General features: G+C 38.2%; 1 long non-coding RNA gene across 1 annotated transcript; it reads right to left on the minus strand.

The window, feature by feature from the left end:
* Nucleotides 1-41,057: 41,057 nt before the first annotated feature.
* Nucleotides 41,058-41,930, minus strand: LOC144993913 (uncharacterized). Its single transcript, XR_013657212.1, has 3 exons — nucleotides 41,816-41,930; nucleotides 41,276-41,390; nucleotides 41,058-41,196 (listed from the first exon to the last, which is right to left on the minus strand). It is a non-coding gene; the product is annotated as an uncharacterized LOC144993913 (long non-coding RNA).
* Nucleotides 41,931-72,089: the final 30,159 nt, after the last annotated feature.

Raw genomic sequence — 72,089 nt, forward strand, 5'->3', positions numbered from 1 at the left:
ATCATAATATTGCAGGTTCGATTCCCGCCTTGCACGCCCATGTGTCGAAGTGTCCTTGGGCAAGACACTGAACCCCACCTTGCCTCTGGGGGGAGGTTGGCGCCAGTGTCTGGCAGCGGAGCCGCCATCAGTGTGTGAATGTGTGTGTGAATGTGTGTGTGCATGGGTGAATGGGACTGTGACTGTAAAGCGCTTTGGGCCTTCGTAAGAAGGTAGAAAGCGCTATATAAGTATTTACCATTTACCATTTTTTTTCTCAATTTTAAAAATGATATTAAGGCACATGTGTCAAACTCAAGGACCGCGGGCGAAATGTGGCCCGCCATGTCATTTTATGTGGCCTGCGAGTAGGGCTGTGACGATGACCTCATCACCGCATCACCGCACTTTTTATTTTTTATTTTTTTGTTGAAAGTTCAGCATATGGTGCGTGATTGGAACTATAATAAACACATTAAACACGTTAATCTTTGCTGATAATTGACTTTTTCTGCTAGTCCTGTGTTCAGACTTTCCCTTTTTCTTTCAGACTGTTCTCTCCTTCTCTACCACCGCGCCTGTCACTCTCTCTCGTCGGCAGCGCTCTCACTGCCTCTGCTGCACGTGGCACGCGGCTCCCTTTACACACTCAGGCACGGGCTTTCAGAAGCACACATCCTCATTCTACAACAGAAGTTTCCGTCTCGTGAGGAAATACGACAAATTTACTGTGTTCTAATTATTCATTTCCATTTGTATTCATTTCTGTTACAAGCTGTGTGCGTTCTTAAGTGCGCAACACGGCCGCCCGCCGGAGGATTTTGTGTTGGGGGGTTTATTACTGTTCTCAGTGACTTTGTAACACCAAACATGAGTGCGCACTGTTAGATTTGGATGAATATCACTACATGTTTTGTTTGGGAACTATTTTGTGCAGCGCAACGTTACGTGTCTGTATAAACAAAGGCGGATCCTCCTGCCCCGCGTTCTTCATGGGTGTCAGGCTCATGGCTACCGGAAAGGTGACAAAGTGTCTGCAGTCTGTTTATTACTGGGCAATACATAATATTCTGAGAAGATGTCTGTACCAGAGAGCACAGGTGAAGCCTTGCATGCAGCTAGAGAGCAGTCAGCTGCAGAAAAATCAACACACACCCTCCAACACACATGTGCGCTCCTTCCTCCTAGTCCTACACACGCAGCGCGTTCACACAGTCACAGTCAATCTACAACACCTACATAGTTAGTTCATTAGTTAGATAGGTAGTAGTTAGTTGTTACTGTTATTTGTTAATAAAGAATACTGCGTTGTAATTGTATTTATTTCTGATGCGGCGGGGGCTGCAGTTAACCGCGACACCACGCCCTCTGGTGGTTTATCACTGTGGTGATAAAAAATCCGACAGCTCCTCTACCCACGAGAGCATAAAAGTTTTTAATTTCTTAAAATAAAAATTGGTGTGTATTTATTTATATCTAGGGGGAATTGGACTTGAAATTTCGAATTGGGCAATTAAACATTAGGACTTAAACATTGACCATATAACCTAACCTGACAGAATCAAATGTAAAAGGATTTATGCTAAAGTAACAAGTAAACATATGCTTCTATGCAACTGTAATTGTCACTTTAAAAAGTTATGATAAATAAATAATGAGTTATTTAACATTAAGGAGTAGTTACATTTATTTTTCATTACATTTAGTTACATGTTTAAGTTATATCTGGCCCTTTGAGGACAGCCACTATGCTGATTAAGGTGAGGTAATTAGTTGTAACTTTATCATCAAAAAGTTTTTTTAACTAAAACCTTTCTTTTTTTATTTTTTTATTTTGAAAGATATAGCACCATATGAGTGCATCATTTTGTGCCTTCTTTGAATGTCCCTTGGCCACAGTTGAAGAATGTGGATGCGTGTATAGAGAAAATGTCACCATGATAAATTTAACATTTCCGTTAAGCCCTTGGTGGTGGCGTAGCTGTGTACTTGCATTAATAGCCAGATCTATCAAAAGTGGAGTTTTCAATTGCGTTAGAGTTTGAGGAGTAATTGCTTTCAGCATGTCCGGTCATGAGTCCAGGGACCTCAATCACAGCTGTTCTATAAATCACACTAAAAGAAAAAGTTTATGTACAGTTTCCTGTTTTCCTTCTTTGTTGACTGGAAATTTTTCCAGGATAGAACTTGGTAAACATCTATTTTCTAAATTTCTTTCTGTTATTGAGGGAATTCTTTAAACTACTCCTTCATGCAGTTGATTATGATATAAAATAAGTTTAGTTAATTGTGTCTTGTATGTTCGCTTTGAGAAGTGTGTCAAAAGATGCCAATTCAGTTAAATAGATCTGAGTGACTATGTGCAACTAAAAGTTATTATGACACCTTTTTTGAAATATTCAAAAAGCAACAAGCTGAATGTATGAATTTGTGAGGGTGAGGGGGAGGGAGGGACAAAAAGGTGTTCTTCTATCGTTTACTTGCTGCATTCTCAGAATAAAATGTTGACATGCACATTTCTGTTGCCGGCGGGATGTCTTTAGAAATTGTGAGCGACAGTAACACATTTTTCTAATGAGAGCTTGAAGCACATAAACAAACATTTAGAAGTAAACTAAATTCAGAACCTGTAGGTGGGACTGGACTGGTGGTTAGGCTATCTATAGTCACAGTTTAGGCGATATCCAAATAACTAGAGGCATTGCCTTTAGGGGAACCTGGTGTGTATGCATCATGCAAAAACATTTAGAAAGTGTAGAAGGCATAAAAACATTGCATTACATATTTTCCTAATACAGGCTGAGGAAAAAGGTTTATGTCAGGTAAAGTAAGTGCAAAAATGTGAACCATCTTGGGCACTTTACTTAGTTCACCAGATTCAGATGAACATTGCAATATATGAAAAGCCTTAAGTTTGTATTTGCTTGATATAATATGCTACACTACAAGAACCCCATTGACTACTAATCATAGAATAACTCTTCTTGGTTAAATACAGATCTATGGTGGCTGTTTCCATGATTTCTGTGTGACTTCTGTACTGGCAGGTGGCACAGGCTTTTAACCATTAAAAGTTATGTCGTTGGTGTGGTCCTGCCAGATGGTTACCTGGGTTGATGGTCATGTTCTTCATCTCTCTTTGTTATTTTATTCTGCCAAGTTTCTTGGTTGATTGCAAATATATTTACAAATAGGAAGTGCCCTTTAGACAATAAATCTTAAAAAAGGCCAAGACCAAGAAACTGTATCTTTATGTCACATGTTATATTTCATCCAAAATTATTTGAACAACTTGTAACCCTTGTGCTATCCTAGGCACTTTACTATTGGGAGTTGGGTCATCTAGACCCACTAGACAGTGCTCTGAACCTTTTTTCTTCAATGATTTATGATCTTCACTGGTGTCCATGGATTACATGAAGTCTTTCCACCTTTATCCACCTCTGTCATGGTAGGGAGAACACGTCAATGTAAAGGTGGGGTCATAGGATAGCACAAGGGTTAAAGATTACGTTGTCCAAAATAGTTCCATTCATCCATTTTCCAAATCTGCATCACCCCTTTCTGTGTCACTGGGTTGCTAGAGCCTATCCCAGCCGCTGGTAGGCAATCCCTGGATACACCCTGGAAGGTTTGCCAGTCCATCTCATTGTCACAAAGACACATACAACCACACATATTGACATAAGTGAAAATTCAGAGTCACCAGTTCACCTATGATCATAATATTGGACAGTTGGAGGAAGCCAGAGTGCCTAAAGAAAATCCATGCATGCATGAAGAGCACATGGAAATCACACACAGAAAGGAACCAGCCGACATTAGATCCCAGGGCCTTCTTGCTGTCACTTTCCTACTATGTTTATCATTATGCTGTTTTAGAAGAGATATTAAAAGTGAGACAATGCTTTTATGATGATTTGTTCAAATGCACATAAGCAGTCAATAACATCAACTAAAAAAGGCTATGAACTGACCGTGAAGCATTTTTTTGAATTGTTTCTGGCCCATCTTAATTTGACATTTTTCAATCTTTCCATATATTATTTACCTACTGCTTGTTCAGGGTTTGGGCTGCAAGGGCAGCAGTCTCTGCTTTTAATGTCTCTATAGGAGAAGGAGGTACAACTAACTCTTGTACTGTCCTGTGCTGTGGAGGCCTATTCACTCCAGTGTGCCAGGGCTCTGCAAAAATGTAACGCCTCACAATATTTGGCATTTTTGGGAAATATGCTAACCACCTCAACTAGCTGCACTTGTTTGGGATTCCTCCGGAATGGCTGAGCTTTGAACTCTATCTGTAAGGGAGACCTCAGTCACCCTGTTAAGGAAGGCCTTTTTTAGGTCTTGTGTGCAAGATCTTATTGATTTGTGCAGAACCACTCTCATGGCCATCTATCTATGGCCATTTTCATCTAAGAACCATAGCCTCACACTTAGAGGTGCAAATTGTGATCCCACTGGCGTCACACTCAGCTGTAAGCCATTAAGGCCATCACTTCAGGAAAAAAAAGGACCATATAATCAAAAAGATCTGATTCAAAAATCCAAAGCTCTAAAAGTAAAACTCTCCTCCTTTTCAGCTCATGTAAGAGAGGCCGACACAGTTTCTACATTCAAAGTTAGGCTAAAAACATTCTTTTTTGGACAGGCTTATTGTCAGACTAGCTAGTAATAAGAGAATATTTGACTTAATGTTAGTGTTTTTAAATTAAACTTAATAATAATAACATAGTTGTTAGTAGGCTGCTGGTAATTCTGAAGCTGGGGTAGCTATGGTGCACTGGGGTTCTGTCCTCTGTTCTCATCTACTCCCATCTCCTTACCGCAAAGGAGGGTCTAAGGGCAGGGATGTCCAGTTTAGTTTAGTCTGTTTAGTTAGATCAATTTAGTATTTTGTTATTGAATTCTATGTACTCATGATCCTTATGATTTTATGTTTCACTTTTTCAATTACTGTTACAAAGCCTATCGAGACGACTGTTGTGGTGAATTTGGGCTATACAAATAAAATAGAATTGAATTGAACTGACTATTAGGCTATGCTAGAAAATTTGCATTTATTACATTAATTCAGCCACTGCAAACTTTTTTATAATCTTGTTTTAGAAACTGTTTTACTAGCATTAATACTCTATATCACTATACAGAATGTTCCATTATGATTCCATGTTTTCTTTAACCTTCTCATGAATGCTGCTGGAAGTGACAATAGCCACCAAGCCTCTGAATCCCACAGGACCTTCATTATGATTGACTATATTATGGAAAGCCCTTAAAATGCATAATTATGCTTTCTGCCTCGCTCTATTTTAGCTCCTAAGAGCTCCAGTCTTCTAACTGATGGTCCTTGGGGACTCTTCACTTTGTGTTTGAAATATATTTTTTTCATATCCTGCTCTCACTGGATAGAGTATGAAACACAAATAGTTTCTTTTTGGAATGAGCAAGAATCTCTGCCAATGAAAGCACAGGAAGTTAGACTGCCACAGCAAATTCAAGTCAAAAGATGGTTTTGCTTGTGATTTTTTTTTTTATACACAAACGGCCATTAGGGATTATTGTAAATTTGAAGAATTTGTTTCAAGATGTTCTAATTTCCTTCCGTCTTAAAATAAAAATGATTATGCAGAGGGCTGACAATCAAATGCAAGTGTCTATGTAATTAAAAGAAAAGGGATGGGAAAATAATTTGTTTTTCTTATTTTTATTTTTTCAATAACAGTTTAGAAATTGAAGCTCTCATTATGCTGTTTTCATTTGAGTCATGGGTGACGACAGCATAATGGAATCTGAACAGAGGGAGTTTGATTATGCATGCGTTACACTAGCTCTTCTGAGAGATTTATTTTAATATCTCTTTGCATTTCCATTAACCTAGATTGTTTATGTTTAATTCAGCTTAGATGCAGAAATGGGTTTAGAATTTGTATGCATCTGTATGCATGTGTTCATGCATTTATATACTTGTGAGGAGCAGTGCCTTTCAGCCTACTAGCATTCCGAGGACATCTCCAGTTTTGAGGACATTTTTCCTGGTGCACAATATAAAACTCATTTGTCATGTGTGTGCAGTTTTGTGTGTGGGTGGTTAAAAGAATTAGTGACAACTGCAAAAAAAGCAAACATCACCATGAGTTGCATTTATAAGTTGAACTTTATCATTTCTTTTTGTGGCATTTGTGTCTGTGATGTATTTGTCCCTGTCACTAAAAATGACCATAAACAGATTAAGACAAATCAGCAATTGTTTGGCTCTAGATTTACAGCCCACATGCTTGCAGAACACTGCTGTCTCTCTAGCCTTTTTATGATGAAGGACACTTTATAGACCAATCAAAATCAGGCCAACCCCAGGTTACTTTCAAGCAGAGCTAAAAAGAATTGTATGTTATTTGTTTAAGATAAAGTGGAGGAACCGGGTGTTAAGTTTATTTGCCCATCGCTGAGCTTGGAATCATTTTCTGAGTATCCTGTTTGTCCAAATAAGTCCTCCTGTGGGTGAAATTCTCTGCTGGGCTCTTCTACATTACTGAAGCCAGAGCAGATGGCTGACTGCTGACATGCAAGGAAGCCTGGCAAATGCAGGCACTGTACTGCAGTGTTACTGGCAACACGGGAAAAGGGCTGATTTAGTTTAAAGTGAATTAGCTTCATATTTTGTAGTTGCTAATTGCAGCTCTGTTAGCCAACTCCTAAGGTGTTAAGGAGTTGAAATTTGACCAAATAAAACAGGAGAAAAACATTTTTGAATAATGTGGCAGTGGGTGTTGTAACAGTGAAATATGAGTCTTGAAGGAAAACAAATGTTGGAAAAAAAAATGTCAGCAATTTATTAAAGTAATGACGGGACAGAACACATCTGCTGAATGAAATATTGATGTTGAACAGATTGAAAACATTTTTTATAACTAAAATATAAATGTTGCACATAACAATATATCATTATATGTATGTTTTTTGTTTTGTTTCATTTTAACATGTTTGCATTGCCTCAAAAAAACATTGTAAAGCAAGTCTAATTATTTTGCAGTAGTTTAAAACTGGTGATCCAGGTCATTGGAAAGTTTATGAGAGTTTGGTTATCCAGTCCATAAGTGGGGAGGTGTTTCGGTCATTTCCCACATGGAAGACCCAGGGCATGCTGGGGATTCTTATCTCTCGGCTAACCTTGGAACACCTTGGAATCCCCACAGAGGAACTTGAGGAAGTGGTCTGGGAGACTAATATCTGGGCATCTGTGGGTGGCTGTGGTGCAGAGGATCACAAGTTCAGTTCCTGTCTTGTCTGTCCGTGTACCGAAGTGTCTTTGGGGGTTACAATTTGGTGCCATGTAAGGCAGCAGAGCCAGGATCAGTGTGTGAAATTGTGTGAGACTGTAAAGCCCTTTGGACCGTATTCATGGAAAATGTTTATAGTAGTATGCACCATTTACAGTCTTTGCTTAGACTGCTGTGACCCAATCCCTGATGGGTAGAAAAAGATGAATAGATTGATGAGTTGTGTGAAACTGTTAGAAGACTCAAGTAGTTGATGTTTTCAAAATGTTGTACATTTTTAAATTAGCTATAATTCACACAAAACTCTGAAGTTATTGTAAATTTCAAAAACTCTGTTGACCACCTGACCATGTCATTTCTCTTCATCATTTCCAGATGTGGGAGGGTATGGAAGAAAGCATTGATATAGGGCGGCCATGGCACAGAGGTGGTTGACCTCTGATCGGAAGATGTAGGTTCAATTCCTGCCTTGCCTGCCCGTCTGTTAAAGTGTCCTTGGGGAAGACACTAAACCCCACTTTGCCTCTGATTGTTATAGGTTGGTGCCAGTGTTCGGCAGGGTAGCCGCCATCAGTGTGCAAATGGGACTGTGACTGTAAAGCGCTTTGGGCCTTCAAAGAAAGGAAGACAAGTGCTATACAAAAATACAACATTTTTTAAGTATTCCCCCCGTATTCATGGGGTCGGGGACCAGAGACACCCATGAATACGCAGAATCAACAAATATGGAGAACCACCCCTGAAGAATGTCCGTCACCGATCCTTACTCATCAAAAACCCTTCTGAAACGTTTCTAATGCTTTGTGAAACATTGGAATATTGCTCAACATAAAGAGTTTTTTATTTTATTTCAGAGCAACTGGCTTTGCCGTAGCGTACTTTATAACGCGCATTAGGAGTGTCACTCTGTCTCTCTGTGCACTTTGGAACCCGTGCTTCCTCCTTCATCAGTTAAGTGCGAGAGGGCATCTTCTTCCAGAAGAGGCTGGCTTCATCCATTATTCATTTATCTGGATCATAATTAGTCTGCCCGATTATCTTCCTTGGCATTTCAGGATATTTTCCCGCCACTTTTGAGTCAGCTGATGCCATTTCTCTTTTTTTTTTTTTAAACTTGTGCTGTCCAACAGCTGGGCAGGCAGATGAGAGCTGAGGGCCTCTTGTGTTGGACATATTTTACTTTAACAATAGGGGTTATTAATCTTCAGACAAACCATGCCATTTCTCCATGCAGGGGCACAAACTTCGGTCAGTAGCGATTCAGGAACCGGTGGAAATAGCTGTAATATATTCCTTAGCAGCCAGCAAGGAAGTTAACCGGCCGGCATGCTCTTCATCTTACCTCCCCTACTCCCCAGCAGGATCTCTTTGTGATACAAAAGTCTCATACAAGTGCTGAATTTTTGTGACGAATTGGAGAGTCACATGACTGAAAAAAAAAACTGTGATTATTAAAACGCGAATAAGCGTGGGAACACTGTATCTGTAATTTTTTTTTCATATTTACACAAACGTAGTTAATAGGTGTTTTAGAGCCACAAAAACACAAGACTAGGAAATTCTGTTTTTAGCTGTGCTATAATAATAATTGATACTTTATTTATTCCACAATGGGGAAATTCTTCGAACCGCACTGGGGAGCCAGTGATAAAAAGAGACTTGCCCAAGGACCCTCACTGGGTGATGTTAATTGCTCGCCATTGATATGGTAACCATTGTTCATTCCCCTCCAGGAATTGAACCCTGGATTCCTGCATGGTGGCCTTTCACCTTACCAACCAAGCTACCCAGCCACCATAAAATATGAAATTATTGAATAGTCACGTTTTACATGTGACTCTGAGTCCATTCTTACTAGTGCTGATCTTTATTTTTTTTATTTTTTTATTTTTTTTAACTTGTCCTGTCCAACAGCTGGGCAGTCAGATGAGAGCTGAGGGCCTCTTGGGTTGGACATATTTTACTTTAACAAGAGGGGTTATTAATCTTCAGACAAACCAAAGGTATGTCTGAATAAACCCCTTTTGTAATTGAGGCCAAACTTTATTAATTTCAAACATGTCTGAAAATCTTTGGTGTTGGACCGGACGGAAAAGGAAAGAGGGGAAGAAGAGAGAGGGACGTTAGAGAGAGGGGGGGTAGGGGGTGATAATAGGAGGGGAAGGGGGATAAGACCATGAAGCAGCATAAAGCAACAAGTTTACTGGTTGTTAATCATTATGGTAAGGTTTAAATGTAAAAAAAAAAAAAAAAAAAAAAAAAAAGGGGGCGGAGCCTGTCCACACACACACTCAAATGTTATAAACACACCTGTTAGTTGCAAAAAATGTCCACCTGTCGACATGTACACAAAACAGATAGTGTTCACACGCATACTTATGCCTTAAAACCAACTAGTGTGAAATATTTCAGTCATTCAGTCTGTTGAGCTAACACCTGTGCTCAGGTGAGTGTTTATGTTCTTCTAAAATGGATGGTGGAACGTGAAAAGAAGGAGGGAGAGTGACCAGCCATCCCCCACCCCAAGACCCCCACCGCTAGTGCTGATCTTGACTGTTGTAATTCATGAGTGCAATATGAAAGCAGATGAATAATAGTAAATGTGTCAAATTTAGTGCGATGCAACTTAACAGTTTAACAGACTTTAACAGACAGTTTAATAGACAGTTTGTCACTTGACTTCAACATTTATTGGTCCAAGTTCTTGTTTTGTGATAATGATTTTTGTAATGTAGTTTAGTGCAGATTTTTCTAAAATATATTCAAAAGTCGTGATTAAAGAAAGTCTAGAGATGACTTTGCTTGTGAACCAGCACAATAAAATTACACTGATTTGAAACAAACCCGTTTCTTCTCTCATCACTGACATTAAGTGGAAGGTAAAATATAGCTGGTCAATGTTAGAAAAAGTCATTTCGTTTGCTCACTTTTCCTCTTGTAAAAGGCTCTGTGTCTGTCTTAGCTCAGCAGGTCTTATCTGGTAATTAAAGTCCTGAATGGAGGTTTAATGACCCTCACATCAACCTTTCTTAAAGGAAGCAGGATTAAAGATGGTATCAGGATATGTAATAATACAGGAGGTGCTGGGTAGCAAGAGTGAAAATCCTGAGCATCAGTGTCATCATTCTGCTGATCTGGCATGAGTCCCGCTCATGCATTGTGAGAGCCCTTAAGGCAAGCAAAGCTTCTTGACAACTCCTGACTTTTTGTATCTGGTTTTTACCTCAGACAAAGAATAATTCCAAATAAAGTAAATGGTTTCTGACCTTGGATGAACATGTTTCACACTAAACTTGCATTGAGTCTGCTACGTCCAAGTCCAAGGAATCAGGAGGCATAATGTAAAGAAAAAGTCCTCTTTCTAGTCCCCAAACTTAATTTAAACATTTAAACTGGTTTCTGTAAAACCATTGGTTTTAACTGTAGGTTTTACAGAAAAGAAAAAACATGAAATGTTGTAAATTATGGATTCAGCAAATAGAGATATTGTGGCCTTTTAAGCAATGTACCCTAAATTCAAATAGTTAATTTTTGAAAGCTTATCTTTGACACATATCTGCATATAATTAAATAAACAATGTTAAATGTTTGTAAATCTTGTGAGTCATTCTAGTCACTTGGACTACCTACATTTTGAAAGAGGATGTGGCCTTTGATTAGATGATTACAATAAACAAAGCCAGACTTTACTTATAGAAATTCAGGAGTGTCATTTTTTTATATATATATTTGAGTCAGGATCATTTTTTTCATAAAGTGGCAAGAAACTTTGGTCTTCCCAGAGGCTACTGGTATTAAGACATTTGGACCATGAGACCATTTTGACCAGACTCTGCGACCAATAACTGTGGTCGCTCTGGACAGACAGTATATCACAGCAGCATTAAGGCAGTCAGGGGGATGCACTGCCCTTCATAGGTGTAGATTCTGTTTTACTACACTGCAGCGACTAAATTGAGGAAATGTACGTAAACAGGATCAAGCAGCCAGCGGGTCTTTGTGGATGAAAGAAAGAGAACGGAATGAATGCAGATAAAATGAAGATGAAACATCAAATGCAGACTTTGCATGTTACCTTCAGGAAAACTCAGGATCTCATGAGCCCTGCTGAGTAGACAAAGCTTCGGTAATGTGCCGACTGAGACTTGCAGAGGAAGCAAAACGGCTCCATGTGTGTTATTCAGCACTACAGTACAACATGCAGTGTCTGGGCCTTTAGACTGAGGCTTCTTTAGCTGTACTGCCCACATTCAACACTGTACAACACCAGTGATTAAAAGGAAGCATAAAATGGAAATTGAGAACAATACTTCAGTCTTCATTTAACAGTTTGTACTTTAGTGTGAATGGTGGAATTGTTAAATACGCCATAAATCAAAAGGCATTTTAGTCAATGTCACCTGCGGAGGCATTGTGATTTGGACTCAGCAGCCACAGCACCTTGGCATCAAATTAGTGGAGTTTTTAACATACAGGAGTACTTTAAGGTCCACCGTGACTTCACTTTGCCAGACACAAAAAGCTTTCTTGTACTGACTCAAAGCAACAAGCCAAAGCCTTGTTGCAAACCTACAACAGAATGGTTGAAGGAGGAACTGATGCAATTGTCTTTTAGCAGGACCTTTGGAATAAATGTTAAATAACATTATTAGAAAAAATAATGAAAACAACTAAGAACATTATAAATATTTACTGCAATTCTGAGTGCTACAGCTGATTCAACAAGACAGGAAAATGACTTTTTTCCCTGAATGCTATAAATATTTCTAATAAAGATTGCTGAATTAGCATTATTAATTACACATTTCAGACTATATGGGCTCAATTGTATAGTTTCACAATAAACAGACAGTTTTGGTAGTATTGTGATATTAAAAAAATTGAAAGTGTGTTTGTTTTCCTTTTAACCTGATTTTGTTTTACCGGATGAGATGTTTTAAATTGCTCTGATATTTGCACACACACTGGGCACTACTCAGCATGTCACAGGCAGAAATCCCTTTTAGTTCTTTTAAGTCAAAATTGTACTGAATTTGCAAATGAACTCATACTGTTACAAACTAAAATGTTGGATAAAAAGTAATTCTGTGCTTTGAGAAATGAGGGAAACACCAGTGTGCAGCCAAAAGCCACTTTGATCATCACAATTCCCACCGTTAAGACAGAAATGAAGAAACCTCATTCTGCATATTTTCTAGTGATCACCTCCAACCATAACATTTCAACGGTCTAGCATTTAACAGATTTTTCAGTTATTTTTGCAAATGGATATACCCTCATGTCATGCCTTTACAAGATCAAGAATGGAGCTGCAGTCTTGAACCGTTCTGTCAGGGCTTTCGTCTGCTAGACTTTGCTTCCATGTGTATGTCAAGTCTCCAAATTGCTCACCAGTATCTGAACCAGGATTCCGAGCTGTCCTCAAGCTTACCGTAGGTGATTTTAAATCTGAGACCTTTAGTTTCTTTGATTTGGAAGCTAAAGTTGTGGACTTTCAATTATTGTATTTTGTTAGTAGCTTCTGGTCTTGGACTGCTATTTTGGCCTGGACTGAGTTAAGTAAAGAGCTGAAAAAAAAGAAAAGTCAAGCTGCAAGAAGAGGAGAGTTTATGTAGATAGATACGCCCTGAAGCTGCTCAGCTGTCACCATCTACAGGCTAACAGTGTTTGCTGTACGGTCCAAGTTCTCCTCTGTTTCCTCCCTGAAAAAACTAACAGTAAGCACACCAACAAAAGCATAACCATGAATAATAAAAAAAAAGCCATTAACCCTTTAACATCAAAAATGTCGCAGGCGACACCTAAATAACTTGCTATCTTTGACATACCTTAAGTCTTCAACCTTTAATGCTAACAACAGGAATCAGCTGATTCTGACATGGAGAAAAGTAGCTTTTCAGCTTTGCACTGATGTCCAAATCATTACTAACGTAAAGTGTTGCATAATGGTGCAGAGGCACTTTTTTCAGCAGCAAAACAAGCTGATTTGTGCTAATTGTGAAAGCACTTCACTACGCTTTAGAATCTACTGGAATTACATTGATTGCGTTAACAGTTGAAGAGTATTGGTTGTCAAAAAATGTCAACACTGGAGCTAGAGCTGCCCAAAGATGCTGTCGTGTTTTGTATGAAGTAGTTGTTGTCCCAGGTCTTTCTAAGGAAAAATCCTACTAGTATTGTCTTTGTGTGCGTTTCTGTAAAATTTCACCATAGAGGATTTCCCACATTGCTTCAGGTTTAAGCAGTGATTCAGATATTAACTGGTGTCTTCCTGTTGTTGAGCTGCCTCAAACCTCTAACTACATTCTTGTATCTGGGATTCTTTGAAAGTCTTAATTGCTGAAATGTTTCTTGTCTTTTCTTTAACCCTTGTGCTATCCTAGGAACTTTAAAATTGGGATTTGGGTCATCTAGACCCACTAGACAGTGCTCTGAATCTTTTTTCTTCAATGATTTGTGATCTTCACTGGTGTCCATGGATTACATGAAATCTTTCCACCTTTATCCACCTTTGTCATGGTAGGAAGGACACGTCAATGTAAGGGTGGGGGTCATCTAAGATAGCACAAGGGTTAAACACAACAAATGCAGACATTCTCTGAGTGGAGGAGCACAACAGAGCTCATATAATGTCCAGATCTTGCTTATTCTTAGTAGATTACAAGAGAAAATCACCTGTGTGGCGCTTCAGGAACTGGGGGTAACAGGCATCATTTAGCAGGAGTGGTTGAAAAGCAAAATTACTCATGCGAACAAAATAAATAAATAAACAGCGGAAACACCTACTCTGTTTACCAAAACTGCAAAGAATAGTTTTTGTCTGAAAAACACTTAAATTTCAAACCTACAAGTAGGCTCATACATTCTAAGCAGCACCCCGATGGTTAAAGTGGCCTATGTGAGAAGAACAAAAGGTTCTGAAAACGAAAAAAATTGTAAAAGTAGACATTCAAATCTTCTTTAGTTTATCTATCAAGGAAAAATCATACATTGTTCGGAGGGCGTTGTTTTAACATTCTGGCTGCACTTTTTAAGTTTAAGGTATGACCTAAATCTGGCCAATGAGTTTTCCCAAGTAATGCATCTTCCTGCTTTGTTTGCAAAAAAGGAAAAAGTAGCTTTCACAATATTCTTTCAAAAGAGCCATACAATCACTGCTAATACAAGAGCTTTATTGTAAACTGACCGTATTGCCTTCAATACTTTCCTTTACAACAGATACAGCAGACACTTTCCAACCTTAATTTGTACAAAAAACTCACATATTATCTACATTCAACAGTGTACTCCAAACTATTTCATTAAATCCAATGGTCTTTCACTCTAATGCATCAGCTGTTAAAGCTGATGCATTAGAGTGAAAGACCAGGTCTGCAGTAGATCCTCTTTACAGTTTCACAGCTCCCTTTTATATAAACTTGTGCATCAATAGTTCTCTGACAGGCCTCATTAGGTATTTTTTTTAATTGAATATAAATTAGGAATGAAAAAAAAGATATTATCTACCAAATACACTGAAATACTCTTATGGGTCATGTTGAGGCTTGTTGTGTTGATTATATCTATTTTTTTTTCTTTTTACAGCTATCATCTATTTTCTTCACACTGGCCGTAACATTAGTGTACCAACCTCCTTTTGGCCACTCGATCCATCTGGGTTAATATTTTCTTTTCTCTTTTACATTGCAAGAGAATGTAAAAGAGAATTGGGATAATTTACAGTGCCTGTGGCTTGATGGTTCCTTGTTTCCCTTCCCACTGCTCATCAAACAAGCTTCCAGCCGTGGCCTCTGACTGCTGCCTATACCGCCTCCCTATCATCCCTCTCCCACAAAACTCAGAGCAGAGAGAAAGGGAGATTGTATTTATAGAAAGGAAGAGAGAGAGAGAGAGAGAGAGAGCACAATCAAAAGGAACCAAAGAGAGAACTATCGGTTCGATTGAACGACGTTTCTTTTCTCCAGTAACACACAGGCGATTTCATTGAAAGGCTGTTGCTGTCTATTGATCGACCCTCAGGGATAGATACCGTGAAACCAATGATGGGGAGTGAGGTTGAGGGATTCTTGCAATGAGAGAAACACAGATGAACAACAGCATTCAGCTGTGTTACAAAGAATATGACTGGGATAAAATCACAAAGGAAAAAGACCAAAAGTCATGTTCTTTGTGGCAAAAAAGTATTTTTCTCTGCTGGTCAACCATGTCAGTAGCTACAAGGTGCTTGTAGCTCTCCAACAAAGACATAGAAACACACACAAGTCAGACAGGTCAACTTATTCTGACTAATCCCAAAAAAATGATATATCTATCAAAAATGTTAACAGCCCAGCTAAAATAAATAGCAACCAGAAAAAAAATCTCTGTATATATTAATAAACTTTGATCAAATTAATGTGCAGCAAATACATTTTCTGTTTTTTCTTCTATTCCTGTGTCAAACAGGGTAAAAAAAAGTTTCTGTTTTAGAAATGTACAGAGTGGCATTGAAAAAAATGAAATAACTCCACCAGTAAAACAATTTAACCGTCTTAGTTAGTATTTTATTGTAATCTTATTTTTTTAGTTCTAATCACACGTTTTTTTCTGTATTGTTTATGAGGAAAGCAAATTTAAAATACTAATAATGCACCCTTTTAGTTTTACGTGTATAAACAAATGCTGCATAAGGACACAGCATGGCATTTCTGTTTTGAATTATAACTTTGCTACTGTAAAAATGTAAGTTTAAAACCTTTTTTGTTTTTTTCATTTTCAGCTCAGTCAATGACATATTATAATCTGTTTTGACTTGTAGTTCATTTTTTCTTCTATGCTGTTGTTGAACACCATTGTACCTCTTTCTTTTTTGTAAAAGTTATTTCTAGAAAAGCTGCACAGCTTGCTACATAAATTCTTGTTGACATGCATCTTTCAAGTTTGAAATGAAGTCAACAGTGAATAAGTCTGGACATGTAACCAAATTAAACACCTTTGCCCAGAAATTCAGATAAGCAAACAACCTAGAGAGACGGTTATGGACACAGCATGAAACAGCTTTTCCACATGACTTTTCAAATATGAAAAATGTTGTCATGAAAACTTAAAGGGGATGTAATTTATTAAGAAGGCAACAATAAACTAAATTGGCTGCTAGCTCCTCCTGCTGTGGTGACATATGTTCATTTGCTTTGACCGGCTTTTGCCCTTGGTGTGTTGCAGCTCAAGAAGGCTTTTTGACATTCAAATAAAGGTCGGATGTGCATGCAAAAGTAGCAATTGACCACTGTAAGATTTACAAGTGTCATACTATTATAAACTAAAGACCAGATGTAGAACAAAACTGTATAAAGTAGTACAAAACATTGAAAATTTCACATTTTTAAATTCAGCTTTATATTCAAATAAAAGCATCAGCAAGTAGACAAGCTAACTGCAATGACTTGAATGTCGTGTACATAAGATATTATTATGGGGCCGAGAGGTGCATGACATGTTTACATGTAAGATACAACAAAAACAAGTTGTTATCGTTGTATCTTAAATTAAATTAATAATTTAAATAAATTAATAATAATAAATAAATTAAACCGAAAAAGGAGCTCATTGATAACCATTTAACCAATAGGTTCTAACTGTCATATAGCATTTCTGTTTCCATGACGTTTAAAAAATAGACGTTTGAAAATGCTAACTTGACATAATTTTACATGAACACCCACATTGAAATTGATCTCAACCAAAATAGATCTATATTTTATTACAACATATACTGCAGCTATTCTATTTTACAAGAATGTAGACCTGACTGTTAAAGCAAATTAGGAAATCTTGCAGAGACTGTGAATTTGCTGCTTATTGTGAAGCAACAGATGAGAACTATTATCTGCAAACCTGTAAATATGTTGGATGTATTGCTCACTGCTGGTTGGGATTCAGTTACTGCATCTGAGTCTAGGTATGTTAGGGCTGAATTAGATTATTGGTTGACAGACTCTGGGAAGATCAAGAGTAACCCATCAGCACTAGAATCTATTGTTTTTAAGTTTTACTGTACTCCAAAAAATGAAAATCCGAGTTCTGAAGTTTCACACGTTTTGATGAGAAGAGGGTGATGCAAAGATCTTAGCTAAGACTGCTATGTATAAAATGTAGATCTACAGATGCCTTCTAGATTGGATACATGGATGGATGGATGGATGGATGGATGGGACCAAACCAATACAAAACAATATAATGAATGAAAAACAATGTAGGGGGACTTGTATTTTGGCTTAAAGACTGGCGACAATTGAGCGCAGTAATTTGGCATGACAAAAAATCAAATTCTTTTTATTTTTAAAATACATTGGTTGTTAAGTCCTTTAAATACTTACGTTACATTTTAAAAAACAAACGAAAAGCTCCAAATTTTGTATAATACAGTTTTATGTTCTTTGCGATCTTCAAGGTCCTACAAGAACAGAAGTAGTCTGAGGGGCTGTAAAGGTAACTGCATACAGAGATACATACTAATGCTTTATCAAGACTAAAGGACAGAGAGCAGGACACCTTCAGGCTCAGACCTGTCAACCTAACAGTATACCTAATGAATCTAGTGAATTGTACTATTTCTTGCCTTGGATCCTTCCATAGAAAAACAACCCCAATGGGAGAAGATTCGACCAGCAGGGTCAGATCTAGTTTGATGCATGACTCCTTAGAGGCATTAGATGACTGAACCAGTCCATGCCTCCCTTTGTCTTTTTGCCATGTTCATCAACAGGTGAATATGGCCACATGGACATTGACAGTAACCATATGTACAGATAGACTGTGACCTTGCCTGAGACTACACAATTAAATAGCTGTTTCAATGAGCAGCTTCTCAATAAGAAGGCAGGATGACGAAGGAGGGTAGATATGATGATGAAATACATGGATTCTCCCCTGATAGATTCAGGACAAGGCCTCCAATCATTCTTGATTTCATGACTATGACCTCAGAGGAGATATAGAGTATGGATTCATCACTAGCAGCTCTCACTTTCATTCACTGCTAAGTGAATCAGTGGTCATGATCTATTGTACAGATACACCATAAATACCGGTAGCAGCTTTCACCTGATGAAAATGTTCAGCGAATACTAAACTTCAGACATGCTAACCTAGGGATTTGGTCCCTTGTTGACCCATTGTTACTAAATTATGTGAATGTATTACGTGCTGCTTTGTCTTATTTTGAAATGGTATATTTAAGTTACAGGGTATCAATTGAAATGTATTCACTTAAAATATGTTTATACAAATGTTTATAATAAGCATTTTAAGAAAATGGGATATGGTAAAGTAAGGGAACACATTAAGGGGATTAATTAAATATAATTTAGAAAATTGATCAATCTGGGGTCCTTTTATAAATTTAGATCAAAATTTCTTTAAGTGGCCACTTTCACTGAAAAGTCCATTTAAATATGTGTTTCATAGCACAAAAAATAAATGAAGACACCTTTTTATTTGATGGATTCTCAAATTTGTATGGATGCTTCACACCAGTTTAGAGATACATACATGTTTTCTGTACATTGGATCATGTTTACTTGAACTAATTCTAAACTTTCCCTAACTAGATTACCCTTCTCAATTCAGTCGTAAAATACATTTGACGACAAAAATACATCCTAAGAATAAACACTTTGAAATGTTAAAATGTGTTTTGATGCTACACTCTCCTCTGTTTATTCCACATGGTTTCCACTCCTGCAGCCTTATCTGTATGCAGCTTTCTGGTGTTGTCCATGGCCAGCTCTACTCTCAGTGCATCTTTTCCAGTGCTCTGTGTAGCGTGGCTGTTGCCTGTGTATTATCTCTCAATGGATAACATAACCTCACTTTGAAATCATATTCCACTGAATCAGAATTCAATTCCAGAATCCAACAAGAAAATCTCACAATATATCTCCCCTGGACTCCACTTGGGAAACTGTCACACTGCTTCTTGACTCATTGCCTCTTTTGTAATTTCTCAATAACGTCTTTGGCAAAGACATGACGAAACATTTCATTTCAGCAGCTTTGAGGGGATAAAAATCCTTGGGAAAGGTATATTTTTAGATGCATGAAATTCAGGCTGCTTACATACATGGTTCAGATTGTTATAAATATGAAATGCTGACACTCAGTTGATAGTTATTATATTATTCATAAAAGAAATGGCTCGGTGGGATGGCAGAATCGAGCTTAAGAATGAAAACAATCCAGTGATACCTTTATGCTCTGAGCTGAGTTTGAAATGTTTTATATAATATAATATTGAACAGTAACATTCTTCAGATTTGACTGCAGTTCATACAAAATAAACTGAATAACGGCAAAGAAAATAGATTAACTAAAAGTGTTATACTGTAAAATGACAAATCTAATAATGGCTAATCATAGTACAAACAGCTGATGAAGAGAATATCTGTCCAACATGAATGGATTGCAACACTATGTCTATGAAATTGATTTTACTTTCCCATGACTGTTCTCTAACTGTTCACTGAATTACAGTATGTTTTCATAATTACATACTGTATTTAAAACAAGCATTATGACAGAAAACCAACCATTGCCCATCACTTTTCTGGGTTCAAGTCACAGAGGCAGCACCCACCTCTTGCTGTTCCAAGAGGACCACAGCTCTTCCAGGCCAACTGACAGAGGTGGGAATCCTTCTGTACAGTAGCTCACTGGGCTGAGCAGCCTGTCTGCTAAACCATGGGTCAGTGGTTCAGGCCAAGCCTAGAGTCATTTTACATTGTGAAATACATTTAAACCCACATTGCTTTCTAACTGTAAAACATAACAAGTCAATGTTACATTCTAACATGATAAACCAACACTTCCGAGATCTGCAATACAATCCTTTCCAACTAGGTAAAGGAGATTTATCAAGGTACACCTTGATATTCTACCAGAAGAAGAAAAAGTAATAGACAAAGAATGTTCTAGTTTAGGCTGCACGGTAAAGTAGTGTTTGGCAATCTGACTTCTTGTGGATTTGACATGTTCTCATGTTCTCCTCATGCATGGGTGAGTTTTGTCTGGGGACTCTGGGTTCCTCCTGTTGTCCAAAAAGACATCCATTGTAGGTCAGTCAGTCCATCTAAATTGTCCCTAGGTGTGAATGTAAATATGTTGTGTGGCCCTGGGTTGGACCGAGGATCCATCCAGTGTGTACCCCACCTTTGCCCAACAGTGGCTGGGATGGGCTCCAGCAAACCCATGACTCTGAAGGGACTAAGTGGGTTTAGAAGATGGATGGACGACATGGCAAATGCCGTCCTTCAATTTTCTTTGCCTGATTTAACCTGTGCATGCTGACACAGTTGCTGGAGCCTAGCAGTTACTTTGAGGTAAAGGTTGGGTACAGCTGGTTAGTTGCCAGTCCACACAATCAGACTCACTCACATTTGCTCTTAAGAGGCAAGTTTTTAAAGCAACTAACCAACCTATGAAATGTGTATTTGGACTGTGGGAGGAAGGCGGAGTGTCTGGAGATGACCCTCACCTGTATGGAAAGATTGTGCAAACCAGTGTCAGTGTCACTTGTACTGCAGACATCGTTAGCCATTTTTAGAAACTGTCATTGGGATTCTTATTATCATTTTTTGTGGGGACAAAATGAGTGAAAGGAATTTTTGCTTTTTAATTTTTCTGCTTCAAGTTTTAATCACAGAATCGAATTTGGTAGAACTTAAAATAAAGACCAATTCCACATCAAAATAATGATTTAGTTGTTTGTGTTTTAATGTTGTCATGCTTTCCGTCTGCAGTAGCAATAGTGTGATGGTTGCCACAGACACAAACTAGTGTGGACTTTAATCTTTTTGTTATTACTAAATCTTTACCTCTGATCATTTTGCAGTTTTCCATTAGGATTTATTTGTCAGTAAATTTGTTGTTTAGATATTCATACATTGTGAATTCATTTTTTTGTGACACTTCCTTCAGCTTTCGTTTGCATGTTGGAACATGCCCAATGTTTTTCTCCATGTTGTTCTGTAATGTTTTTGAGAAATGTATCTCAATTTCTGCAGATGATTTGAATTGAAAGTATTAGTTGTTTGTTGAAAAGCTACAGGCAAGACCAGCAGAAACTAATCAAGTGTTGCACACCTTGGAGATGGGCAAACACTGAATTTTGCAGTGAGATTTTACAATTCTGACTCAGTCACATGTGATCTGACTCATCGGTAGGCACTGGATCATTAGCAATAAAGACAAATACATATCTGTCTTTACAATTGACTGGGAGGTTTCTTCTCCCCATACTTTCTTTAAAATCCAACTCCGATCATCTTTTGATCTAATGTAGAAATGTTCCCAGTGATTTAAAAAAAAAAAAAATGATTATGCCGTTTTTAGCCAAAATCAAAAAACCTGGGCTGATGGTTTCTGCAGAGCAGCAGTCATTCATTAGAAATTTGCCTCTGAGCTGTGGGCAGGACTATTGGCGCAGAGTAAGCCTGTCCCTACATCCCATCATTCATTTGTTCACAGCCCCTCACAAACCCAACCTAACATTACCAGTGCAACAAAAATGACAAGCAATATTAAAGCTATCCAGCCGTACAGTTTTGAGCCAGATGCCAGATTGGAATGGAGCGGAGCAGGGAATTTGTGGCTTGCCGTTGTAGCTCCTGTGTCACACTTGAAAAAGTTTTGCCAACTGCATTTTTTCCACTGCTCCTGATTCACAAGGATTTGAATAAAGAAATATTTTATATTTTATATTTTTAATCTTAATTTCTTTATATATGCCCCCCCATGAGAACAATGTGACAAGAACATGTTAAAAACACCAAAAGCATAATTTTCAATGGAGAGGATCTTAAATAATTTTGCAAAATAGTACTTCCCATTGTGTGATCCTGTATTATTTTTGAAATGCACGCATAGTTGAACATTTTTGGCATTGCATCACATAAATCTAAAATGATTACAAACACAAGAACTTTTCAGGGGTTTTGGGTTTTTTTTCAACAAATTTGTACCTTTCTTTTTTTGCCATTGCGCCATGACATTTCACAATCTAGCACCCTATTTTTCTTTGATTAAATCTGCCTCACTCTTATTTGCTTCAGATTATCATGCTGACTTCTGTGTAATTTAATGGTTTAACTTAATAAAAAAGTGTTGTGAAGGCAGCAAATCAAAGGCTGCAGTTAAGAAATTGTTGGGGTCTTGTAGGGTAATTTAAACGATCCTACATATTATTTATATGTAAGTGTCTATGTGTGAGTGTTTGGAGATGGAAATGTGTGTGTGTGTGTCTTTGAAACTGTTTTGTCACTCCAAAAAAGAAAAAAGAACAGAATAAAAAAGTTCCACTGCTCCACTGCTTGTGATGTTTTAGCTGAAGTCCTTCTTACAGGCTCAAAGGATGCGTTCGCTTTTGGGATTATGTATGTACAAAGTGGAGGTAAATAAATAATGAAGAGATGAATGAAAGGCTAAGCAGACAGCTGATGAGGCTGATCATAGGAAGGGGGTGAGACTGGTCGTCTGATGCTGTCAGCAGGGTGTGAGGTTGAGTGGTGATTAAAACTGCTTCCCTCTTAGCCGTCAGCGGAAAAACAAACACACACACTAACACACACAAACTTGCTGCTATCTCTGCAAACTGACTTACAAATAAACAGCTTAGACTTCTATGATGTGCAAAACAGATGATTTCTTTTTACTCAACTCAGACAGACCTTTCTGAGTACCTCTACATGTCATATGTTTAAGCAAAACTTGTGGTTTTATATATCCTGGCAAGCAAGTACAACAGTTATAAGTTGGGGTATAAAACATGTTTGTACTATAAGTACTTGGACTTTTAATTAGGGGTAAAGATGATTTACAACTAAACATCTTTTTTATGTACAGACTTTACTTTTTGATAACCTTGTTTTATTCTGTACCTTTAAAGTAAGTCTTATACGATACGGAGATATAATATTCAAATGACAAACTCTTTCCCTTTTTCTTTAGATCTTGGTCGTCATGGCTACCATTAATGATTGCAATGTAGCAACAAGTTCCAGTATTTTCAAGGCAAAGTATTGTCGAATATGAATTGGAGTGGGTAATGAATTGTTTTCTCATGCAGCTATTAAATGTAAGTAAGTTACATTATTTTAATACTGCACATTAAACAGTATACAAGAGCAATATATACAGTATATACTGTATATACTGTATATGTAAATGTCAGGGTTATGACTTTTTCCTTGATAAAAAGAAGAACCACACAGGAGATGAGAATTTTTGCTAGACTACTGCAGAGGGAGAAGCCCGTCTGTCACAACGCAAAGCTGTCACAAAGGAGCTTTGCCTTCCTGGTGTATCCAGTCTGGTTTTGTAGGTGGCCGGGGTTGATAACATAAAAGTGGGTCATTCAATCAAGCAGTACAGAAACATCATATCTTGTATAGTCAGCACTTTTCATTGTTTTCTTATATATATATATAAACGCCCCTCTCACCCTCCGCGGGTGGTTTCTCCTCCAAGCTCGGGTCCTCTACCAGAGGCCTGGGAGCTTGAGGGTCCTGCACAGTATTTTAGCTGTTCCTAGCACTGCGCTTTTCTGGACTGAGAGGTCTGAGGTTTTTCCAGGTATCTGTTGTAGCCACTCCTCCAGCTTGGGGGTTACTGCCCCAAGTGCCCCAATTACCACAGGCACCACTGTCACCTTCACTTTCCAGGCTTTCTCCAGTTCTTCTCTGAGTCCCTGGTATTTCTCCAGTTTCTCATGTTCCTTCTTCCTGATGTTTCCATCGCTTGGCACTGCCACATCCACCACAACGGCTTTCCTCTGTTCTTTATCCACCACTACAATGTCTGGTTGGTTTGCCATTACCATTCTATCAGTCTGGATCTGGAAGTCCCACAGGATCTTTGCCCTCTCATTCTCTACCACCTTCGGAGGTGTTTCCCATTTTGACCTTGTGGTTTCCAGTTCATATTCTGCACACATGTTCCTGTATATTATTCCAGCCACTTGATTGTGGCGCTCCATGTATGCTTTACCTGCCAGCATCTTACACCCTGCAGTTATGTGCTGGATTGTTTCAGGTGCCTCTTTGCACTGCCTACACCTTGGGTCTTGTCTGGTGTGGTAGATCTGAGCCTCTATCGCTCTGGTGCTCAGGGCTTGTTCCTGAGCTGCCAGGATGAGCGCTTCAGTGCTGTCCTGTAGGCCAGCCCTTTCAAGCCATTGGTAGGACTTCTTGATATCAGATATAATAAGATGGCCAAAGGAAGATATATATATATATATATATATATATATATATATATATATATATATATATATATATATATATATATATATAGATATATATATATATATATAGATATATATATAGATATATATATATATCTATATATATATAGATATATATGCCCAAGGACCCTCCATGTATGTAAAGAAAAAAATGGATGTCTGTTTTGTTTTGGCATATTTATCAATAGATTTTGTAAGACTTCTGAGACAGCTTAGACTGACTGTAAAGGAGGAACAACTATTTCCCTCAATAAATATTCCTGGAGAAGAAAAATAAATACATCAAAAGAGCTTTAAATAAAAACAAATTAGCCTCGAGGGAGCATAATCCAGTGCTCTTGTGTGTCAGTCCCAAGTGGGAGTAACTGCAAAGACTTGTGTCGGAAAAAGCATCTGACTTGAAACTGAACCACAGGATGGTTTACTTTATTAACCCCCTAAAAGGAGCTGCAAAATTGACATGGAGGTTCAGGCCAGTTTTGTAACTATGAGCACCATGAAGCAGTCATTTCATTGCACTATTTTGTTTTTATTAAATATTAAAATAACGTGTCAGAAGGACATGCAAAATAAAAAGGCAATTAATTGTAACCCCCTACATAAATAAATAGAATCAGTGGTTCTTTGTTAATAAACATGCACATATGGTAAAGCTTCACCTTCAGGGAGACATTTACTATATGTTTTCATTTGAAAATAATTTATCTCATGATTTAATGACATCCCCCTGAGGCTTCACCAAGCTCAACATATGGTCATTGTTTAGCTCCTCACTGCAGTGGTGCCGCTGCATCGAAGCTCGTGGCTGCAGGAGCCACCAGGGTACCTGTGAATGTGTGCAGTATGTAGCAGAGCATATTTGTCCGGCTTTATTTCCAAAGTTCAAGGAAGCTCTTCAGATCTCCCTGGAGAAATCCCCCAGACCTTTTTTATACAAGAGGCTGAACTTCCTTTTGCAGCTCCTCTCAGATTCTTTGTCTGAGGTGAGATAGCTATCATCTCTGTGTCCATTCATGGAAAGCTTTATATAGTGAAGAGAGTTTTGAATTGAATTTATCCTTTATATCTTTGAGCTTATTCTGGAATAGTAATTTTTTTTCTCTTTTGTGTGATAAAAAAAACTCTGTCATATCCTCAGACTGGTCTGAAATTTAATAAAAGATGACCCCATCATCTCCGGATTGCTGACCTTCCAATAAATCTAGTATGATGACTCAGTCTAAAAAATTCCCTTTTTTCGCCTACCTGTGATGTCTGATAATAAATTAACCAGTGTTGACAATATTAGTTTTTACACTTTTGCTGCAGTGTTTATGGCTCATAATAGTTTCAAAGCCTTTACATTTTCATCAATCTCTAAAAACACAAGTACAAAAAAATGAAAATAAATAAATCCACTGGAGACGGGAGGATGGAAAAAGTAAAACTAAAATGTTCCAAAGGAATAGGGATGTTGGAGCAGGAGCTTTTTAAAAAGCAGCAGCATGTGATTAGCTGGCCGTGTTTCACTTCATATGGATTGACAGCATACATCTGTGGAGAGGACTGTGTGGCCTAGAGCAAGAGAAAACCAGATGTGAAGATTTCAGCAGATACATGGCTAGCATTGCTAAAATTTCCAGGCAGATGGATCAAAGTCTTAGTCAAATGGATTGTTTATTGCTTTGGGGAGATTTTTTTTTCGTGCTCTTCATTTGAGACAAATGTGCGGCATGAACTTTATTTCTATCCACCAAACAAAAATTGTGCACAAATGTGTAGAACATGCTAATATTTTTATATGTGAGGCAGATGGGATGTTGAATTATTTGAAACGTCTTCAATAATTAAATTAATTCCATTTGATGTTTGGCTTTTGTGTATCTTCTTGCAATAACCTCAGTGTTAAGATGGGGTTTTATGAATAAATTCAGTTTGATTGATTGATTTTTTTGTGATTGATAAAAAAACACATGTATCTAAGACTGGACACACTTGGTTTGCTTATTATGAGTGGCTTATTTGATTATTTTATTGCATGAGTAGGGGTTGGTGTTTTTGCGTTCTTGTCTATTTTTATGTACAGCATCTTGATCGGTTTTTGTTTCATGAAAGGTGCTTTAGAAATAAAATGAATTTGAATTTAAATTGAACCAGAGTTTGTTTCCCCCGATAATCTGGAACAAATCTTCTGTCTGAATACACCCAAGCGGACCCTGGCCTGGTACCAGAAACCGCTTTCGGACCAAGCTTTTGAGGTGGTCTCGGTAGGTTTCCAATTGGACTTAGATCCAGATCACTCTGAGTTGCCTTAGTCTTAATAGGCTTTGTGCCTGGAGCAGAACAACTGGACCAAATGGCCATCTAGCGGGGATGTAGCCCGTGTGGGAACGTAGTAGCCATAAGCCGCGGAGAAACGCGACGCATCAATGAGACACAGCAACTTATTGAAATGTGGTCAGACGAGTGCAGGCTCATTAAAACAACTTTTAAGGTGATGCACATTGCTTCTCATTGTTTTCCTGACAATCGATATGTCATAAACAATTATCAGCGTACCTTCTTAGCTGTCCCCTCTTCAGTAATCGCCTTGCAGCATGTCTCAGCCGTACGGAGTAAAATGTGTTGTACCGGACGTTGATATAAACTGTCAAAATTGGTTGAAAAATATCAAAAGCTTGAATAAGTGACAAGAATTGCAAAACACAGGACCATTAGTCTTTCTCTTATTGCTTTTCCTTGCTATTGTAATTCATGGCCAATGACTGAAGAGACATTTAGTCGCGTGCTTTTTTTGACAAGCTTTGGTTCAAATTAGAAATGTCCAATTGACTGCAGTCAGAAAGCAGACCAAATGCAAGTTCAGGACTCAATCTGGACAAAGTTAGCAAACTTTTCCAGTCTGAATACACCCTAAATTTAGTCAATATGACATCACAAATTTGTTTATAGATTTATCACTGGAGCCCAAAAAGCATGCATTCATTCATTCATCTTCTAAACCCGTTTTGTCCCTTACGGGGTCAAAAAACAGGTTTTGCTTTAAAATAGTCCATGAATCATTTCTTCTTTCACTGACATTGAAGGACAGGTTGTCAACAAATGTCCTTGCTGTTATATTTGTTGACAGGTTGTCAACAAATATAACAGCAAGGAGGCTAAAGATTTGATTTTTCTGCTTCAGTTGGATGATCACAGCTGAAACATGCTTTATTATAGCTAAATCTGTACTACAGTGCAATGTCTCATGACCACTGATAATGAAACTAACAAAAAACTAACACTTTAAAAAAAGTAATAGGTGAGCTTTTATTTTATTTAGAATTGTCAATAAAATCCACATCAATCATTGATGGTGAAAATTTTTTCTGTTTTGTGAAAATCATTCTAAATCGATTAGAATTTGAGAAAAACTACTGCAGGACGCTGGACGAGGAAATTGGGCAAAAAACAGCACGTCAAAGAGGCACTTTCTTTGAAGTTCAACTTTATCTAGGATTTATTATATTTAAGAAGCAACTGTTAAGACTCATTTGAGTAATGAGACAGACACCTGAAAGAGCAAGAAAAAAAAGCAATTAAATGATCGTCATTAAGTTTTACCCTTAAACGTATGGTGTCTGCTGTAAATTGTTTTTTGTAAGTATGTGAAAAGATTTTGTTTGGCAGTTTGTGTGTACATTTACTGTATTTGTATAGCACTACAGTATAGCCACTGTCTGTCTTAAACATTATTCATCCCCAAAGAGCACATGGGTTTATGTAGTCTGCAAGCTTCATTCACACATTCTGATACAAGGCTCCCCACATTACTGCAGTTTCATCTTCCTCATCAAGTTTTCCAGTTAAAATTTGTTTAAAATGTTACATTTTTGTATGATTTAAAGCATTAGATTCTCTAAGGCCCCAAAATACTTTTCAGAGTTTCTATGTCCTTAAGTTGGACTCTTCCATTCTTGCATGAAACTTTGAGACTTTCAGAGCCCAAACCTGTCTTGAGGTGACCTGTTCTTCCTCAGTTTTGGATTGCCCTGTATTGGCCATTTTGGACTATTTCTTTGAAACTGCTATTCTGTTTATGTTCTTTGTCTCTATTTTTATATTTTGTTGGTTTTTGCTTTAGCTTTCTGGTATTTGTCACTACTCTGTTTTCAAATATAATGCACTTTTGCTTTGTGTGAAATGTGAAACTGTGGTGGGCAGATGATGTCCTGCACTGAATATTAGTCCTATAAATCTGAAGAAGGCATCTCCAGAACATGCAGTTTTACCACTATAATTGTGTACCCCAGAAGGGGTAAGTTTGGGAATCTTTCTGTAGTCAGCTTTAGGGGAGAATCGCAAAATAAAGTTTCACAGGTCTCAGGCTCCAATCCTGCTGCTCCTTATATATATATATATATATATATATATATATATATATATATATATATATATATATATATATATATATATATATATATATTTGTATATATATATTATATATATATTTTTGTTTTATATATATATATATATATTTTTTTTTTTTTTTTGAGAGCTCACTTAATGGAATTATTATTATTATTATTTACCAAGGCTGTGTCCCACCAAGGTGGGGTAGCCTAGACAAGGCACACAATTTTAGCTCCCTCTGTCTCTTCCCCAAACCCTCCTCCTTCAGTGCGTGAGTGCGTGTGTGCGTATGTGCGTGCGACTGGTCTGAGATCTGGTCTAAGCCACACCACACTGCACCAGGGTCAGCTGCACAGCCCAGTGTGGGCACCTCCACTGCAGGGCCTCAGCCAGGGCTGGTTTCCCCTTGCCGCTTCATCCCAAGACCAGACCTCTACCACACCCATCCATTCATCCATACACAAACTCTCTCCACCCATCCCTGTCCTGAGCAGCCTCTCTCCCCTGCACCACAGTCATCCCTCTTGCATTCAGCGCTCTTTTTACACCCTCTGTCCATCCCATTCGCGGTCTTCCTCTCATTCTCACTCCACTCACATCAGATTCATATACCTTTTTCACCAATCGCTCCCTTTCCATTCTTTCAACATGTCCAAACCATCCCAGTGCCTTTTGCTCTGCTCTTTCAGCCAACTCTCGCGTCACACCAGTTCTCTCTCGGATAACTTCATTTCTCATACGATCCATACGCGTCACACCACACATACTCCTCAAACATCTCATCTCAACTACATTCAGCTTCCTCTTTTCCGCCACTTTCAGACTCCATGTTTCAGCCCCATATAACGCTGCAGGCACCACCACACCCTCATACAATCTCCTTTTTGCATCCTTTCCCAGTGATCTACATTCAAACACTCTCTTCATTCCCCCCCATATCTTTCGTACTTCATTCATTCTAAACTCTACCTCTCCCCCCATTCCACCATCCACACAGACACACGACCCTAAATACTGAAAACACTCTACCTCTTCCAACAACTCCCCATTTAATGCCACATTCAATCTGCGTTCACCCTTTAACCTCGTACACCTCATCACCTTACTCTTTTCCACATTCACTCTCAACTTCCTTCTGTCGCACACCCTTCCAAACTCCTCAACCAGACGTCCCAAGTTCTCTTCTGAGTCAGCCACTAGTGCAGTATCATCTGCAAACAGCAGCTGATTCACACTCCATTCGCTGCCGTCAGTATTTATCATGCTCACACCCGTACCCGACACCCTTTCATTCACCTCTTTTACCACACCATCCATATACACGTTAAACAACCACGGAGACATCACGCATCCCTGACGCAGACCAACCCTCACAGGAAACCACTCACTCATGCTATTTCCCACTCTCACACACGCTCTACTGTGTCTATAGAAACTCTTCACACCTTCCAACAATCTACCATCAATACCATACATACTCAACACCACCCACAACGCCTCTCTATCAATCCTATCATACGCCTTCTCTAAATCCATGAATGCCCAAAACACCTCCCTCCCCTTAGCCAAAAACTTTTCACACACCTGTCTCACAACAAACACCTGATCCACACACCCTCTACCTCTCCTGAAACCACACTGCTCTTCACCAATCATACACTCAGTTCCCTCCACTACCCTATTAATCAGCACTCTCCCATATACTTTGCCTACAACACTCAACAGACTAATACCCCTAAAACTACCACATTCATACTTATCACCCTTACCCTTGTACAGGGGAACCACACACGCACTCATCCAATCAAGCGGCACCTGCCCATTTGCAAAACACACATTCAACAATCTCACTAACCACTCAATCACGATCGCTCCACCACACTTCAGGCATTCCCCAGCACACCCATCCACACCTGCAGCCTTTCCTACTTTCAACTTTCCCACAGCTTGCTCAACTTCCTCTCCTGTAATCAACGTTTCATTCAACTCTCCCAATACATTCAGTCTACTTTCCCTTCCATCCATCCCAATCACAGCATCCCGATCTTCCTCCACATTCAGCAGCCTCTCGAAATACTCTGCCCATCTTTTCCTTACTGCATTCCCCTCATTCAACATCCTTCCATCCTCTGTTTTCACTTTCTCCTCCCTCCCCGACACTCCCTTTCGCACCCTCTTCACCTCCTTCCAAAACATTTTCTTGTTCTCTCGAAAATTATCAGTCAACTGTCTGCCCCACCTTTCGTCCGCAGCCGCTCTTGCCTCACGCACAGCTCTCTTAGCATCCCTTTTCTTCTCCTTATAACACTCATATGACTCCCTGTCCTTTCTCTGCAGCCATACTTCGTACGCACATCTCTTCTCAGCTACAGCCAACCTTACATCCTCGCACCACCATTCACTTCCCTTTCTTAGACCACCCCCAACACGTCTCACACCACACACTTCCTCTGCACTTCCAACCACTGCACTTTTGAACTGTTGCCATTCTTCCTCCACTCCAACAACCATTTGCTCCTTCACCATATTCCACTTGCCACCTAATTCCTTCTGATACTCACACATTTTCTCTCTGTTCTTCAAAACACTCACTCTCAGAACTTTTCTTGCCTCCCCACTCTTTCTCGATCTCACCCATGGCATACCCACACGCAACCTTCCTTCCACCAAATAGTGATCAGACATACCTCCACACTCTCCCCTCCTCACATTTACATCTAGCAATCTACTACATGCAACCTTTGAAACCACCACATAATCCATCAGTGCTTTGTCAATCACTCTTCCACCACTCTGCCTCACCCACGTATACTTATGGATCTCTTTCTTTCTGAACCATGTATTCCCAATCACCATCTCTCTTTCAGTGCACATTCCTATCAGTCTCTCACCATTATCATTCTTTCCAGGAACACCATGCCCGCCAACAACACCCTCAATTTTCTCATCACCCACTCTAGCATTCAGATCTCCCATCAGCACTACATTCACATTTGCTCCAAATCCTTGCAAGCACTCATCCAAGTCGTTCCAGAAGGTCACTCTCTCCTCTTCATTCCTCTCACTGCCAGGACCATATGCACTCACGAACACCCACAGCTCCTTCCGAAATTTCGCTTTCACCCATATCAGTCTTGGTGAAACCTCCTTCCATTCAACCACACATCGTCTCACCTCACAGCTCACCAGCAAAGCCACACCTTCTCTTGCTCTCCCGCTCTCTACACCAGACATTCTCCCACTCACACTTCCAAACACACACTCACCCTTCCCTTTCATCTTTGTCTCACTCAGTGCTAACACGCTCATTCCCCTCCTTTCAAACATCCTTCCAATCAGATCTCTTTTGCTTCCGTCTGTACTACACCCCCGCACATTCAACGACCCAATCTTAAGGGTTTGGGGAGGTAATCTCCCCTTCCCAACTCTACCCTGTCCGTAATTAGGAATGTAGTTACAGGGGAGAGGATTCCCAGTCCTCTCGCTCCGTCCCTTTTAGTCGCCTTTTACGACACGCAGGGAATACGTTGGTAGTATTCTTTACGACCCCCCCTAACCACTTAATGGAATACCTTTTTTAAATTTACCTTTGGCTTTAATTTTGATATTTTTCAAACTTAACATGTATATATGTTACTTAACATGTTTATAAGTGATCTGAAAGGAATAATGGTCGTAAAATGTTTGAAATGACATATTTAGGACTTTTAAATTGACAGTTGCTGATGTTTTTGATTAAACTAACATTATGCATACATTCAACTCAAGTATGTTGGAAAACGTAAACAACAGTAATCTTCTCAGTAGACGGGGTCGCTGCAGTGGGTTTCCCGAGTCTGGCTTCTTGCTTTGATCGGTGGTGGTGTGGGGGGTAGGGGGGTCCTATATTGAACGTGAGTTGGGTGGCCACATATGGACAGGTCCCCCAAACCCCAATATATTGTTTTCTCACTTAGGATCGAACCAGATTTCAACTTTGCATCTTGTGTGAGGAGGGGGAGGTTGTTACATATGTAATTGCCCCTCTCACCCTCCGTGGGTGGTTTCTCCTCCAAGCTCGGGTCCTCTACCAGAGACCTGGGAGCTTGAGGGTCCTGCTCAGGATCTCAGCTGTTCCTAGCACTGCGCTTTTCTGAACTCAGACGTCTGAGGTCTTTCCTTATGTGCTTCAATTAGCACGGACACACTGTCGCCTCAGTTCTTCTCTGAGTCCCTGGTACTTCTCCAGTTTCTTAAGTTATTTTTCCTGATGTTTCTGTCACTAGTATATATATATATATATACAATCCTGCTGCTCCTTATATATATATATATATATATATATATATATATATATATATATATATATATACTAGTGACAGAAACATCAGGAAAAATAACTTAAGAAACTGGAGAAGTACCAGGGACTCAGAGAAGAACTGAGGCGACAGTGTGTCCGTGCTAATTGAAGCACATAAGGATAGACCTCAGACCTCTGAGTTCAGAAAAGCGCAGTGCTAGGAACAGCTGAGATCCTGAGCAGGACCCTCAAGCTCCCAGGTCTCTGGTAGAGGACCCGAGCTTGGAGGAGAAACCACCCACGGAGGGTGAGAGGGGCAATTACATATGTAACAACCTCCCCCTCCTCACACAAGATGCAAAGTTGAAATCTGGTTCGATCCTAAGTGAGAAAACAATATATTGGGGTTTGGGGGACCTGTCCATATGTGGCCACCCAACTCACGTTCAATATAGGACCCCCCTACCCCCCACACCACCACCGATCAAAGCAAGAAGCCAGACTCGGGAAACCCACTGCAGCGACCCCGTCTACTGAGAAGATTACTGTTGTTTACGTTTTCCAAGATACTTGAGTTGAATGTATGCATAATGTTAGTTTAATCAAAAACATCAGCAACTGTCAATTTAAAAGTCCTAAATATGTCATTTCAAACATTTTACGACCATTATTCCTTTCAGATCACTTATAAACATGTTAAGTAACATATATACATGTTAAGTTTGAAAAATATCAAAATTAAAGCCAAAGGTAAATTTAAAAAAGGTATTCCATTAAGTGAGCTCTCAAAAATTAAATGGTCTGTTGTGTTCTTCAACTTTAATTGTAACTGTATCTAAATTGTTGTCTTGTTTGACACCATACTGTACACCATATTGTTTAGTTAGGATGTTGAGATCTCTCGCATGCCGTACATAACAGCAGGTGTTCGTTCATGGTTTGTTTGCATGCTCATGACTTTGTGATGAGTGGGTGCTAATGCAGTCACTCGGCGCACGAAAATTGTTTTTGTGTTCCCCTTCATTGCTTCCAGCTGCTTCACAACAACACAAACCAAACTCAGTGAGCCGTCCAAACCCCCTCCCCAACTTTACCATCCCTGCATCCCTTCTCCGAACACTGGTGCAATAGAACTTGCTATGTTCATTAACAGAGATATCACAAAAAAAAAAGTCTGACCCCGATGGGAACTATAGAGAGGCTGACTGAGGACAGACGAGGTGTTTGGCTGCAGACTCTGACTCCTCTTTTCTCAAGAGGCCATATTGCCCAGTGTCGAATGACTCTCTTATCCTGCTGTTTGTTCCCTAAAGTTTGCTTTCAGTGAGTAAAGCTACTGGGTATTTAACGCTCGTTCAAAAACGCGCTTATGGGTTTGAATATGGGGTTGATGAGCAGGAAGGAGCTTCTTTTTCTTTTTCTACTGTTTGCCAACAAATGTACAAGTGTCTACAGTTAGAAAAGGCTTAGTGCGAAATGTGGAAAAGGTGCAAATCTTGCTCCACGCTTTTTCTTTCACAGCTCTATTCTGATAAATAAAAGACTTGCTGTCATACAATTCCAGCCAGACACAAACCACAGTCATTAATTTGTCCTCCATGAAACATTTTCAAACAGTCGGCACTGTTTTACGCCATCCATACGTCACTAACAAATCCGAGTCCCTGATTGGTCAAACTTTGACCTGGTTTTAATTTTAATGTACTTTCAATGGTTGTGCGAAGTTATGCACGAACGGGAGAGTTTTTTGAACCCATAAGGCCTGAAATGCGCATTAACATGGACTTTTCATTGGAAGTGGCTGATTCAACGTGTGTTTCAGAGGGCAATGTGCACATAGCTCATGATTTCACAACAGGCTGATCATGTCAGTTCCATTATTTCTTGCTTTTCTGGTACCGTAAGGCCTATGAAACGCAACATGAAGACCAGCCTTCAGTCCTCACCTTTTGGCCTGCACTGCTTCCACACCTTTGCGATGTTTGTGGAAAATGACGTAAATTCCACCTAACATTGCCTGCTACTGGAAGACCAGCTTAAGTTACATCACTTCCTGTTGGGGTGCCTGTTGCTTCATATAAGAAACTCTAAATTATATGATTTTACCCTGACTTTGACAAGTTCACTCTCCTTACATTTTATCCTGATTAAAGAAAAACTGTTTTTAAGGAGGATTTATTGGTCACCTGTGTGACAAAGGTGTGAAGCTTTGGTTCAACAATTGATAATGACAGTTTAATTGGGTAATAACCTTTTTAGCAGATATCAACAAGAAAAGACAATGGCTTCAGGTTGAACAATAAGCAGGAATATATATTTATTTCTTACCATTATAGATATACACACAGAGGTCTAATTTGGTTTAAGTGGTGCACTTCCTCAAGATAATTTACCACATTCTTTTTAGCATATTCAGACTCGCTCAACAGTTTATGTGCCCTGACCTGTCCCATCCAATTAGCCTAATTGGATGAATAATTCCCTTTTGTGTCAAACAGAGCACTTTTTCACCTGCAGGGTCACACTGACGTTAACCCACTCTTTGGCATAATGATACACGAAACCACTGAGGAGAATATAAATGTAAAAAGTTTGACACCACGCATTCCGTTCTTTTATGTGTAACGGCACAACAGAGAAGTTTCTGTCACCTGGTCATGTCTGGGGGGAGAAAAAGATACTCTCCTGCCTTTTGAACTGTGTGGATGACACAATACTGAATTCTTTTTCCTGTGTTGTATTTTCTAATACACGAGCGGCCAATAACGAGGGTATGCTTGGCCATGAATTATAGATCTCTTGTTGGCGCAGGGTGTGTGGATATGAACTGTGCATGCCGGGGCCAGATAAGGCCAGATTTATACCTTTAGCTGCCAGGAGGAGACTAAGGAGCCAGCTTACAAATTAAATGTAAATTGAGTTTGAGGGAGCTAATATAACAGCCGTACCACCTTCGCGCAACTCTGTGTCCTCTCAGCATACAGTCAACACGTGATGGCGAAACGTGTTTAGGATTGCCGTGACTGTTGATGCGAAATGCAAGTGTTGAGCTTGTGTTGCTTTTAATTCTTGCAATCCTATTGGAAGATGAGTGCTGCGCTTTGTAATTAATAGGACAATTGCTCCATCAAGATTTTAAGTACTAATTTATATGATGAGCCAATCAATGGCTCAAAAGCTGTCAAGCTGTTAACGATTTGCTCAGATCATAAATAAATGTGATGGAGGATGGAATTTATAACACTCTAAAGCCCCAGTCCCACAGTGCTATTCAACCTTTCATAGTAACTGCTTGTCTTTCATGTTGCCAGTATTCCAATTGCAGTGGTTGCTTTGAAAATCTGCATACTGCTTTATTTGTAAATTTTACTATCTTATCCAGCAAAAACGGGTCCAACTTCTTGTTTGTTGGAGTGCAGATCATGTGTAAATTGAATTTTTTTGGGCTGGAGCCTAAAAGAAAAAAAAGCCAATAGTTTCTTGGATGCCTCTGGATTACTATATTTTTCATTTGAAGTGAATGCAATTAGAGGCCCTTCTACAAATTCATTGAAGCTGGAGCTGGGTATCATTGCCAAAAGAAATAAAGCATTGTTGGCTTTGTATCCACGCTTGCATCAACCACCCTCTTTTCCACCTACTTCCATGGACCTCCTCTACTGTCTTCTTCTAGGCCTCCTTCCTAGTAGCTCCAACCTTACCATTCATCAACATAATCACTGTCTCTTATCTCAATGTGTCAAATCATCTCTGTCTGTTTTCCTCCATTTTTCTCCAACACACATCTACCCTATCTGTTCCTCTGACAAATTCATTCCTGATCATATCCATCCTGGTTTCTCCCAAAGAGAGCCTCAACATCTTCATCTCTGCTACCTCTGGCTCTGCCTTCTTTCTCTTTCTTAGAGCCTCTAAACTAACAACATGGCTGCCCCATAGTCTTCTCCACCTTTCCTTTCATTCTAGTTGACACTTAAACAGCACATCTTAAAACATTCTCCATCCATTCCAACCTGCTTGCACATACGTCCTCAGCTCTATCTCAGTGTCTCTGTTCGTCTGGACTGTTAACCCTAAAGGCCCGTACACACCGGGACGAATATTCGCCAGCCGTTATTCGCCAGCATTTTTCAACACGTTTTTTGTGTTCACACCAAGGCGATTTTCGCTGACGATGAGCCGGGCGAACATGCAATTTCATTCCCTGACATTATATGGCACTTAATGCAAAACAGAAATACTCCTGTACACAAGGTGGCGGTGCGCAACATCACGCTTCCTAAAGTCGCTTTTCACTCAGAAGAAGAGAGCAAGTATTTACGCGCTTGTCAGAATCATACTAGGAAAACATGAATATTTCAAGCACCAGTAGCTCCAACTGGTGCTTGGTTCGGGGATATTTAGAATGTCCGTCATTATTTCGTCGTGGCAGTGTAGACGCTACTTGGCGTCTATCTTCTTCGCTGGTATGTGTGCTCAGAAAGGCAGTTTTGTGTTTGAGCGCCCCCAAGTTGTGTTTTACTGTAACTTCAGAAGCTCCAGACACATGTGCAAAAGCGCCATTCTCATTGGTCGTATAGTTTTTGACGCGGCGCGTCAAACCCAAAAAACGAACCCGAGGCGTTTTAAAAAAAATTGATGCTTTGACGCGTGGCGTTTTTTCGCGTCAGTGTGCACACTCACATTGGTGCCCTTTGTTCAGTCACGAGGCGTTAAACGTCGGCGAATATCGCGCCCGAAAATCGTCCCGGTGTGTATTGGCCTTAAGTTCCCAAAGTCCTTCTTCACCTGATCTCCCTGTAACCTCACTGTTCCACTTGAGTTCCTCTCATTTACACACATATACTTTGTCTTGCTGTGGGTGATCTTTATTCATCTTTCTTGATGTTCCTCCTCTACTCTCACTACAGATTACAACGTCATCTGCAAACATCATGGTGCACGGAAATTCCTATCTAAACTCATCTGTCAGTGTGTCCATCAAGAAGAGGCTCAAAGCTGATCCTTGGGGCAGTCCCACCTCCATCTTGAACATCTCTGTCACACCTACAGCACATCTGTAGGTGGATGAGAGCTGTCATCCATGTCCAGAACAACTCCAACATGCTTCTGTCACTTCCGAAGTCTTCAAACAAAACCACAGCTCCTCTTTTGGTATACTTTCTATTCTGACTTTCTCTGTACTTGTGCAGAGAAGGGACCCCAACATTGCTTCTGTGTTACTCATCCTTGGCATGAAGCCATACTGTTGCTCACTGTGCTCGCCTCTGACCTTGGTCTGCCTTTCACTTTTCTTTCCTATAACTTCATTGAGATTCATTAGCTGTATTCCTCTGTAATTTCCACAACTCTCTACACTTCTCCATTCATCAGTTATCCTCTGTCTTCAAGATCTTATTAAAAAGCCCAGTCAGAAACATTACAGACACTTCTCTTAAACACGTCCATACCTCCACAAGCATGTTGTCAGAACCCTTTCCACTCTTCATCCTCTTCAATGTTCTCCTTACGTGATTCTCACTGATTTTTTTCTATTTCCTGCTCAACAACAGCTACTCTTGCACACAATGCATTCTAACATTTTCCTCATTCATCAGCTCTTCAAAGTTCTTTCTATCTTTCCAACACATTGTGGAACCTGTCAGCACATCTCCATCACTGTCTTTTCATTATTCCAGCCTGTTTTACTTCCTTCCACCTCTGTTTCTCTAAATCAACTGTACAGGTATATCCCCTACGGTGGCCCTGAAGTGCAAACCATTCAACAAATCACTCGATACAAAAACATTTTTAAGATCACAGCAAAAATTTAAAAAGCGTATTACATTTTAGAAAACAAAACAAAATTTCAGAAACCAAAACATAAAAAAGAAAAAAGAAAAAAAGAAAAAAAGATTTCAGAAAACAAAATTAATTTCCAGAAAAAAAAGAAATATTACAAAATGAAAACATTTCAGAAAAAAAATTAATTTCCAGAAAACAAAATGAAATAAAAAAAATGAAAACATTTCAGAAAAACAAAATGAAATATTAAAAAATGAAAAACATTTCAGAAAAAAAATGAAATATTAAAAAATGAAAAACATTTCAGAACACAGAATGAATTTCCAGAAAACAAAACGAAATCTTCAAAAATGAAAAACATTTCCAAACCGGAAGAAGCAGGTACTATGGGACAACGCTGATTGGATGATGATGTTTGTCAATCATTTGAACTGAAAAGTATTTTAAATGAAGCGACGGCGGATTTTATCGTCCAAACAACAATGTACCATGATAATTCCCGTATTTCCCATTTACATATTAAATCAAAAATGCAGCAAACAGATAATGAAGGTTTAAATTATTTTTTGAATATTTCGTCTGAAGCAGAACGGTCACCCGGAAGTAGTTTGTGTGGATGACGTCCGTTCTGCAGGTAAACAAAGAAAGGGACGGTAAAACGTTAACATAAACTTTAATCTTTGAATATTTAGCGGATGTGATGACAGAACGCACCCAGAAATATCAACACCAACCAGGTTTACAAATGTTTCAAAATGTCGTGAGAGGATTCTGTCTAAAGCAGCAGCTGCGAAGAAACGGGTGTTAAAGACGGCGCACATCAGGAAATGCAGTCCCGCCATCCACTGATAAGGTATGGAGGCACATTTGTTTGATCTAATAAATGTAGCGTTAAACGTGATTTCTAGGTGGGTGTTTACAGACAGATCCAAGATCCTTCAGTCATACGTTAATGACAGGTTACATCATCAGCTGGAGAGGGGGGGGGTCACGTGGGCAGGATTCTCAGACAGGTGTACCAGCCGCATAAATCAGCAAAGCTGTCAGGTAAACTGCAGCAGTTTGTGTCTCAGAATAACATTTATGAATGCTTCTTATTCACACTATTAAGATCTGTGACTTTAGAGTGTGTCAGTGCACAGAAACATGACAGTAAATGACTGGATGTGCACATCATCAGACACGTCTAGGTGTGTAACTAAAGGTGGCAAAGTCTGTAGTGTAAAATAAATCTTTAAAAAAAACGTTTTAGTCTTTCAGGCAGAGGAGGAATACCAAATTGTTTTAGAATGTATTTTTTATAAGACTGAAATAATGTATTTTATTCTGATTTGGTGTTTTGACCCCTCCCTAATGAATTTCTGGTTTAACTCATTTTCTCCTCATTTTGATGAACTCAACTTTTTCCTGAATGAAAGATGAACGGCAGCTGATGTTTTTCTGTCAGGGATTTTTAATTTATTAATTTATCCCCCTTCAGGGATTTCAATGGAGCAGGAGCTGGAGTCCAGTGCAGAGGAAGCTGCAAGCATGTACGAGCAGGAACTGGGCTCCCTTACCTGTGCATCTTCCTCTGGATGTGATGCTGAGCAGCAATGTGGACAAAACTTCCCTGACATGACTCTTTTTGATATAGTTAAGCACAAACAGACTTTTCCCAGATGCATTTTTTCCTCTAATAAATGTGACTGACAGGTACGCTGAGTAAATGCTGAATGTAAACGTAACATTTGATTGACTGCATGAAGAAGCCCATAAAGGAAAATCCACAACTGTTTCTTTGTTTCTGTTACTGAATAACGTATTCATGTTAAGTTTTCAATAAATATACTGCATTGCTATGAAACAAATTTGTTTATTTTCATATCCATTATTACAATCCTCACATCAGCATTCAGTTTTTTCATTGACAAAAAAACATTTCTAAACAACAGCTTTGAAAATCAAACATCATCTTTGTTAATAAAGCTTTAAAACCTAAAATGGTAAACATGGAAAAACTCCTAAATGAAGCAAGCCTAATATGAACATTTTAAACTGGAGTTTTGCTTAAAGGAACATTAAGTTGTTTGGAGTTGTACAAGTGTTTGATGCGATTCCTCAGATGTGATTTCCAGATCATCAGCCCGACACTAAAGCCAGGAATTGTGCTTCGTTTTTCACTCCCCACTGCATCATTTACAACTAATCAGGCTTATGCAGCAGGTTAAAGACGTTTTTTAAAGGACCTGCAATTTAAAAAAAAAATAGATATTAAGGTTAAATAATATTTATTGATTACATTTCACATAAATCATGGTGACTTGCCTGTACACTGCACAATGATATGAATGACTTTAGTCTTCTTGTATTCCCATGTAGAGCTGCCATCTGTTCTTCTGCAGCACAAACCTTTCTGGAACTTCGCTTTGAGAAACTTCACCTGCAGAAATATCACATGTTAATTCAATTAAGTATTTTATAAACTTTAAAGTTCATTTTTAAGTTTCAGTATATGTGTATATGCATGGTTCTAAAATATACAATGCACTTAAATATTATTTCCCATAAGAACTTGTTTACTGATTTCAGTCTTAAAGTCGATTTTTAGCAACACTGATGCCATATAATTACTGTAATTACTGTATAAATCACAGAATCAGGCTGGCTCGGAGCTTTTTCTCTCATGTTGTCACCGAAAACGGGAACGGCTATCATGTGAAGACGGTTCGTCTCCATCGGGTTCTTTTTGCGCATGCGCAAGATAAAAAGAAATTATCTTTTCAAAGCAGCACTTTAACATCCTAAAATTAACATTCTTAGAGACATGTGACTGACAAAAGAAAAGATCACAGAATTGATTCTTACCTGAAGATGATTGACAGCGTGAACCTCGCAGCCGTAGACATTAGCGCACAGCGTTCAAAGTAAAAGTGCTCACAAACTACTTCCGGGTGACCGTGTGTCAGGCGAAATGTTAAAAAAATAATTTTAAAGTTCATTAACAGTTTGCTGCATTTTTTATTTGATATATAAATAGGAAATACGTTGATTATTATAGTACATTGTTGTTTGGACGATAAAATCCGTCATCGCTTCATTTAAAATACTTTTCAGTTCAAATGATTGACAAAAATCATCATCCAATCAGCGTTGTCCCATAGTACCTGCCTCTTCCGGTTTGGAAATGTTTTTCATTTTTGAAGATTTCGTTTTGTTTTCTGGAAATTCATTCTGTGTTCTGAAATGTTTTTCATTTTTTAATATTTCATTTTTTTTCTGGAATTTTTTTTTTCTGAAATGTTTTTCATTTTTTAATATTTCATTTTTTTTCTGGAATTTTTTTTTTTTTCTGAAATGTTTTCATTTTTTAATATTTCTTTTTTTCCTGGAAATTAATTTTGTTTTCTGAAATGTTTTTTTTTTTTGTCATTTTTGTTTTTCACGTTTTGGTTTCTGAAATTTTGTTTTGTTTTCTAAAATGTAATGCTGCTTTTTAAAATTTTTTTTTTTTTTTTAATTGTTGTTGTGATCTTAAAAATGTTTTTGTATCGAGTGATTTGTTGAATGCTTTGCACTTCAGGGCCACCGTAATCCCCTCCTTCGCCTATGTGTCTAACATGTCATACAAGTCCTACACCATGTTTGACCTTTGCTACCTTCACAAGGTGAAAACCTTGTGCTTCATCCCTCTCTCTGACCACTTTCTTTTAGCAAAGCCTTTTCTTGTAACACATTTCTAAGCTTAGTCATTCCACCACCAGGTCTCCTTATCTGCTTTCCTCATTTCAGATAGCACACCAAGTGCTCTCCTGCCAGTCTCCCTGATCACTTTTGCGGTTCGAAAACACCTTCCTCCTATTCTTATTAGACCAACTGTAGTCCAATTTCAACTGACACCTTGAGGCACCGGTAGCAGATGTTGTTAAGCTGGACTACAACTGGTTCAGTAGAAAAGTTCTGTTTGAGTCCCCTGACTTCCCATTGCATTTAACCAGACTTGGGACAAGCAAATAAAAATACTGAATTGTGCCACTTTGTGGTTGCATTTAATTAGATATTCTTTTTTATTTCTATCCCAAACCAATTTTATTTGTTAATAAATCCCTCATTGATAAAGCTACTGATTTGACTGGAGCAAAAGTAGAAGTATTAATAATTTAATTACAAAGTCCAACATTTGAGACTAAGAAAAATTTTATTTGCCCAAAAAAATGAAAGACCAGTTCAATGTTTTCATCTTTACTTTACCTAAATGAGTTTTGTGTTTTTGTGCCACAAATTTCACAGCTTGGTTCACTTCGAAATGATTGACACTAATTTAATTTTGTCAATCATGTCTGTATTTCTGACTGTTCAGTAGAGACAAATTTTATTTATATTTTTGTTTTTAACAATGTTTCACTTATATCTAAATAGTTACTCTTGTACTGAAATTTATTTTTTCTAATTTAAGATTTGGAGACATTCTGAATGTTCTGGTTTTAACCCTCCTCAATATCATTGAGATGAAAACGTCTCTAACTATAGGGTGAAGAAAGACGCAGGGTATCCACTCACTAGCTCACTCAGGAGGTGTAGTGGCTACCTCAAGTCTACTTCATGGTTTAAACTCCAACTTTCTTCATTTTACTTCAATATGACAAAGATCAAACCATTCTTGTGCTTTTTGTGTAGAAATACAGTCTGTTGCCCAATTACATTTCCAGATGGTCCTTCCTAATTCAATTAACTACTCAACTACTCATCTACATTTGATAACCCAGTTTTCTGACATGCTTTGAAGTTTTGGATCCTTGAAATTAACACCTTTAAACTTGTGGTTTGAATAAAAACTGGATGGTTTAAAGAGAAATAAGAAGTTTATTAAATATGTTAATGATTTTATCACAATTCATGAGGGATCTGTTGTGTCTGCTGTTCCACCTGGAGGCCAGGTAAATTTGTCCTCTGGCCACTGTGGGATTCAGTATAGATTCAATCTGATTTTTCCTTTTTGTGTACAGTGGTCTCTCACTACAATTCTGTCAATGCTCATTTAAAGCCACTGTCTGACCAAGATTCTTTTTTGCTGTTTCATAGCCAAAAGCACAGGTTGCGTGTTAAGCACACTCATTTTTTTTTATCATTAAAATAGTAAAGAACAGTAGTTATTTTGGTGTACATCATCATTTTTTCCAATTTTTGATATTTTAATATCAACCATAAATTAAGCAGAAAAAAAATGAATAAGTGGCCTAATTTCCCACACTAATAGACAGACACAATATCTTCAAAAAATCTCTTTTAACAGGTTGAAAAAAAAAGCATCACAGATGACAGTTAAGCTGCCTGCAATTGTCTTAAAAAGGATTGTGACGGTGTGGCACCGTCAGATGGCGAGGGGGCCCACACTGTTTTTATTTTGTGTATTTGTGTATATTTTATGTATGAAATATCTACCTGTGGTGCCACCTGGAAGATGATGAAGAGCCACGCCCAATGGGAGGGGCTCATCATTTAAAAGGGTGCATCACAGGTTGTGAGAATGGAGGAGTGAGACTGAGGTGCCATGCGTTGTGTGGCCCTGCATGGAGCAATTGTGGTGCTCACGATCTGAAATAAAGACCGAACCTCCTCACCTTGGCTCCTCTGCATCCTTTCTCGGCGGGACCCCGCCACAAAGATGTTATCAATGATATTACAACAGCTGTTAAATTCTCTATCTGAATTTTTTCTACACTCAATAAGGATCAGTTGGTGCCAATGCAATCAACTATTAGGTAAAAGTGATGCAGTTTAAGACAAAGTAAAACAATGTAATATAGTTTAAAAGTCCTTTTGCTTAAAATAAGAACCATTGGATGAATCCTTGCTCCAAATAAACCCACCAAACCCACCCATCTATTTCTTGGACGGATATCTGAGGCAGCATCAGTAGCCCCCCGGGGGTCTAAGCTGGGACAATTTTTGTTGTTGTTAGTAATTAATGACCTCCCTGAAGTCTGACTATGCATCCCATGTGAACATATTACCCAATCCCGTGTTCTCATGTTTTGCTTTTCTGCTCTCTCTTTGCCCTCCTTTCTGAGCCTGTGATTTCATGGAGTATATCTGGCCTGAAGATGAGCTTCAGGGAACTGGACAACACCCACATTCAAGTACGATTTTTAACATATGACACTGTATGTGACTCACAGTACTTGCATACAAAATACAGTTCTGTTCTATGTGTATGTGAGGCTCATTCAGCCTTTAGTTTTTGTCTTGATCACAATAAAAACCCTCCTTTAGATGTCAGTGAGGTATCAGTTTTACAGCTGTGTATGATGTTGTGAGCAGCTTTCTTTGTGTGACAGGGTTCTTCTTAGCAGTAAGAAAAAATAGATCACTCGAAAAAAAGATGACCAAGCCAGCAGACTCCAAATTTCAAACAATGGGATTTTATTGATCGCAAAACAATAATCCAAGAAAGAATTCAATTGATTCTGGGAGAGCCTGTTGCCACCACTAAAACCATACTGGGAAAGTTCACTCCTTCTAAAGGCTTAGCCCCTCCCACAGGCCAATTAACCAAACACTTCCTTCAAACAAATTCCTGTCTTGCAACCTAGAGGATTCTTAAACATAACTCCAAAGTTACAGATGTTTAACAAAAAAAAGATAGTAACAATTGAAATACAGAAATATGTTTGTATGTTTGAAACAAAATTAATTAGACAGAAAGGGAAACAAAGCAACAACAAAAATAAAGTAAACCAAACAATTCTGACATGTGAAGTCACCTCCTGTTTCCTGTGGATATGTATGCTGATGTGTACAATGCTCTGGTTTGGCTGTTTGTGGAGGGAAACTTAAATGGTGAGTAAGATTCTATTTAAAACCAATTGTGCACTCTTTGAATTAAACAAAATATGAAATATGAATGATTTGTTTGCCTGGGTATGTGCATGTGTCTGGTGAAACTATAAACTGCAACTGGGCTGGGAGAAAAGAGACAAAAACAAACCATTTGGGCTGGTGTTTAGGCGCTGTCCTGCAACCTGTGACGCTACTTTGTCACAGTATGCATGTGAGAATGTTCAGGATAAGTTATAGGCAAAAAACTGTGAGACAACAAAAAGTTCAGACCCTAGATTTTTTCTTGTAGTGATTTTATACTGCAATTTGATATTAAAAATTACAGAAAAAAGGTTTGAAAAACAATAATTATGAACAAAAGTCCTGGCAAACCAGACACCATTTCACACACCAGTGTGGTTTTGTTTTTACTGGATGTGATGCTCCATAAACGAGCACTCTGTTGGTTTCTGTATTGAATGACAATCAACTAGAACTAGAAACGCGAATGTCGCTGCTTTCTGTTTTAATAATAAAGCCTTTTCTGTTCTAATTATGTATTGCTAGAAAACTCATATTAATACCCACAACAAAGGTATTTCCTTACATTCATATATGTGTGTGTGTGTGTGTGTGTGTGTATATAGGTAGATCCTTTAGAGCCTGTCATCTCAATGGTAGCTCGCATGCCAAAAAAGTGTGGGCACCTCTGCTGTAGTCCAATAAAGAGAGCAGTAATGCTTCAAACATCACAATTACTGATATTAAAAATGCAACCCTTAACCTTTTTCATGAGTACAAATCTACATTTCAATGAAGTTTTTGGTATTACAAATTGGATGTGAATACACCAAATGGCACCTGTGCTTTAACAGTCTAAGGATAAGAATACTAAGACGATATATTGTGCCCTGTCAGGCAGTGCACTTCTGTTATTCATCACAATCGCTGCCTCAGGTAAAGGATCTGCTGCATGGCTGACCAGAACAGGGTGAAGAAACTCTTAAAGACAGTAATGTGCATCAGGCCAATGAGCCATTCGTAGGCCTGGTGCCATCTCATTAGTCTTCCAATGACACTGGTAGAGGCATGCCTAATGTTCCATTGTCTGTCGCCGTCAGACACAGGAAGGGAAACAGGTCTAAGCTTAAAAACAAGAGAAAAAAAAACATACCGGTTCTGGTGCTGATTCCCCCTTCACTGTGTCTTTTTTTCCCTCTTTATTTCTATCCTTTTGTGAAGCAAAATTTAAATAGCTGCTTTACAGCTCTCCAATTGTGACTTTTCCAAGCACAGCTTTGAGTTTTTTGGTCTTTACTGTGAGAAAAGCTTTAATAAAAAGTTCATATTTTGACAATGAGTCTTCAGACTGTCTCAAATGAGGTCACTAATGGTCCTTTGCTATTTTTTTGAGAGGAGAGATTCTCCAAAATAGCAAAACTTCTGCTTGGCAATGCATTCTTATTGTGATGGCTAATTTTGAAAAAGTTTCTCTCTTTAAAATGTGATGATTATTTAACTAAAGGCCAGGAATAGAACCTACTTAAACAAAGAAGTTATTGTTGCAGTTTTTCACTTGGAAAAAAGTATTTTCATTGCACACAAAACACTTGGGTTATTTCTTTATTGCAATTTTTGAGTTATTCATGTTTAAATATAATACTGGGTTGCTTTTTGGAGCACTACAAATTTTTTGGCTCATAATGGTTTAATTTAAATGAAATTTCTGAAATTTGCTGTCTTTTTTTTAATTACTTAATGGGAAATGCATGAAATACTTCATGAATGACATTTGATGTGCATGTATAGCTACTTAATAAAGTATTGCAATTTAAAGAAATGCACCAAAAAGTTAGTAAATGCTGAACATATAAGAGCATTACATCTGCATAAAGACATTAATTACATGATAGATGACCTTTCTGCCAATTGTGAAAAGGCGGGCTATCCTTGCAATGATTTAAAGGCAGGTTATGAGCGGTTCCAATTGAAAAGGATGCACCTGGTCAGTGAAAGACACAAGGTTATTCACAGATACGCCGTGAATGAATTGGAGCTTGCAGAATGACAAATGAACTTTCTCTAAGATCTGCTCTAATTTTGTCATCCTACACTCTTTCTGCTGTTGGCTAAAGTGCTGCAGGGTTGTGTTAGCAGCACATTTGGTGAGGAAGGCACGGATGTGGGAGGAAAATGGATGTGGGTCATTTAAGCCTCCGTGTAACAAAATATGAGTGAGTTGTTGCTCTCAGTTCGAGCTTTAAACAGATTTTTTTTCAGCCATTAGATAATGATTTTGATAAAAGCCATTCTGTGGGAGGATGATAACGGCACAAAGGCAATTAAATTGAATTCGGCATTCAATTTTGTCTGTGCTCAAAGGCTATGTATAACATTAAGTGAAATGATTTTGCAGATAATTGATGTGAACATCCTCACCTTTGACACATTTCTGCTTCACAGTCTTTTAGTTGGGAGAAACTCAAATGCAACTTTTAAATATACATATTTAATACTTGCATTTCTGCAGGCATTTTACAGGCAAGCTTTTTATAACTTTGAAAATTATCTAATATAAAGACATCTACTATTACAGTCCTTCCTCGCATCCAGGAAAATTACGGTATTAAATTTGACACAGTCTTTAAAAAAATGTCAATTGACTGGGTGCTAAAATTATCATAAAAAAGAAGTATAATTCCGTAAAGGCCACCATATGAAATAATTGATTGAAAAGTTGAATTATTTGGAATTTAGATGTTTTTTAAAACCTTTGAAGAGATTCAAAATCATTTTTTAATGAGATATAGATAGTATCAATTATGATCCATTTGGTGATTTGGTAGGTTTTAGCTCACAACAATGTTAGAGATTCGAAAATATTGATGAGTGATCAAAAAAAAAGCACCTTATTTACCTAATGTGTCAAATTTGTTCCAGACGTTTTTAACTTGGTGTAACCATATTATAAAGAATTAATAATCAACACATTTTGCATTCTTTAAGTAGTAATTTAAAAAAAACGGAACAACAACAGATGAGTTATTCTCACCTTAAACAAGCCTATAGAAAATTATCTTAACTTTTCCTGCCCAAAGTGTTTTTGAGATTGTATAGAAGCAGCCATTTCAAAATGACAAAGAAAAGCTTCTACTGCCCCTAGTGGAATGAAAATGACTTACAGGACAGAAAACATGCTTCAAGTAATGCTACACAAGTTTGAGATCCTATGACATTTCATGGGGCTACAATACAGATGCGGAATCCACAATATTCTTAAAACAGTTGGATCACTAAACACAATTTCACAGATTTTAAATGACATCGGCACAAATTTCTTATAGAGGGTACTAAAAAAAATGTAGAAAAATTTGAGGAGTAAATCTTTATGAACTCTTTCCTTAGTGTTCGTGTAGGAAGACGAGCAGATGTGACAAAGGAAAGGATTAATTTTGTCAGTGACAAAGGCTGAAGCACTGAGTCAACACTGAGTCATCACATGTGGGAAGTACTGCCAACAAATGGTACGCAACAGAAAAGGTACTTTTTGTATTCTTTTTACTGCCGAACCAGTTTTCAGTCACTCTGAACTTCATCTTCAACATGGAGAAACACACAGATCACTTAAATATGTCAATAAAAGGAACAAACAGAAGGTGCTTTAATTGGATTTCCTTTTCTTCATATTAAGAGAAGTGCACAGTTAATTACATTCACACATTTCCAGAGTTGTAGACTTTTACACTGCGAATGCCTTACAGAACAGCCTCCAATTTGTATTGGTTTGTGTATCCCATTAATTATTTCAATATCTTATGAATTGGTTTTTAAAGTTTTAAAAACAGCAAAGGTTTACTAGATAATTCCTTTCACCATTGTGCTGTTTTGTCATTACAGCTTCCCCTTTAGAGTATTGTTATTGCTACAGCCTCAGTGGTCCAGTAATTATTTTAAACACATCAATCTATTTGATTCTCATATCTTACAAGACAAGTTGTATTTTGAGCTCTTTAAGTAATAGAGATGACAAAAAAAGAAAATTCTGGCTGATGAGCTTAATCCAGTGTGTGTCCTAATTTACAATATTGCCTACCTACATGTATGTAGCCACTAGGGGGCCCAGGTTAAGGCCTCCCTGTGCCGGTCCCCAGCCCGGGTTCAATACAGGGTTGTGTCAGGAATGGCATCCCGGTGTAAAAATCTCAGCAATACCAAATGTGCGAATAAGTGGAAGCTGAAGGGATGTATTGCATGTTGCAGGTGAGCAACAACATAAATTAGTAAAAGCAGAACAAATACATCAAAATTAAAGCTGTGCACAGTATTAAAAGTAAATTGCCAGACCACATTTTTCAGACTATAAGTCACTCCGTTGGGGGCGACAGAGGCTCAGGCGGTTGAGCAGCATGATCGAAGGGTCGGCGGTTCGATCCCCGCTCCCACCAGCCAAATGTCGTTGTGTCCTTGGGCAAGACACTTCACCCTCCTTGCCTCCAGTGTGGCTCCACTGGTGTGTGAATGTGCATGAATGATCCCGGTGATGGTCAGAGGGGCCGTAGGCGCGAAATGGCAGCCACGCCTCTGTCAGTCTGCCCCAGGGCAGCTGTGGCTACAACAGTAGCTTACCATCACCAAGTATGAATGAGGAGTGAATGAATAATGGACACAATGTAAGCGCTTTGAGCGTCTGGAAAAGCGCAGATATATCCAATCCATTACTATTATTATTATTATTATCTATTGTATAATCGCAGAAGCCAAAAAAAAGGGAGACATTTATTTCACAAAATACTGGAACAAAAGGGAACATTTCATTTTAAAAGGCAAATCATAATGATGGAATATATAACAATAATAGACTGAATATATGCACGCTTTACTGTTACACATTGATAATTATTTAGCCTCATGAAACAAAGGAGGAATCTAGTATAATAGCACAATATGCAAAAAATAATATAACAATAGCATAAAGAACATGCTAACAACTCAACTAAACTTTTTTATATCACTTCAAATCACTAAATCCATTAAATTCTTCATCTTATGTCGCTTCTGAACAACTCTGAGCCCGGCTTAAGACTGAGCGGTGCCTATTCTGTGTTGCTTTCAGTAGCAAATACTGATACTGATACTTACCATCTAGCGGTTGTTGCAATTTATTTTATTTAAAAAGAAATCACAGATAAGTCGCACACCAGCCCACTAATGCAACAAAATGTGATTTATAGTTCAAAAAACATAGTGAATCTGCATGGAAACCAGTCAAATTAAATCGATTGATTAAAACTGGCATTCGTTTGTACAATTTAAATTCGGCTTTTTTCTCCATGTAACTTTTTAAAACCTCTTTTTTTTGAGTGAATACAGATGAAGAGAAGTTGGCTTGGAAGCAATGTCGCGCTAAGGCCATGGCAACATCTTAAGTTATGTACCTCCTATGCAACAGTGCTTATGCCATCAATGTAAGCATGTTGATCATGTAAACGGTCAAAGAGTTACGGTATGTCAAAGAGCGTGTGTTGTTTTGGTGTCGCTGGCGAGATCTTAAAGTGTTAAGTTCAAATCAAATGACTTACTTCCACACAGAAGTCTGTAGAAAAATGATAACTTTCTATTTGCTTCGACATACAGAAAAGAAAGAATTAGAAATAATGCATGAAGTTCATCAAGCTCAACAAATGTCCCATTTTTCACAATCCAGTTATTTTTAGTGCATGTTACTCAAAGTGTGTTTAACTGCTGCTCCCCTCTGATAATTCAATTATCATTTTGTGCTTTCTGTCCTGGATACTGACCGCTTTTGTGACTCCATACCTCAGTCAATATCTACATACTGATTACAATAAGCTCATAAATGATTTATGTCACAAATGCTTTTCTGCAGCAACTCTTGTTCTGTCCTGCGCTTCCATGAAAACAAAAGTGATGTCATTTATAATTTCATGGACTCTTTAAAGGAGAAATGCTTTGTGGCATCATCAAATCAACAACCCCAAAGTCTTTTCATACAGTAAAGTATGGAAAGCCATGTGGACCAAATGTCATGCAGTCGCATTTCAAATGGGGTTTTGTTTTATAACAAAAACAACCAACAAAGAGAGACAAGATAAACTTTCTTTGTAATGGCCTCTCACTGGTTGATGGCTTTCAGAAGAAAAGTGCTGGAGATGCAGACTGAAATGGCTGTGATAAATGAAGCCCACACTGCTGTTGTCAAATCATTTGCCCCTCGGGTTAAATATCTGCTCCTGGTGCGCTTTTTATCAGCATTGTTAAACATGATTGTTTTTCCAGTGTTATTTCTAACCAAATCCCCGGAGGCTTTTTAATCCAATTATGAACATAACAGCCATGCCATCCAAATGCTCAGCATGCTTTTGAAATACCAGGTGTGATTCAACAGCTTTATTTACTTATTTATTTATTTTTGTCTCCAATCGTCATCGATGTCATTTGCTGCCAATTTCCTCCCTCGTCTCTCAATTCAAGCTTTCCAGATCAGATAAAGGTTTTCCATTTTTCCATTTATTCTGCCTCAAATATTGCCTAGAGAATGCTTACGGATTCTTCACGAAAACATTTTCTTCGTGTGAGAGAACATTTGAAATATTCAAAAGAATGCTGTAAAATTGATGACAGATTGGTGTGTGGGCCAGCTGTTGGGTTGTTTTTTTTTTTAGATCAAGTTTGATTCTTAAAGAACGCAAAAATCACCTGTGCAACTACATAGACTTGTGTTATTATGTTTTAATATTCTAACATTTAAAGAAACAGAGAGAATTGATTTAAAAAGTGTAAAATATTATCTTTATTGCACTACAGGACATTCAAATCCTTATATGGGTATCATCAATCGGATTTTACATGGAGGCTATAGCGTTATTCTCTGGAGTCTGGGTCCCGCTCACAGTAGAAGTGGAGAATCACTCTTAAATTAAAACAAAACCCTACTATTTTAATCAGTCCCATCTAAATGAGGCAAAACTGGTGTAAGAAATCTGCTATAGTTTCATCTGATAGGAGAATTGCATTTTACACACGGTCTAATCTGAAACTACAAAGCTGTAGGAGGACTAGCAAGAAACAGAAGATAAAAATAGATTTACAAAATATTTAAAAGCGGTAATGATGAAATGTCATTGAGATCCATTGTTTTCTCAATTATTGCATAACATTGTGGAGGTCACAGAGGTTACTCAGGCCTGGTTCTATTGTCTTGTAAGATCAGTGACTCATGTAATTGCAGAGGTTCGTCAAGCTGTGCTGTCAATTTACCGGTTCTTCGTTCCAACACTCACCTATGGTCATGAGCTATGGGTCATGACCGAAAGAACGAGGTCCCAAATACAAGCGGCTGAAATGAGCTTCTTCCGCAGGGTTGCTGGGCGCTCCCTTAGAGATGGGGCGAGAGGCTCTGTCACCCGCGGAGAGCTCGGAATAGAACCGCTTCTCCTCCACATCGAAAGGAGCCAGCTGAGGTGGCTTGGGCATTTAGTCCGGATGCCTCCTGGAGGCCTCCCCGGAGAGGTGTTCCAGGCATGTCCCACTGGGCAGAGGCCCCGGGGAAGACCCAGGACACGCTGGAGAGACTACGTCTGCTGGCTGGCCTGGGAACGCCTCGGGGTCCCCCCAGAGGAGCTGGAGGAAGTGGCTGGGGCGAGGGAAGTCTGGGCATCTCTGCTTAGACTGCTGCCCCCGCGACCTGATCCCTGATAAGCGGAGGAAGATGAATGGATGGATGGATGGATGGAGAAATTAATATTTGTGGTTTGTGCCGGAATTCTTTGACACCAAGTCTTTCATATATCGAAACAGATGTGAAAGTAAAAGCCTGGAGCAAGATTCGTGAGATCTTCGCCACTTTGACATTTCGCACCAAGCGTCTTCAAACTTTGAGTACATGGGCTAGTATTGTGTAACAACAGTCCAGTTTGCACAGCATATGCTAAAAGCTCGTTCAAGAACCTACGTTCAGCATGCTTTTGATCATGCGACACATGCCTGGTGTGAACGTAGCATAAGGTTCATAACAGGTGGAACAGCAACAAGTTGCATGACAAAATCAGTCCTAAATTAAAACAAGTCAAGATATTAGAACTGAACCTCCAGTAAAGAGTAGAGAGAATTGTTAGATATAACATATTTTTTTGAATGTAAAAATTATTTTCAGAGTTAATTGATCTTCGCATAATCAATAACTAGGGGATTTCAATCTGATGAAAAGAAAAAGCAGCCAAAAAGCATTAGTTTATTCTTCATTTGTTGCATTAAAATTAGAATAAAATACAATTTAAGGTTTTTATCTAGAAGTTTTTTAAGAATAATTCTCATTATACCATTAGTAATTATTTTTCTTTCAAAAGTTAAGGTGGTGTTAAAAATATTTTGAAGTTTTCTTGATTTAAAAAAACACAACAATCTTTCACCTTAACTTTACCCAAAAAAGGGCAAAGCCAAATACTATCTGGCTTATTTTACACAAAATAAAACACACTGACTTCAAGTAAAGCCTTAGTATCTTGCATCCATGCAGATGGGTTGACCTGTACAGGTACTGTTTTTTTTTGGTTGTAATTAGGAGGAATGACTGGTCACCTTTAGCAAAAAGAAAAAATTGCATGAACATTTTCTCTTTACAGGCTCACTGAGCGGTCTGCAACCTTGATATTCTATAAAGGCCACCTGCGTGCCCCGCAAAGGTTTGCCCTTTTTTGGCCAGCAGCCAGCTTGTATCCTCCGTAATGGCACTTATGGCATGATGAAAAGTTCTAGTGGTGTTTTAGTCCTACTGTGAAAATAAGAACTGATTGCAAATACATTTTTTCTTGTTTTTTTTTTTTCTTGTTTTGATTATAGATGATGCCTACGTTTGCAAAATACAACTTAAATATGCTCTCTAACACCATCAGTATGTGTTTTTGTCTTAGAAAAACTCCAAAATGCCCGGCCAAGCTCTTCGCATTTTAAGAGGTTAACAATGCCCTCGAGGCTCTCTGTATTTTGGTCCATTTTTTTAATGGCATGCTGGATGTAATATTAATTCACGACTGGATCATTGAAATGAAAATGGACAGGGGGATAGAAAGGCTCGTCCCTTTGTGAAAAAGATTGCAGATTATTGCATGTTTGCATGCATTACATCTTAAAAACCCCTTTGAAGCAATTTGAATTGAGCTTGGGTATAGTGAGGTCTTTGACAGCCAATACATTTAATATTTAAAGAGACCATCTTTAATAAACATTAAAGCCTGAATGGCACTGGAAGAGCTGATAGTAATCATTATATAAAAAAATAGAGGTTTAGTTCTCGTGAAAAATCCTGAGGATTACTAACGTAGTACTCGGTTTATCTGAAGATCTAGTTGTAATCCCTAAACTCAGCAGTGGGCACATTTCATCTCCAAATATTGTTTGATTTTATAAAATGGAGATGAAAAAACAGATTTTTTTTTGGGTGTGGAGACCAGTATAAAGCAACACAGTACACAAAGTTATTGGCACTATTGGTCTTTTTCAGATTTTAACGGTTTAGAGTTAAAAATACCAACAGTCCTTGGTTATAAATCAACTTTAAGAGGATTCATACAACTTGTTCCTTTGGCTGGAAAAATGCGCACACATTCAGACTTCTTTTTTTTCCCCTTGCTGGTGTGACTGTCTTGTTTTTATTTTTATTTTTAAAAGCATTTTTTTTATTTTTTTATTGTAAGGATGAAGCAACTGGCTTCAGTGCCAAAACAAAATCCTCTGTTTAATAGATGCTTGTGCTGCTTTTCGCTTCCCTTAATCTTGGGTAAAAGTATTGACATAAAATCAAAGCTGGCATGAATCTATTGCATCCCTGATTCATTTGCCGTTTAAAATGGTTTTTCTCCTCCATGCTGGAGGAGGAAAACACATTTATGGCAAGAGGCCAGCAATCATGGGATAGATACTGATACAAAAAAAATAACAATCCAATACACGGCACATCCACAATGTTTTACTTAGTGTTCTAAGCCAGTGTCTTTATTCAAAAAACAGTAATGACACATTTGAAGCAATGAGATGATATTTTCATTTAATTTTATACACAAAATGTACAGAGAATAAAACATTTAACCCTTAAAATTGACCCCTTTTTATACTTGAAAGTGGGCGAATTTTGACCAGAACATAATATAAGGGTTAAACACTATCAGTATGGGCCAGAGAAAGTTTAATGCTGTGTGAAGCTACATATTTATGCCGAGAGGACATGTTGAGTCCGAAATCACAAGTTATGAGCTATTAAAATATGTGGATGTGACAGGGAGGGCTGGTGGAAGCTCTCTGTAGGTTTCTTGGCCAGATACATTATTAAATAATCACATTAGTGGAATAGTGGAGGGAATATCACAACAGACATGCTTAATCTTAGAATATAAGTAACGTCAGACTAGTGTTTCTCCGGTCCTCTGTTTGATCAGCTGTGCGTCCCTTATTGCATGATGTCAGCTTGGCCAGAATCAACTTGACAGAAAAATCTTCAGAGGAGACGTCTTGATGTCATGGTGACACAGAACCACTCAGACAGCTGCTCCTTTGTGAGGGAATGACCTCACTCGGAATTTTCCTACAATGGTCAGTGAACATGTTGATAATAAAACCAAAAGAACTCATGAAAGTTTGACAATAGGGAAAACTTATTTGACTCAATGATTTGGGATGGTTCATTGTTTTTTTTGTTTTTTTTTACATAATGTTTATAATCGTGAGACAAAAACAAGTGAGATAGACTCGGCCTCTCATTCTACATTTAGAAACAAAAACCGTACACCAACAAAATGATTTGCAGACATATGTTGATGGAGAACAAATGCATTTAGGATTCACTATTTCGTGAAACTATACAGTCAAATATGTCACTGGATTTTTGTTCTTTACAGCAACAAAATATTTAAATTCCCACTCAAACCATTTTTTTCTATCTATAAATAAACGTTCCTAGTGGTCTTTTAATTATGATTTTGCGGTTTTAAGACAAAATTAAAAGAAACAAAACTGTAATTTTCTAGTTTTGCGAAGCAGCAGTAGATCAGAAATTTGCCTCTGAGTTGGGGGCAGGATTTTGGCGCAGAATAAGCCCGCCACCAATTCCCTTCTTTGTTGTTGAGAGCTCAGAGCAGGGAGATGGTTGCCCACCCAGCGTATTTCCTACGTCAGAAATAAGCTTGTGTTTTTCTGCTCCTGATTCCTAACAGTTTGAATACAAAAAAATAAAAAACACCTCAGAATTGCAATTTTAAGTTGTTTTTTTTTTCTAAATTTCCCCTGCACCATCAAAATAATAGAACATGTTAAACACAATTTTTGACGAAGTTAGTCTTTAAAAGTTTATTACAAAATTTTTTTGCTGCTAATCTAAGTTGATTTTACTTCACAACTGCCGGTGAAGGAACTCATTTTATTGATGTGCTGATGAACTATTCAAAATATTTTATTTTGAATTTGTCAAACTTCTCCGTCCTTAAAAAGACCTCCCATTTCTTTTTATCTGAATTCAGCGGCAGGAAATTAAAAATCATCCAGGCTTTCATGTCTTTCAGACATGCTTGTAATCTGACTAACTGATTGGATTCACCTGGTTTGTTGGATAAGTGTAGCCGGGTATTCTGACCACAGAAATCTGAGTCCATGCCGGCCTTAATAAAATCACATAATGAAAGCACAGTGAAAACTATCAGAACTGAGTCTTTGCTGCCTAAATCAGTCTTTTCATTGAGAAAGCAGATATGGCTCCAAGGAAAAATACAACAATGTGAAGCATTGGCATATTATTGTGCTCAAGTCTGTTTGTCAGCTATACAAAGAATTATATTGCTATTTTGTCTCTTTTCTTTTCTGTATCGTGAATGCAGAACTGCCACCGGGCTTGAAATATCCAAGTCTACACTTGCTATGATAGTAAAATATAAAGTAGCATCTGCATCTGGTCTGGTAAACGTTGCTCCACTCAATAGAATAACATGAATCCAATATATAGAAATGCAAGAAGAAAACACCTCAGGACAACCACCAAAACTCAAAAGGCCAATACTCTAACCTGTGCTTAAGTGAAACCATAGTTTTAGGAGATTTGAAAAAACAAAAAAAAATCCATTTGACGTTCCTGCATCTCAACTATTTCATCCTTACTTACCCTTAAGCTATGTACACACTGGGCATGTGTGGCATTCAAATAGCCACGCTTTTAGCTTATGATGTTCTCACAGGTCTGTCACTACCTGTCGCATGTACTAACAGTTGGAAAAGGCTTTGTGCAAAATGTTGAAAGGGGGGCAAATCTGGCAAATCTTGCTCCAGGCTTTGGACAGGTACTTGTTGGTCATGTCATGACTGGCTTGAAGAAAGGCTGTGACAAACAAAAGGGAGACTGGGTAAGGCGTTACAAAACTGTATTTTATACAAATATTTAACTAAACTAAATCTGAACAGGGTGAAGACGTTGGTAGATAGCTGCAGCATAATTTGCTAAATGGGACAGAAAGAGAGAGAGATGCCATGACTCCCAGCAGCTTTTATACCTTCTGTGGGACTGGACAGATCCACCTCAATGGTGGAGACTCCAGGTCAACCAGGACATGCAAACAAGAAAGGAAAACACACACACACACACACACACACACACAAAGACACACAGGCTTGGAAGAAGCACCGGGCTCTGAAGCGCGTGGCCACCACATTCAAAACGTGAGACATCTGAATGCAGTGGCCACGCACTTCTGAGCCCGGTGTGTTTGCTACAACCTGTCGCCCACAGCATGCCCGTTGAAACAAATATGCACAAATATGTATCCCTACGGGCTCTCTGAGTGGTTTAAGAACATGATATTTTATGTGGGCCACCCTGTGTGCCTCGTACAGGTTTGCCCATTTGATGAGAGAGATTGTTTAAGAAAGAATTAGACAGTCTAAAAGTGTAGGTACAGCATTCATTTTTTTCACATTTAGCTCAAATATTTGGCAACCATCACATATGCTTCTCTCAACAGTCCAATGCAGTGGCGGCTGTAGGTTGTTTCCCACAAATATTCTATAAGTTCCATTGTGACATACAGCCCATTACATGCTATTTGTTGACCACAGGCCTAGCTGTACCCATTTTGGTGATATTTATGGGGTCACTGCTCATTTGGTTGATAATATGAGATGTCACTTTTTGGGTCACATATGGTTCAGTATAAACATAGCAATTTTACTTTTTCATTGTGCAGTCCATTCTGTGGAATATACATGTTTCCCCCACAGCAAAGCAGTCCCACACTGTGACGGCAGCAATGTCTCACCTGCCTAGTTGACTGCATGTGACTGAATAATCCCGCTCCAACCCTTTACTTTTTATGGGGTTCTGAGGCCTGGTATTAATCCCCTTTTTAAAAAAAGAAAACATGCAAATAAATATAACTAATAAACTAGAATGAAACTATTTCTAAAAATTTCAGTGTCATTTGACTGCACAGCACAATTTCACAAAATTAACAGTCAATAGCCTAACACGTATCTTAAAACACAGGTCAAGCGTTCATTTAGTTGTGGTCCTGAAGTATGCTTTAGTTTCACTGCATGGCCATTTCAGATCATGCTGCTACAGAGCTGCTAATAATCTTCTAATGGTTTCATCCAGCCGTTTCAACGGGATGTTTGATGAGAAATTTGTTTGAGCATTCAGAAAACAAAGCATGTCCATCTGTGGAAAAAAAAGCCTTTTTCTTCCACAGAAGTGAGATGACCGTGAGTTTTGTTTGTACTCACACACTTTTGGTTCAACACTTCAAAAGTATTGTGTAGTCAGCAATTCTGCACATTGGTCCAGGTAACAAGTGGAGGAAAGAATAGATTCTTAAATAAGTAACAGCTCTGTGAAGGGCTGAATGTTTGGTCATTTGTAGCTGCTAAATACTTTTTTTTAATTCAATATGATACAAAAACATTTCTTAAAAATCATGCAATGTGCTTCCTGGATTCTTTTTTTTTCATTTTGAAGTGTACCAATGATGAACGTAACAGACCTCTCTCATCTTTTTAAGTGGAATCGATGACTGCCACAGTAGATGTGGAAATTGTGCCCTGGTAATTTAGTTAATTACTTAATTTTAATGTACGATGTCACACAGTTTAACTAAATAGGTAACCTAAGATGAAAAGAAACCTTCAGTTAATTTAAAGGGAGTGTGAAGTGTTTGAAGTTTCCTGACAGAATCAGTTATGAGCAAAGACACAGAAATGCGTCACCAACACTGCATACCATGAACGGAGGTGACATAGAAATACCAAACAACTAGTCTTGCACAAGAAAAAAAAGCTTAATTTGAGTTTAGAAATAAGTTTATGATTGCAAAACAATTTTGATGATTTTTTCTTAGTTTTGTTAAGTTTTATAGTCTTTAAAAAACTGAAATTTTACAATTCTGAAGATTTATTTATTTTTTATTCTTTATTTTGAAGCTTATTCTTCATACATACACACACACATATATATATTTCAGTCAGACAACTCTTGCAGTAAGAAATATTTATTTCACATACTTAATTTTCACATTCTTTAAGTTGGCATTCACATCTTTTTCGTTTGGCATAAGGCTCCGTTCAATTCCATGAGAAATTTCCATAAAAATTTCGGGTAACAAAACCCCTTAACGGAGCCCACAGGTGGAAGCTGGGGAGGAGGGAAGGGCGAAGAATGAGCGCTGAAGGTAAGAAAGACAATGAACAACTACGCACCTGGGCTTAAATAGGACACTGAGCAGGTGAGTTAATTGACTGAACCGCCCTAGGGTAGTAACCTGTAAAACACTGCCGAGTGCCTGCCTGAAATTACGACAAGTCGCTATATATGTGTCCTCTAGCATTAGAAAAATGCTACAAGACACCAAAAACACAATTTTCATTGGTCTTTAACAACTCCTCCTTTATTTTCCAGGATTGATTAGTCTTCCAGTGTTCCAAATTGAACTCCTATCTTTACTTTATTGGACTGATTCATTTTTAAGCATATGCTGTGCATATCAGCAGGATTCTCCAGGCAGTTCTGAAAATGATCACTATTTAAAGACCTACGGCTTTGCTGTCCTGTCCAGCATCCTTCACCATCACATGGTCTCGTTTTCTCAGCGATATGAGTGGGTGTTTTAGAGGCCTTCTTTGTTTTAATAAAAGTTATCTCATTGTTGTCCTCAGCTGTGATATTGTTGACACTCAGACCTTTGAACAAAAGTGTGCCCTTAGCCTGATCTCTCTAGAGCACTCAAGTAGAAGACACTTCAACACGCCTTAGGATAAGAGTTGTTCAGCTCACACTGCTGTTTGTAATCCCATCCTCTTTTTTTCTGACTCTGCCAGTGTCCTTGACTACGTCCAAATAACATCCAGGTTCTTCAAGAACATTTCTCTTCATCTGTTCTATTTAGACAACAACTAGGAGAGTACTTTAGTCCAGACTAGTGTTATAGTTGTCATAGATTAAGTTAAACTGCTTCTTATGTCTTTTTTTGTTCCCTTTAACAGGCTTTGACTGAGTCACCAGCTGAATGATTGATATGCTGGAAAATATATTTTCTTGTCTTGTTTTTCTCTGTCAAAGTCAATTCTTCAATCTATCACTCCATCTATCTATTTTCAAAACCCTTCTTATTCCTGTTTTTGGGGTCATGGAGTTGCTGGAGCACACCCAGCTTCTGAAGGGCGAGGTTGGGGTACATCCTGAACAGTTTCCAGTCACAGTCTTTGTCAAAGTGTTGTGCTAAATTATATATTTTAGAAAACTGATCTGCATTTGCTTTGTTGATTTCTGAAATAGTTATTTTTTACATAATATTCTAAATAATTCATCAGGACATGTATGAGAGAAGTATGACGGTGGTGAGATGTGCTGTAGGTCAGACAGAGGAGTTCAAGGTGGAGGTGGGACTACACCAAGGATCAGCTTTGAGTCCTTTTTTGTTTGCTATGCTGATGGACAGGCTGACAGACGAGGTAAGACAGGAATCTCCCTGGACAATGATGTTTGCGGATGACATTGTAATTTGCAGTGAGAGTAGAGAGCAGGTGGAGGAACAGCTAGAGAGGTGGAGGTTTGCTCTGGAAAGAAGAGGCATGAAGGTCAGTCGTAGTAAGACAGAATACATGTGTCTGAACGAGAGGGATCAAGGTAGAAGCGTTAGGTTACAGGGGGCTGAGGTGAAGAAGGTGCAGGAGTTTAAGTACTTGGGGTCAACAGTTCAGTGTGATGGGGAGTGTGGAAAAGAGGTGAAGAGGCGAGTGCAGGCAGGTTGGAGCGGGTGGAGGAAAGTGTCAGGAGTGTTGTGTGACAGAAGAGTGTCAGCAAGACTCAAAGGAAAGGTGTACAAGACAGTGGTGAGACCAGCTCTGCTCTATGGGTTAGAGACGGTAGCAGTGAGACAGAGACAAGAGGCTGAGATGGAAGTAGCGGAGATGAAGATGTTGAGGTTCTCCTTAGGAGTGACCAGGTTAGACAGGATAAGGAACGAGTACATCAGAGGGACGGCTCATGTTGCCTGTGTTAGCGACAAAGTCAGAGAAGCCAGACTGAGATGGTTTGGACATGTTCAGAGGAGGGATAGTGGATATATTGGTAGAAGGATGTTGGAGATGGAGCTGCCTGGCAGGAGGGCAAGAGGACGGCCAAAGAGGAGATACATGGATGTCTTAACAGAGGACATGAAGTTGGCTAATGTTAGGGTAGAAGATGTTCATGATAGAGTGAGGTGGAAAAGGATGATTCGCTGTGGCGACCCCTGATGGGAAAAGCCGAAAGAGAAAGAAGAAAGAAGATTCTAAATAATTCATCTTTGTCATGTGCTTTATTGATAACTAAGGATTGTTACTTCTGTCTGATAAAGTTAAGAACTGGATATTGATAAATCATGTTATAAAATGGTTACAGTAGAACAGGGGTGGGATTATATAAGTTCGCTTCCTTCCACTCCCTTTCAAGCAATTTTTAATTTTAGGTCTAATTATCCCAAGTTTGATACGTCATTGGATGAATGTATAACTGATAATTGTAATGTTTTTGGTACTATTCTTATTTGATTGCTTGAAATAAGCCATTTCAAATCAGATCAAATGCAATCTAACGACAACTTTTTGATGATCATTTTCCCCTTTGTTTAACATGCTGCTTTCCTGCCTTTTTTCAAAGGGCTTAAACATAATTACAGAAAAATTAACTTTTATTTTTTTATGGTCTAAGAAGCTTTATTGCAGTAAATGGGTGCTTGTCTTGCTCTTAAACTACAGGTGTATTCATTTAATATTTATATTATAGGTGTTCTAAGTGAAACTCTTTCACTATAGTCTCAGTTGTTAATGTTTGTTATTTTAGTTAAAAAGTCAATTAAAAATTACTCTATTATATATTACCACAGAAAACAAACTTGTAGATGAATTACTTTGTTTTTCCAGACTTGTAGTCTAATAAAGTAGTGTAAAAAGTATAGCGTACTACTGAGTTTTGAGTCAAAACTGTCCTCTGTAATAAAAGAAAAAAAGTTACAAAAGCTCCAGAGAAGGATGTCTGTTCACAAAAAATAAACTACACCCACTGTTGCTCGGTAAATATCTTTAAGAGAAACAGCTCCGCTGTATTTAGTCTTTTAATAGAATTTAAACATCCTAATTAAAGTCAGTCTCCAATCATCTTTGGTCTATTTTTAAAGTGTTCCCAGTGGTCTTTTAAACATGCAATTTTTTGTCACAAATCCAAAAACTGACCCATACAAAGTTAACTCTAAACATAATTTGTAGTAAGTATGGAATTTGGACAAAGTGGACTTCAAAATCTTGACCAGTCCTTTATCTGCAGCAGAGTGAGCATTAATGTAAGCAGGGTAGACAGGCCAGCACTGACTCCAAGCCTTTAACTTTTATGGCAAAAGCAGGGGGAGCCATGTTTTTCATTTCAGAACAAATCTTTGTAGCTTGTGCTTTATACGTTTGTTACCTTCTTCTTAGAAACAAAAAAAGTCAAAGGAAACATTAAGGAGAAACAATCTGCCGTGTGCATTCATGTCAAGCTTTGATTTTTTTTTTTTTATCTTCATAATTGGTATATTCCCATTAACAATATAAGAGCAGGCACGTTTCCTGTGCAGCTTACCTGGCAACCCACAAGAGGATTTCTCTGCTCTTCTCTTCCCCTCAATCTGTCCAACAGAAAGTAGATGAAACAAACATAACAGGTGCACTTACTTTGTGCCTTATTACAGGAAGTCTGAGTGTTGGGACGGTGATGCTGATGTGAATATGAATCTGCAGAAGCTTTCCGTCGATGACTGAGGCCAGGTTTTGAGTTAAAGAGTTAGGATCATAGAAAGAAACTGGATTTGTTGGAATTATAATGTATTTTAAGCATGAGGAGCCTATACAGCCAACATGAACAGACTGAGGTCACAGTGAAACAGATCAGATATGTATCTGAATCTTCATGTAACTCAGGGTGCTTATTTGGTCTGGGTAAAGTTTACCAGATTTGGATTTGTCCAAAAAAAAACATCTGTGCTTTTTCTTAAAAGTCTTTAGCCTTTCAGACTGGCAAAAATGAGCGGGTTCTTACAAACCTTACAAATAATGTTTTTCTTTTTCAATTTATGAATTTTATAATCATGTTGGAATAATATAGTTCCCTAACCTACCATATTTTGTGTGAAAGTTAACTACAAGAAAACAGATTCCAAACTCAGATAAGCAAATAGTATCTAACTTTATTGAATAATATATTGTGGAAACTTTCTATGTAGACGACACAATATTTTTTTTCAATCATGTATTTTTAAATGGACCATTGCACTTATTTGCTGTTGCAATCTTTTAACGTGGCAGCCAAAAGACGATATTAGAAGACACAAACATTACATTTGTGTTGATCACCAGTACACTAGACATATTTTAGCATCCTGTCAGACTAAACTTTTTATTTTTTTTATTTTTTTACACATATTGATGACATTCCAGAATCCGTTCGTTTTTAGGAGTTTTTCCTTACCGCGAAGGAGGGTCAAAGGGCAGGGATGCCCAGTTTAATTTAGTCTGTTTAGTTAAAGTTTAGTATTATACTAATTAATTTTATGCATTTATGATCCTTTTTTGATTGTACATTTACCTTACAATTACCGGTACAAAGCCCATTGAGACGACTGTTGTTGTGAATTTGGGCTATGCAAATAAAATTGAATTGAATTGAATGTACTATTTATTAAATTAGTGGTTGCTAACATTTTTTGTTTTGACTTGGCTTTCTTGCTGATTTCCTTGAGCTTTGTAATTGATTTGTTTGAAATGAAAATGTCTTTTAGTCAAGGTGTACATTGTTTTTGGATTTATTTTTATTGTGCACTATTTCTTCATATTGTTTTTTTTCCTTCTTTTCCTTCACTGTTGTGTTTCTTTCCAGTAATCAGGCTCAGAGAAGAAATATAGACATAAATGGACAACTCTTCTGGATATCTTTGGGGCGAAAAAAATCTGTTAGCACAAGAAGTCTTGCACATAGAATCAGTCACACTGGCAGATTATGCCATTCAGTGTAAAATATAAATGCTCACAATCTGTTTCAGCATCCAGGTGTGTCAATCAGCGAGACACTGATGTAAGTGAGATGTCACCTCATGTGCTTGGTATTCATCCAACCTTCTTCTTCTCAGTACTATGCTATCTTGTCACCATACATGATTCAGTGACAGCCCCTGCCGGCCAACCTCAAATCTTTTTTTTGTTTTTTGTGTGTGTGTCTATGTTGGGGCATGTATGGATTCCGAATTTTCCGCATAGTTGGTTGCTGCGACACTTGGAGCCCATCCTGCTTAAGCTGTATTGGCTGTTGCACAGAGCTGCCTTTGCTCCTCTGTGGCAAAAGACACAAGCCTGCTATGTTTTGTTTAATCACCTGAGAGAGACCACTGAGAGAAAAGAGGGATAAAAAAAAGACAAAACCACAAACAGAGTGAGAGAATCCATGATCTGAGTGTGTGGGAACGCCTGTGTGTTTGTGGAGCGCATGAGTGCTTTACTGAGAACAGTTCCACGTTACTCCTTTCAACACAAAAACCCATTACCTTCCCACAAAAAGAGACCTGGCAGAGCATTAAAAACATATTTTTTGTTGAAACAATTCATCTGCCAGTGGCGGCCTATCTCCCATATACACATAACTACCGCCGTTTCCCTCTTCCTCTGGTTTTATTGATTTGATTCCACAAAGTGCAGTCAGCTCCTGTTAAGCCTCTTGGACGCAGCAGGAGATCATCTCGGCCATGGGTATGCACACACAAGCATCTGAGTGATGCATTGTTTTGTAAAATGGTTGTTTTAAATCAGAATGCTGAAATCCATCTGTTGTTTCTGCTTCTGAGGGGTAAAAAATGTAAAAGTGCAACTTTAACACTGTCAATTAAAATTCAGCACTCAGTAGTGCCTACTAAGGTGTGTCCTGAACGATCAAACACGCATGCACTCTAGTTTAAGTATTGTTCTTTACTGCAAATATGCTCAATAACCCAGATAAAGTAAATTTGCTTATTGAATTTTAAAACATTATGGGCAAATGGAAGCAGAATCATCAGCCTAAGTATTTTGTTTGGACTACAGATGCACAGCAATGAGGTTGTATGCCAGCTCTCAACAGATTCCTATGATGCCTTCATGTAGTTATATGCCCTATCATCAACATAACATATGCTGCCAGAAAGTCTGCCGAAGCTGCAGTAATCACTGCCCTTCCTTTTCCACTTCTCTCTGGGCAACCTCGATAAGGAGGAGGAAAAATGTGGTGTCATATTTATTCATGACTAGCTGTTCGAATCGACATTCTCTGGTCCTCCACTGAGGCCACGCACGGGCAGCCCACTCCACAGCCAACGTTAAAGACAGATTAACGTTAAATGGCTTTCCTGTTATTCCGTCTCAAAAAAAAAATTATCAATATTATTTCGGCTCAGGAGCTAAAGAGAACAGAGACAGAATAAATCTTGTTCTACCTCGGTAACAAAGTAGATGAAAATCAGGGTAGTCAGTCATGTTGTCATCATAGCAGGGGAACATGGAAAAAAAAGAGATGAATGGGAAATTAATAGAAAATGGAGAAAATGTTAACAGAAAATGGACAAAAGAAAAAGCATGGCTGGGAAAGGGAGAGGGAGTTGCTGTGGGACAGAGAGCAAATGCAAATGACGAGGAAATGCTTAAGCATCTTTGCATTGTACAGCTCGTAACGTACAATGGAATGAAATCTATTAAGTTGTGTTCACACAACATGTGGTCAAGCAACTTTGACACGAAAAGTTTGTGTAAATGCACTTTTTGGGTTTCCGTGTACAAAACTCTTGCGTTCATGTGTCGCTATGTCAGTTTCTACGTCCGTTTTGGGCTATACATACAAAACATGCAGCCATTTATAGTAAAACCAAGCTGAATTTTGACCAGTCAGGGAATCGAATTTGGTAGTGGCGTATGGATAAGGTTCCCTTTAATTCATGGAAGTGCCAACCACTTGAAAATTGATCATGGAGGAATTAACATTTGCGGTTTGTACCCGGACAGAATTCCATGATACCAAGTCTTTCATGAATCGGAATAGAACTGTAAAGCAAAAAGCCTGGAGCGAGATTCATGAGATTTTCAACATTTTGCACCAAGCCTCTTCCAACTGTTGGTGAGAGCTGTAGGTGTAGATGGCAGACGTGTGCTGGTAAACAGTAGAAGTAATAGAAGAAGAAGAAGCCCTTCCCTGATTGTCTAATGTGAACACCACATATGCTGAAAGTGGGTTTAAGAATGTGCATTACATGAACGTAGCTTTAGAGGTGATTTGTGTATGCTAAGTAAGTTTTTACTTTGCTGTTGCTTTTTAAAGTGAGAATTTGTGCAAACAAGTGTAATTAGCAAAGATGGGTTATAATAAAAAAATTGTGCTTTCTTAATCAAATCCCATTTATTGTTTGCTGATTAGTTTTTTTTCCCTTTAAGACCCTTGTCTGTCCAAGAGGCTTCTACAAAGATTTTTCTAAATTTACATCAGTGTTTAAAAAACAAAAATAAAAAACTTGAATAATTAACCACATTGTTTGTTTTTTTGATTTTTTTTTTCTTGTGAAGAACAGCACTGAGTAAATAGTTGCTTTAACTGATTACTTATGGTTTTCTCCCAACCTGCCTGATTCTGGCTCCAAACGAAACAATCGCTGATGAAGCAGACCCAAATTTAACTTCAAAAGCCTTTCTGCTGCAGACAATTTTAAGATCAGGAAGGAGAAAGACGCTGTGTTGATGTGGCGGAATGCGGCTGCTGTCCTTTTTTTTTCTTTCTTGCTTTTCTTTGTCTGCTTAATTGAGATTTCGGTTTGTGCCAAAAAACAGCATTTCTTACAGAAGAATGCAAGAGAAACAGCTTTCATGGTGTAATTTTAGTCCTTGTTTAAGCTAAGACCCATAAATGTGCATCTTTGGAGTATTGAGTTAAAGTTTTCCCTTTTGTAATGTCAGAAGGGAATAGCAGCGTGTGCAACAAAATCTTCCAAAGTTAAAGCACTTGCAATGCCTTTTTCATCCACTTATTGTCTCTCTTTCCCTCTTTAAACTCTACAAGGAAGCAGGTCCTTTTTGAAGAAAATTAGCCTTTTGGTCTTAGTTTCTGCGTTCAGTTGTTTTTGAAACATCTCAAATGGGTTGCTTACCTATTTATTTATTTATTAATCATGTCACTGTCTTGTAAAAACGGAGGATCTTTGTCTTTCTTGACACGTACATCACCTCAACAGGGATTGTTCATTTGGGAGGGTTTTATTTGAATCCTGAAAGGGGTTTACTCACATCAGCTGAGACATTTCAGATAATGACTCAGAGAAAAGGAACAATCCTGAAAGAGTGTTTAGTTTTTTTTTTCTATACAATTTTTCCCAAAAAAAAAAAAAAAAGAAATCAAATATCGGACAGACTTAAGATGAAATGTGATGGAAAAGCTGTGTTTAAGGATATTAAATCCCTTTGAATGAACATAAACATTTAAATTTGAAATTAGGCTTTCATGCTCAATGAAGAAGTTCTTTTTAAAATCATATTCTTTAGATCACTTAGGTGGCTAAAAAAGCCTTCGTACATGATGCTTTAAAATGACTACAGGAATAATGGCCGACAAAGTCTGCATTTTTAGAAATTAACACACCCTGTGGAAGCCTGAACAGAGGAGAGTTGCTTCCGCGAAGTGTGTTAATTCTGAAAATGCACATTTCCAAGGCCATTAACCCACTTGTACCATGGTCACTTACAAAAGAAACAAACATTCAATCAGTTTTTAGTACTTTATTCTTGTTTTTTTTTTTTGGATTGCTTTATTTTTTAATGCAAAAAGCTGACTATTTGTTATGGGGTGCTGCTTGTTGTCACGGTAACATGACAATGCACCTCTGAGGTGGCATTCTACTCAACTGCAGCCCTAAAGGAAAGCGATATATATGGAGATCGTCACTATGGGTTAAAGAAAGCATTAGTTCAGAGAGAAAGTTCACCACTTACCGCTTGTTTTTGTCCAGATGATGAATCTAAAGTTTGTTTTAAAGAAGATTGTTTTACTTTAACATCCATATCTCCATTTCAGGGATATAGAACATTTAAGTTATGTTAAACTTCTTTTTTAGGAGTGCATTATCACTTTTGATCCACACCCAGCAGCCAATCAGAATGCAGCATTCACCTGAACATGGTATAAATCTGTAATAAACCATTTGATCTTGGATGGAAAATTGCAGTCAGATTTTACTGTTGATCTGTTCAGCACAAACTCTTGTAATTGCTACATCCTTCAGTCAGCAGCAAGGAGCAAATTTCTATTTATAGGGTCTCTATGTGGGCTTCCTTTCATCTTCTTTCTTCTCTGCCAGGACTAACTGACTTGGGTAACTTTTTAACCAGACCAATTTAAAACTAACCAGGCAGCAGTGAATGCTGAGCATGAATCTGGGTTCATACTGCTAACTGTTTCTGACTGACAGACACAACAAACAACTTACAAATTATTAGTTGCATAAAACTACATCTCTGTCTAACTCATACATTTTTTTTACTGAAATAAAACCTAATAGCAAGTATTAGGCCTCAACTCTGACTCTTTAGAAGTGTAGAATGGCTCTTTAATGAAAATTGTGTCTTTTGAACATTTTGTTTTTTTAAATCATTGTGAATCATGTAGATCCATTTTCGTTTTCCTCGTCTGAGCTGGCATCGGGCTCAAAACCGCACAGCTGAATAGCTCTGCTATTGTTTACCAATTTTGTTGCACCGGTAATATTAGGTTGGGGTTGTAAGGGGCTGTAAGCTAGCAGGAGAGCACGTAGAACTCTTAGTTATGGACGAGGGGGAGTTGGTGTGGGGTTGTGAGTTTGGCGAAGCAGACTATCTGTGTAAAACAAGACTCGCTGCAGATTGAGTTAGAAATGAAAAAAAAAAAGTTTTCCCTTCAGTGCCTGCGCTGAGTACTACAGTCTACAAAAAAAGGTTAAACACACCAGCTTCCACATTAAACAAACAGGTGTGTAAATGATATTAAGGTTTAATAAATGATATAAACTGAATGGAAATGGCATATATTTATATAGCACTTTTCTAGCTTGCATCAAGGCCCAAAGTGCTTCACAGTCACAATCTCATTCACACACATTCACACACTGAAGGCGGATTTATATTACTTAAGGAAATTAGGGACTATAAATTTTTAGTAAGTAGCAGTTGCCTCAACTCTCCATATTCAGGTGGAGGAAAGAGTGACTAAAATATGTTAAGACAAATATTCCAAAGTTTTACACAACCCATACTGAGGATGGCAGTGAGTAAATACGGAACAAAAAAAAAGTCTGAATTAAGAAACATAACAAAAGCTAAAGGGATTTTACAAATGTAAATAAATGGTAATTTGATGTGGACTTATTAAGTGGTAATTTTAAAAATAAAGATTAAGCAATCAGTGATGCATGATTTCTTTATTTTTCCAACCCCGCCTCCCTCCCCCCTGTTCCTTAGAGCTCTGAGGACGGAGCTTGTGACACACCCAGTGTAAATTCTGCTTCACATATAACGTCAGTTTTTTCAAATAGAATTTTTCTTCTCCTCCTGATTCAAAAAAATTTGAATTTTGAAATGCTCAGAGCTTAATTTTCTCTGTATATGTCCTCCATCATCAGAAAACTGCCACAACAATGTGTTAAAAACACACAATTATCATATAAGTGGCTCGTAACCCTTGTGCTATCTTAGATGACCCCACCCTTACATTAATGTGTTATTCCTACCATGACAAAGGTGGATAAAGGTGGAAAGATTTCATGTAATCCATGGACACCAGTGAGGTTCACAAATCATTGAAGAAAAAAGGTTCAGAGCACTGTCTAGTGGGTCTAGATGACCCAACTCCCAATGGTAAAGTGCTTAGAATAGCACACATTAAAACTAGTTTAACCAATGTTTGCTCATTGTCCTCTTAAAATCACAACAAACACTTTGCATATTCCTCCATCATGAACAAAACCTTTTCTAGCCCATATATGATTTGCTGCTCTGTTTTCATCAAGACAAAGTTATGGTTGCTCCAGCGAATCCCAGATGCAGCTAGCAAACCACAATTTGCACCGCCATGACAAGAGCAGCGGCTTTGGCAAGATCAGCAGAGATGTGTGTGTCTGCAATCACAATAAGCTGTCTTCTGATTGTAGACTTCTTAACGCCTATTGCTCTCTTGACATATATGCATGTCAGTTGTTTGCAAAACACTTTATTTATCTCAGGAGTAGTCAATGATGCTTATTAGTGCTGTCACATGCTGCTGTTCCTACATGAGTATGAATTCTAATCTGCGTGATCAACCAAACAGTCTATATATTCACAGTAGACAATGATGAAGCATGGGTAAAGACTGTTCTAAACATCAAAGTACTTTTAATCCACTAAGAAAAACCATCTATTGTCAGAGTAACATGCAATACCAAAAAAAAAAGAAATTTGGAGTTTTGGTCTCAAGGGTTTTTTGGTTCAAAATTCTAACATTTGTCTTAATAATGCTTTATAAGTTGTTGCAGCCATTTGATTAAATTTGTCACATTTAATAAAAAAAATCCCATTTGGATAAAAAAAAATTGTACAGTGATCATCATTTGCAGATGTTTGCAAGGAACTTGTCTTTTTTTAAAAATCCTTTGGTCTCAAAAAAAAGGGCCATTGAGGAGCTGGAAGGCATAACTGAATACGGCAAATGACCTCAGGGGTCATGGAGAGTGCTCATCCTCTCATCTTCTTGCTC

The sequence above is a fragment of the Oryzias latipes genome, chromosome 7 (genome assembly GCF_053564925.1).
Source record: "Oryzias latipes strain Hd-rR chromosome 7, Olatipes_Hd-rR_3.1".
Lineage (NCBI taxonomy): Eukaryota > Metazoa > Chordata > Actinopteri > Beloniformes > Adrianichthyidae > Oryzias > Oryzias latipes.